Source organism: Petromyzon marinus, unplaced genomic scaffold (genome assembly GCF_048934315.1).
Source record: "Petromyzon marinus isolate PM22_M1 ecotype Great Lakes invasive population unplaced genomic scaffold, UKy_Petmar_22M1.pri1.0 PM_G_Scaffold_46, whole genome shotgun sequence".
Classification (NCBI taxonomy): domain Eukaryota; kingdom Metazoa; phylum Chordata; class Hyperoartia; order Petromyzontiformes; family Petromyzontidae; genus Petromyzon; species Petromyzon marinus.
In genome coordinates this window covers 661,369-733,457 of record NW_027422998.1, presented here as the reverse complement: position 1 = coordinate 733,457, position 72,089 = coordinate 661,369, and the positions used below count along the sequence as shown (strand labels likewise).

The following is a 72,089-nucleotide window of genomic DNA, read 5'->3' as shown; positions in this document are numbered from 1 at the left end:
TTATTAGGGCCAGGGATATTAGGGCCAGGGATATTAGGGTGAGGGATATTAGGGCCAAGGATATTAGGGCCAGGGATATTAGGGCCAGGGATATTAGGGCCAGGGATATTAGGGCCAGGGATATTAGGGCCAGGGATTTTAGGGCAAGGGATATTAGGGCCCAGGGATATTAGGGCCAGGGATATTAGAGCCAGGGATATTAGGGCCAGGGATATTAGGGCCAGGGATATTAGGGCCAGGGATATTAGGGCCAGGGATATTAGGGCCAGGGATATCAGGGCCAGGGATATTAGGGCCAGGGATATTAGGGCCAGGGATATTAGGGCCAGGGATATTATGGCCAGGGATATTAGGGCCAGCGATATTAGGGCCAGTGATATTAGAGCCAGGGATATTAGGGCTAGGGATATTAGAGCCAGGGATATTAGGGCCAGGGATATTAGGGCCAGGGATATTAGGGCCAGGGATATTAGGGCCAGGGATTTTAGGGCAAGGGATATTAGGGCCAGGGATATTAGGGCCAGGGATATTAGAGCCAGGGATATTAGGGCATGGGATATTAGGGCCAGGGATGTTAGGGCCAGGGATATTAGCGCCAGGGATATTAGGGCCAGGGATATTAGGGCCAGGGTTATTAGGGCCAGGGATATTAGGGCCAGGGATATTAGGGCGAGGGATATTAGGGCCAGGGATATTAGGGCCAGGGATATTAGGGCCAGGGATATTAGGGCCAGGGATATTAGGGCCAGGGATATTAGGGCCAGAGATTTTAGGGCAAGGGATATTAGGGCCCAGGGATATTAGGGCCAGGGATATTAGAGCCAGGGATATTAGGGCCAGGGATATAAGGGCCAGGGATATTAGGGCCTGGGATATTAGGGCCAGGGATATTAGGGCCAGGGATATCAGAGCCAGGGATATTAGGGCCAGGGATATTAGGGCCAGGGATATTAGGGCCAGGGATATTATGGCCAGGGATATTAGGGCCAGCGATATTAGGGCCAGTGATATTAGAGCCAGGGATATTAGGGCCAGGGATATTAGAGCCAGGGATATTAGGGCCAGGGATATTAGGGCCAGGGATATGAGGGCCAGGGATATTAGGGCCAGGGATTTTAGGGCAAGGGATATTAGGGCCAGGGATATTAGGGCCAGGGATATTAGAGCCAGGGATATTAAGGCCAGGGATATTAGGGCCAGGGATATTAGGGCCAGGGATATTAGGGCCAGGGATATCAGGGCCAGGGATATCAGGGCCAGGGATATTAGGGCCAGGGATATTAGGGCCAGGGATATTAGGGCCAGGGATATTAGGGCCAGGGATATTAGGGCCAGGGATATTAGGGCCAGGGAGATTAGGGCCAGCATTATTAGGGCCAGGGATATTAGGGCCAGGGATATTATGGCCAGGGATATTAGGGCCAGGGATATTAGGGCCAGGGATATTAGGGCGAGGGATATTAGGGCCAGGGATATTAGGGCCAGGGATATTAGGGCCAGGGATATTAGGGCCAGGGATATTAAGGCCAGGGATTTTAGGGCAAGGGATATTAGGGCCCAGGGATATTAGGGCCAGGGATATTAGAGCCAGGGATATTAGGGCCAGGGATATTAGGGCCAGGGATATTAGGGCCAGGGATATTAGGACCAGGGATATCAGGGCCAGGGATATTAGGGCCAGAGATATTAGGGCCAGGGATATTAGGGCCAGGGATATTATGGCCAGGGATATTAGGGCCAGCGATATTAGGGCCAGGGATATTAGGGCCAGGGATATTAGGGCCAGGGATATTAGAGCCAGGGATATTAGGGCCAGGGATATTAGGGCCAGGGATATTAGGGCCAGGGATATTAGGACCAGGGATTTTAGGGCAAGGGATATTAGGGCCAGGGATATTAGGGCCAGAGATATTAGAGCCAGGGATATTAGGGCCAGGGATATTAGGGCCAGGGATATTAGGGCCAGGGATTTTAGGGCCAGGGATATCAGGGCCAGGGATATCAGGGCCAGGGATATTAGGGCCAGGGATATTAGGGCCAGGGATATTAGGGCCAGGGATATTAGGGCCAGGGATATTAGGGCCAGGGATATTAGGGCCAGGGAGATTAGGGCCAGCGTTGTTAGGGCCAGGGATATTAGGGCCAGGGATATTATGGCCAGGGATATTAGGGCCAGGGATATTAGGGCCAGGGATATTAGGGCCAGGGATATTAGGGCCAGGGATATTAGGGCCAGGGATATTAGGGCCAGGGATATTAGGGCCAGGGATATTAGGGCCAGGGATATTAGGGCCAGGGATATCAGGGCCAGGGATATCAGGGCCAGGGATATTAGGGCCAGGGATATTAGGGCCAGGGATATTACGGCCAGGGATATTAGGGCCAGGGATATTAGGGCCAGGGAGATTAGGGCCAGCGTTATTAGGGCCAGGGATATTAGGGCCAGGGATATTATGGCCAGGGATATTAGGGCCAGGGATATTAGGGCCAGGGATATTAGGGCCAGGGATATTAGGGCCAGGGATATTAGGGCCAGGGATATTAGGGCCAGGGATATTAGGGCCAGGGATATTAGGGCCACGGATATTAGGGCCAGGGATATTAGGGCCAGGGATATTAGGGCCAGGGATATTAGGGCCAGGGATATTAGGGCCAGGGATATTAGGGCCAGGGATATTAGGGCCAGGGATATTAGGGCCAGGCATATTATGGCCAGGGATATTAGGGCCAGGGATATTAGGGCAAGGGATATTAGGGCCAGGGATATTATGGCCAGGGATATTAGGGCCAGGGATATTAGGTCCAGGGATATTAGGGCCAGGGATATTAGGGCCAGGGATATTAGGGCCAGGGATATTAGGGCCAGGGATTTTAGGGCAAGGGATATTAGGCCCACGGATATTAGGGCCAGGGATATTAGAGCCAGGGATATTAGGGCCAGGGATATTAGGGCCAGGGATATTAGGGCCAGGGATATTAGGGCCAGGGATATCAGGGCCAGGTATATCAGGGCCAGGGATATTAAGGCCAGGGATATTAGGGCCAGGGATATTAGGGCCAGGGATATTAGGGCCAGGGATATTAGGGCCAGGGATATTAGGGCCAGGGAGATTAGGGCCAGCATTATTAGGGCCAGGGATATTAGGGCCAGGGATATTATGGCCAGGGATATTAGGGCCAGGGATATTAGGGCCAGGGATATTAGGGCCAGGGATATTAGGGCCAGGGATATTAGGGCCAGGGATATTAGGGCCAGGGATATTAGGGCCAGGGATATTAGGGTCAGGGATATTAGGGCCAGGGATATTAGGGCCAGGGATATTAGGGCCAGGGAAATTAGGCCAGGGATATTAGGGCCAGGGATATAAGGGCCAGGGATATTAGGGCCAGGCATATTATGGCCAGGGATATTAGGGCCAGGGATATTAGGGCAAGGGATATTAGGGCCAGGGATATTAGGGCCAGGGATATTAGTGCCAGGGATATTAGGGCCAGCGATATTAGGGCCAGGGATATTAGGGCCAGGGATATTAGGGCCAGGGATATTAGAGCCAGGCATATTAGGGCCAGGGATATTAGGGCCAGGGATATTAGGGCCAGGGATATTAGGGCCAGGGATATTAGGGCCTGGGATATTAGGGCCAGGGATATTAGGGCCAGGGATATTAGGGCCAGGGATATTAGGGCCAGCGATATTAGGGCCAGGGATATTAGGGCCAGGGATATTAGGGCCTGGGATATTAGGGCCAGGGATATTAGGGCCAGGGATATTAGGACCAGGGATATTAGGGCCAGGGATATTAGGGCCAGGGATTTTAGGGCCAGGGATATTAGGGGCAGGGATATTAGGGCCAGGGATATTAGGGCCAGGGATATTAGGGCCAGGGATATAAGGGCCAGGGATATTAGGGCCAGGCATATTATGCCCAGGGATATTAGGGCCAGGGATATTAGGGCCAGGGATATTAGGGCCAGGGATATTAAGGCCGGGGATATTAGGCCCAGGGATATTAGGGCCAGGGATATTAGGGCCAGCGATGTTAGGGCCAGGGATATTAGGGCCAGGGATATTAGGGCCAGGGATATTAGGGCCAGGGATATTAGGGCAGGGATATTAGTGCCAGGGATATTAGGGCCAGGGATATTAGGGCTAGGGATATTAGGGCCAGGGATATTAGGGCCAGGGATATTAGGGCCAGGGATATTAGGGCCAGGGATATTAGGGCCAGGGATATTAGGGCCAGGGATTTTAGGGCAAGGGATATTAGGGCCAGGGATATTAGGGCCAGGGATATTAGAGCCAGGGATATTAGGGCCAGGGATATTAAGGCCAGGGATATTAGGGCCAGGGATATTAGGGCCAGGGATATTAGGGCCAGGGATATCAGGGCCAGGGATATCAGGGCCAGGTATATGAGGGCCAGGGATATTAGGGCCAGGGATATTAGGGCCAGGGATATTAGGGCCAAGGATATTAGGGCCAGGGATATTAGGGCCAGGGATATTAGGGCCAGGGAGATTAGGGCCAGCGTTATTAGGGCCAGGGATATTAGGGCCAGGGATATTATGGCCAGGGAAATTAGGGCCAGGGATATTAGGGCCAGGGATATTAGGGCCACGGATATTAGGGCCAGGGATATTAGGGCCAGGGATATTAGGGCCACGGATATTAGGGCCAGGGATATTAGGGCCAGGGATATTAGGGCCAGGGATATTAGCGCCAGGGATATTAGGGCCAGGGATATTAGGGCCAGGGATATAAGGGCCAGGGATATTAGGGCCAGGCATATTATGGCCAGGGATATTAGGGCCAGGGATATTAGGGCCTGGGATATTAGGGCCAGGGATATTAGGGCCAGGGATATTAGGGCCAGGGATATTAGGGCCAGGGATATTAGGGCCAGGGATTTTAGGGCCAGGGATATTAGGGGCAGGGATATTAGGGCCAGGGATATTGGGCCAGGGATATTAGGGCCAGGGATATAAGGGCCAGGAATATTAGGGTCAGGCATATTATGCCCAGGGATATTAGGGCCAGGGATATTAGGGCCAGGGATATTAGGGCCAGGGATATTAAGGCCAGGGATATTAGGCCCAGGGATATTAGGGCCAGGGATATTAGGTCCAGCGATGTTAGGGCCAGGGATATTAGGGCCAGGGATATTAGGGCCAGGGATATTAGGGCCAGGGATATTAGGGCAGGGATATTAGGTCCAGGGATATTAGGGCCAGGGATATTAGGGCCAGGGATGTTAGGGCCAGGGATATCAGGGCCAGGGATATTAGGGCCAGGGATATTAGGGCCAGGGATATTAGGGCCAGGGATATTATGGCCAGGGATATTAGGGCCAGCGATATTAGGGCCAGTGATATTAGAGCCAGGGATATTAGGGCCAGGGATATTAGAGCCAGGGATATTAGGGCCAGGGATATTAGGGCCAGGGATATGAGGGCCAGGGATATTAGGGCCAGGGATTTTAGGGCAAGGGATATTAGGGCCAGGAATATTAGGGCCAGGGATATTAGAGCCAGGGATATTAGGGCCAGGGATATTAGGGCCAGGGATATTAGGGCCAGGGATATTAGGGCCAGGGATATCAGGGCCAGGGATATCAGGGCCAGGGATATTAGGGCCAGGGATATTAGGGCCAGGGATATTAGGGCCAGGGATATTAGGGCCAGGGATATTAGGGCCAGGGATATTAGGGCCAGGGAGATTAGGGCCAGCATTATTAGGGCCAGGGATATTAGGGCCAGGGATATTATGGCCAGGGATATTAGGGCCAGGGTTATTAGGGCCAGGGATATTAGGGCCAGGGATATTAGGGTGAGGGATATTAGGGCCAGGGATATTAGGGCCAGGGATATTAGGGCCAGGGATATTAGGGCCAGGGATATTAAGGCCAGGGATTTTAGGGCAAGGGATATTAGGGCCCAGGGATATTAGGGCCAGGGATATTAGAGCCAGGGATATTAGGGCCAGGGATATTAGGGCCAGGGATATTAGGGCCAGGGATATTAGGACCAGGGATATCAGGGCCAGGGATATTAGGGCCAGGGATATTAGGGCCAGGGATATTAGGGCCAGGGATATTATGGCCAGGGATATTAGGGCCAGCGATATTAGGGCCAGGGATATTAGGGCCAGGGATATTAGGGCCAGGGATATTAGAGCCAGGGATATTAGGGCCAGGGATATTAGGGCCAGGGATATTAGGGCCAGGGATATTAGGGCCAGGGATTTTAGGGCAAGGGATATTAGGGCCAGGGATATTAGGGCCAGGGATATTAGAGCCAGGGATATTAGGGCCAGGGATATTAGGGCCAGGGATATTAGGGCCAGGGATATTAGGGCCAGGGATATCAGGGCCAGGGATATCAGGGCCAGGGATATTAGGGCCAGGGATATTAGGGCCAGGGATATTAGGGCCAGGGATATTAGGGCCAGGGATATTAGGGCCAGGGATATTAGGGCCAGGGAGATTAGGGCCAGCGTTGTTAGGGCCAGGGATATTAGGGCCAGGGATATTATGGCCAGGGATATTAGGGCCAGGGATATTAGGGCCAGGGATATTAGGGCCAGGGATATTAGGGCCAGGGATATTAGGGCCAGGGATATTAGGGCCAGGGATATTAGGGCCAGGGATATTAGGGCCAGGGATATTAGGGCCAGGGATATCAGGGCCAGGGATATCAGGGCCAGGGATATTAGGGCCAGGGATATTAGGGCCAGGGATATTACGGCCAGGGATATTAGGGCCAGGGATATTAGGGCCAGGGAGATTAGGGCCAGCGTTATTAGGGCCAGGGATATTAGGGCCAGGGATATTATGGCCAGGGATATTAGGGCCAGGGATATTAGGGCCAGGGATATTAGGGCCAGGGATATTAGGGCCAGGGATATTAGGGCCAGGGATATTAGGGCCAGGGATATTAGGGCCAGGGATATTAGGGCCACGGATATTAGGGCCAGGGATATTAGGGCCAGGGATATTAGGGCCAGGGATATTAGGGCCAGGGATATTAGGGCCAGGGATATTAGGGCCAGGGATATTAGGGCCAGGGATATTAGGGCCAGGCATATTATGGCCAGGGATATTAGGGCCAGGGATATTAGGGCAAGGGATATTAGGGCCAGGGATATTAGGGCCAGGGATATTAGGGCCAGGGATATTAAGTCCAGGGATATTAGGGCCAGGGATATTAGGGCCAGGGATATTAGGGCCAGGGATATTAGGACCAGGGATTTTAGGGCAAGGGATATTAGGCCCAGGGATATTAGGGCCAGGGATATTAGAGCCAGGGATATTAGGGCCAGGGATATTAGGGCCAGGGATATTAGGGCCAGGGATATTAGGGCCAGGGATATCAGGGCCAGGGATATCAGGGCCAGGGATATTAAGGCCAGGGATATTAGGGCCAGGGATATTAGGGCCAGGGATATTAGGGCCAGGGATATTAGGGCCAGGGATATTAGGGCCAGGGATATTAGGGCCAGCATTATTAGGGCCAGGGATATTAGGGCCAGGGATATTATGGCCAGGGATATTAGGGCCAGGGATATTAGGGCCAGGGATATTAGGGCCAGGGATATTAGGGCCAGATATATTAGGGCCAGGGATATTAGGGCCAGGGATATTAGGGCCAGGGATATTAGGGCCACAGATATTAGGGCCAGGGATATTAGGGCCAGGGATATTAGGGCCAGGGATATTAGGGCCAGGGATATTAGGCCAGGGATATTAGGGCCAGGGATATAAGGGCCAGGGATATTAGGGCCAGGCATATTATGGCCAGGGATATTAGGGCCAGGGATATTAGGGCAAGGGATATTAGGGCCAGGGATATTAGGGCCAGGGATATTAGTGCCAGGGATATTAGGGCCAGCGATATTAGGGCCAGGGATATTAGGGCCAGGGATATTAGGGCCAGGGATATTAGAGCCAGGCATATTAGGGCCAAGGATATTAGGGCCAGGGATATTAGGGCCAGGGATATTAGGGCCAGGGATATTAGGGCCTGGGATATTAGGGCCAGGGATATTAGGGCCAGGGATATTAGGGCCAGGGATATTAGGGCCAGGGATATTAGGGCCAGGGATTTTAGGGCCAGGGATATTAGGGGCAGGGATATTAGGGCCAGGGATATTAGGGCCAGGGATATTAGGGCCAGGGATATAAGGGCCAGGGATATTAGGGCCAGGCATATTATGCCCAGGGATATTAGGGCCAGGGATATTAGGGCCAGGGATATTAGGGCCAGGGATATTAAGGCCGGGGATATTAGGCCCAGGGATATTAGGGCCAGGGATATTAGGGCCAGCGATGTTAGGGCCAGGGATATTAGGGCCAGGGATATTAGGGCCAGGGATATTAGGGCCAGGGATATTAGGGCAGGGATATTAGTGCCAGGGATATTAGGGCCAGGGATATTAGGGCTAGGGATATTAGGGCCAGGGATATTAGGGCCAGGGATATTAGGGCCAGGGATATTAGGGCCAGGGATATTAGGGCCAGGGATATTAGGGCCAGGGATTTTAGGGCAAGGGATATTAGGGCCAGGGATATTAGGGCCAGGGATATTAGAGCCAGGGATATTAGGGCCAGGGATATTAAGGCCAGGGATATTAGGGCCAGGGATATTAGGGCCAGGGATATTAGGGCCAGGGATATCAGGGCCAGGGATATCAGGGCCAGGGATATGAGGGCCAGGGATATTAGGGCCAGGGATATTAGGGCCAGGGATATTAGGGCCAAGGATATTAGGGCCAGGGATATTAGGGCCAGGGATATTAGGGCCAGGGAGATTAGGGCCAGCGTTATTAGGGCCAGGGATATTAGGGCCAGGGATATTATGGCCAGGGAAATTAGGGCCAGGGATATTAGGGCCAGGGATATTAGGGCCAGGGATATTAGTGCCAGGGATATTAGGGCCAGGGATATTAGGGCCACGGATATTAGGGCCAGGGATATTAGGGCCAGGGATATTAGGGCCAGGGATATTAGCGCCAGGGATATTAGGGCCAGGGATATTAGGGCCAGGGATATAAGGGCCAGGGATATTAGGGCCAGGCATATTATGGCCAGGGATATTAGGGCCAGGGATATTAGGGCCTGGGATATTAGGGCCAGGGATATTAGGGCCAGGGATATTAGGGCCAGGGATATTAGGGCCAGGGATATTAGGGCCAGGGATTTTAGGGCCAGGGATATTAGGGGCAGGGATATTAGGGCCAGGGATATTGGGCCATGGATATTAGGGCCAGGGATATAAGGGCCAGGAATATTAGGGTCAGGCATATTATGCCCAGGGATATTAGGGCCAGGGATATTAGGGCCAGGGATATTAGGGCCAGGGATATTAAGGCCAGGGATATTAGGCCCAGGGATATTAGGGCCAGGGATGTTAGGTCCAGCGATGTTAGGGCCAGGGATATTAGGGCCAGGGATATTAGGACCAGGGATATTAGGGCCAGGGATATTAGGGCAGGGATATTAGGTCCAGGGATATTAGGGCCAGGGATATTAGGGCCAGGGATGTTAGGGCCAGGGATATTAGCGCCAGGGATATTAGGGCCAGGGATATTAGGGCCAGGGTTATTAGGGCCAGGGATATTACGGCCAGGGATATTAGGGCGAGGGATATTAGGGCGAGGGATATTAGGGCCAGGGATATTAGGGCCAGGGATATTAGGGCCAGGGATATTAGGGCCAGGGATATTAGGGCCAGGGATATTAGGGCCAGGGATTTTAGGGCAAGGGATATTAGGGCCCAGGGATATTAGGGCCAGGGATATTAGAGCCAGGGATATTAGGGCCAGGGATATTAGGGCCAGGGATATTAGGGCCAGGGATATTAGGGCCAGGGATATTAGGGCCAGGGATATCAGGGCCAGGGATATTAGGGCCAGGGATATTAGGGCCAGGGATATTAGGGCCAGGGATATTATGGCCAGGGATATTAGGGCCAGCGATATTAGGGCCAGGGATATTAGGGCCAGGGATATTAGGGCCAGGGATATTAGAGCCAGGGATATTAGTGCCAGGGATATTAGGGCCAGGGATATTAGGGCCAGGGATATTAGGGCCAGGGATTTTAGGGCAATGGATATTAGGGCCAGGGATATTAGGGCCAGCGATATTAGAGCCAGGGATATTAGGGCCAGGGATATTAGGGCCAAGGATATTAGGGCCAGGGATATTAGGGCCAGGGATATTAGGGCCAGGGATATCAGTGCCAGGGATATCAGGGCCAGGGATATTAGGGCCAGGGATATTAGGGCCAGGGATATTAGGGCCAGGGAGATTAGGGCCAGCATTATTAGGGCCAGGGATATTAGGGCCAGGGATATTATGGCCAGGGATATTAGGGCCAGGGATATTAGGGCCAGGGATATTAGGGCCAGGGATATTAGGGCCAGGGATATTAGGGCCAGGGATATTAGGGCCACGGATATTAGGGCCACGGATATTAGGGCCAGGGATATTAGGGCCAGGGATATTAGGGCCAGGGATATTAGGGCCAGGGATTTTAGGGCCAGGGATATTAGGGCCAGGGATATTGGGGCCAGGGATATTAGGGCCCCGGATATTAGGGCCAGGGATATTAGGTCCAGAGATATTAGGGCCAGGGATATTAGGGCCAGGGATATTAGGACCAGGGATATTAGGGGCAGGGATATTAGGGCCAGGGATATTAGGGCCAGGGATATTAGGGCCAGGGATATTAGGGCCTGGGATATTAGGGCCAGGGATATTAGGTTCAGGGATATTAGGGCCAGGGATTTTAGGGCCAGGGATATTAGGACCAAGGATATTAGGGCAGGGATATTAGGGCGAGGGATGTTAGGGCCAGGGATATTAGGGCCAGGGATTTTAGGGCCAGGGATATTAGGGCCAGGGATATTAGGGCCAGGGATGTTAGGACCAGGGATATTAGGTCCAGGGTTATTAGGGCCAGGGATATTAGTGCCAGGGATATTAAGGCCAGGGATATTAGGGCCAGGGATATTAGGGCCAGGGATATTAGGGCCAGGTGTATTAGGGCCAGGGATATTAGGGCCAGGGATATTAGGGGCAGGGATATTAGGGCCAGGGATATTAGGGCCAGGGATATTAAGGCCAGGGATATTAAGGCCAAGGATAATAGGGCCAGGGATATTAGGGCCAGGGATATTAGGACAGGGATATTAGGGCCAGGTATATTAGGGCCAGGGATATAAGGGCCAGGACTATTAGGGCCAGGCATATTATGCCCAGGGATATTAGGGCCAGGGATACTAGGGCCAGGGATATTAGGGCCAGGGATATTAGGGCCAGGGATATTAGGACAGGGATATTAGGGCCAGGTATATTAGGGCCAGGGATATAAGGGCCAGGACTATTAGGGCCAGGCATATTATGCCCAGGGATATTAGGGCCAGGGATACTAGGGCCAGGGATATTAGGGCCAGGGATATTAAGGCCAGGGATATTAGGGCCAGGGATATTACGGCCAGGGATATTAGGGCCAGGGATATTAGGGCCAGGGATATTAGGGCCAGGGATTTTAGGGCAAGGGATATTAGGGCCCAGGGATATTAGGGCCAGGGATATTAGAGCCAGGGATATTAGGGCCAGGGATATTAGGGCCAGGGATATTAGGGCCAGGGATATTAGGGCCAGGGATTTTAGGGCCAGGTGTATTAGGGCCAGGGATATTAGGGCCAGGGATATTAGGGGCAGGGATATTAGGGCCAGGGATATTAGGGCCAGGGATATTAAGGCCAGGGATATTAAGGCCAAGGATAATAGGGCCAGGGATATTAGGGCCAGGGATATTAGGACAGGGATATTAGGGCCAGGTATATTAGGGCCAGGGATATAAGGGCCAGGACTATTAGGGCCAGGCATATTATGCCCAGGGATATTAGGGCCAGGGATATTAGGGCCAGGGATATTAGGGCCAGGGATATTAAGGCCAGGGATATTAGGCCCAGGGATATTAGGGCCAGGGATATTAGGTCCAGCGATGTTAGGGCCAGGGATATTAGGGCCAGGGATATTAGGGCCAGGGATATTAGGGCCAGGGATATTAGGGCAGGGATATTAGGTCCAGGGATATTAGGGCCAGGGATATTAGGGCCAGGGATGTTAGGGCCAGGGATATTAGCACCAGGGATATTAGGGCCAGGGATATTAGGGCCAGGGTTATTAGGGCCAGGGATATTAGGGCCAGGGATATTAGGGCGAGGGATATTAGGGCCAGGGATATTACGGCCAGGGATATTAGGGCCAGGGATATTAGGGCCAGGGATATTAGGGCCAGGGATTTTAGGGCAAGGGATATTAGGGCCCAGGGATATTAGGGCCAGGGATATTAGAGCCAGGGATATTAGGGCCAGGGATATTAGGGCCAGGGATATTAGGGCCAGGGATATTAGGGCCAGGGATATTAGGGCCAGGGATATCAGGGCCAGGGATAATAGGGCCAGGGATATTAGGGCCAGGGATATTAGGGCCAGGGATATTATGGCCAGGGATATTAGGGCCAGCGATATTAGGGCCAGGGATATTAGGGCCAGGGATATTAGGGCCAGGGATATTAGAGCCAGGGATATTAGGGCCAGGGATATTAGGGCCAGGGATATTAGGGCCAGGGATATTAGGGCCAGGGATTTTAGGGCAAGGGATATTAGGGCCAGGGATATTAGGGCCAGGGATATTAGAGCCAGGGATATTAGGGCCAGGGATATTAGGGCCAGGGATATTAGGGCCAGGGATATTAGGGCCAGGGATATTAGGGCCAGGGATATCAGGACCAGGGATATCAGGGCCAGGGATATTAGGGCCAGGGATATTAGGGCCAGGGATATTAAAGTGCCACAATAAGCCCATCCCTCTTGAAACAAGACCCGGAAGAAAATCCCAGCTTGGACACTTTTAAAGGTATCGAGGTGAAATATGAAGAGGTGATGGTGAAGAGGGAAGAAGTGAAGGTGAAGAGGGAAGAAGTGTACACATAGTGTACACACTGTACACACATACAGTGTACACACGTAGTGTACACACAGGGTACACAGTGGACACACACACAGTGTACACACAGTGACAGTGACACACACACAGTGTACACACACAGTGTAGATACACAGTGTACACACAGGGTACACAGTGACACAACAACAAACGCCATTCGCCACTAAGTGGCGGTGACGTCACCACGACGTTTGTGCCAGGCACAGTGACACACACACACAGTGACACAGTGACACAAACAGTGTACACACACACGCAGTGTCCACACTGTGTGTACACACACACAGTGTATACACACAGTGACACACATAGTGTACATACACAGTGTCCACACACACAGTGTATACACAATAATGTCCACGTTGTTGCTGAGCTCACACACCCAAGGGAGGGAGCAATGTAAAATGAATCTAAATCAACTTAGACTTCAACTCTGTGACGTCACCACTCTGCATTCCCTCATCGGCGTGAAACGCCAGGGGGAGGTGTACCTCGCTAGTGACGTCACTGCGCTCTTGAGCGTGACGTCACCTCCGCCTGTGTCACTGCCGATATCGTTCCAGTGGCAATCCTTATTAGGGCAAAGCAACGCCCAGTGACTGGCGGCTCATTAACATAATGTATCCGTTAAAGCCGTCGCGAGTTTATTGCGACAGGTTGAGCGACCACGCACCCAGCCCTCGACATATGTGCCGGCCTCATTAACATAATTTATTCAGTTACAGAGCCGCTCTTGGGAGAGAAGTGACGTTATACTACTTCCTGCTGTCGCGAGGTAACAGGAAGCTTCCGTGTGCGCGCTTGCACTGAAATCTGAGGTGAGAAATTCTCATCGTTGTGGTGGTGGTTGTGGTGGTGGTTGTTGTTGTTTACCAAAGTAGAGCCTCTCTCTCTCGTAGGGATGTCAGTTGAGTAGCAGCGAGCATGGGAATCGATGTCCAGGTTGGAACTTTACAACGCGGGGCCTAGCCACGCGGGGCCTTGCCTCCTGCCCTCGCCTGATTGCATTCACTTTAATTATCTCTCTTAAGTTTAATTTGTCTTCACCCGGCTTGCCACTTTGTAACTTTGTTTTATTGTAAATATTCACGGAGTTTTTTATTTTCTTTTGTTAGCAGGCCAAGCCCGCTTGAGCTGCTATACCGCTCTTGTTATCAGAAGCGACCTGCCCACAACAACACAAGGTGAGGCTTTGTCAACGTGTGTGAATGTTTTGACTTAAAACTTTGGTGACTGCAGGAATTAATATTATTGGTTCTTTCGGTAAAGTCACGTAGATAGGAAATAAAATAAAAAATAAAATAAAAAATTAAAATAAAGCAAAAAACCCACGACGTTTCGATCGCAACACAAGTGGTCTTTATCTTATTGAATTTAATCTGTTATTTTTATTTTCTATCTACGTGACTTTACTGAAAGAACCAACAATACGTGCGTCAATGTATCTATCGGTCAAAGACGCTAAGCGCGTGCCGCTGTTGACTCTGAATGTGTGGAAGGGAACACCTTCACCAAGGGGAGAGAGAGACAGAGACACGGATAGCCTCGGCTATGTTGATTGATCCTCGATTCATTACTTGGTGGAGTGAGGAAGAATTAATGCTGAGCAGATGAAGGTGGCCAGGCATGGTTCTGGTCACACCACCACCTGTTTACTCATGGCAGTGTGTGACAGTGTCAAGTTTGTGTTTGCAGTAAAGTCTATTAACTCTGTTAAACACGGAGGTTATATCAAAACAATAGTTTATTTTTCGTTTTCCTCTGGAACTCTTATTAGAATGGAAACAGGAGGTGAACATAGCACACACATTCAGCTGATGTCGGATCTGTTCATCCCAGCATTCAAGGACATCTGAGCCTGGATTCACACCTCTAAGTTGTGATTGAACATTAATTTCTGCATAACACAAATAGTATTGTTTTCATATTCTTAGCTCTTTCGGTAAAGTCACGTTGAAGGAAAACAATAAAATAATAAAATATATATAAAACTATAAAAATTATCATGACGTTTTGACCATAACACAAAAGGTCGTCATCAGGTGTGGCAGTTTATTTTTAAAACGGTGTTTTTATTTATAAAAACGTCAGCGCCATGCGCAGCGATTTGGCAGTTTATTTAGAAGGACGAGTCCATCTATGTTCTGAAAAGAGGAGGGGGGAGACGAAAAATTAATGTATGCTGTCTGAAAGGCACCGTAAGCGTGAACAATAAATTAGGACCTGAAATCGTTTATCAAATCCTTTCAATAATTGCTAAGCCAGAATCCATCTTCTAGGTTGAAATTGTCTCTGTGCTTGTATATGTGGATAGCCTCATGAACGAATCTCTCATGGTAGCCAGATGGCTTACAAAGAACCCCTGTCTTGGAAAAGTCAATGTCATGTGAGCCTACTGAATTATAACAATGATCTGCCACGGCCGAGGTGTTGGTCCTACCGTGGTTAAGGTCTGCTTTGTGTTCACGAATGCGGTCCGAGACATGGCGTTTGGTTTCTCCAATGTAACTACTACCACAGAGGCAACTTAGTTTGTAGACACCAGGGTACTGTATGTCCGGAATCACATCTTTTACAGACGGAACCAGATCACGTATTTTATGTAATGTGTTGAAACGGACCTGGATCTTGTGTTTATTCAAGATTTTGGAGATCTTTTTGTGAGCCCCGCAATGTAGAGTAAAGTGATGGTTTTGAAATGCTCCTCAAGAGGGTCCTTCTTCATGATTTGAGTGATAGCTTTGCGGATTGTATAGGCGGAGTAACCATTAGCCTTAAGAGCTTGGTGTACGTGCTTAGAGCCCAATGCATATCCGACCAGGAACACATAGGCAGTCACTTTACCCTACATTGCGGGGATCACAAAAAAGATCTCCAAATTCTTGAATAAACACAAGATCCAGGTCCGTTTCAACACATTACATAAAATCCGTGATCTGGTTCCGTCTGTAAAAGATGTGATTCCGGGCATACAGTACCCTGGGGTCTACAAACTAAGTTGCCTCTGTGGTAGTAGTTACATTGGAGAAACCAAACGCCATGTCTCGGACCGCATTCGTGAACACAAAGCAGACCTTAAACACGGTAGGACCAACACCTCGGCCGTGGCAGATCATTGTTATAATTCAGTAGGCTCACATGACATTGACTTTTCCAAGACAGAGGTTCTTTGTAAGCCATCTGGCTACCATGAGAGATTCGTTCATGAGGCTATCCACATATACAAGCACAGAGACAATTTCAACCGAGAAGATGGATTCTGGCTTAGCAATCATTGGAAGGATTTGATAAACCATTTCAGGTCTTAATTGATTGTTCACGCTTACGGTGGCTTTCAGACAGCATACATTAATTTTTCGTCTCCCCCCTCCTCTTTTCAGAACATAGATGGACTAGTCCTTCTAAATAAACTGCCAAATCGCTGCGCATGGCGCTGATGGTTTTTTAATAAGTAAATACACCTTTTTAAGAATTAATAAATTAATGCAAACCGACACTTCTTTCTAATGTTTCTTGCCATTGGTTTTTTCACACCTGATGACGACCGTTTGTGTTATGGTAGAAACGTCATGATAATTTTTTTTGTTTTATATATATTGTATTATTTTACTGTTTCCCCTCAACGTGACTTTACCGAAAGAGCTAAGAATATGAATTACTGCACTCACGAAAGCTTTAAATCAAAAAGTATTGTTTTCAACACCCTTTGCTATGTCAGCTGAATTTAGCTTTCATAAATATTCCTTTTGTAGCCAGACAGCCGAAATTGTGTGCTTAGAGTTTTGAGTTAACATTCATCTTGAAGATATGAAGGCTTCCAGGCATATTAATGACATTTTCCCTCTCATTGTGTGACATAACAGCCCGTGGAGAGAAACCCTTCAGGTGCACTCTGTGCGGGAAGGCGTTTGCACGTTCATCAAATCTGATGAATTTGGGAAACTTTTCACTACATCATGAATATATTAATAAGTATAGACGTGTAAGTCACGTGTGCATTCCTCTGTGCCTGACGTGTAGATGGTGTGGATATTATTTTTTTCTGTCTGCGGCTGACGCTTCCTCTGCAGATTTGGTCTGATGAAGCAAAGGCACTCAGCGCAGCTCGGTACGACAAGTCAACAATGCGACCGGCGTGCATACAGCACGGACCGGACTGGAAATTTGACACGGCACCAGAGAACTCGCACAGGAGAGAAACCCTTCAAATGTACTGTGTGTAACAAGGCATTTGCATGGCCATCAGTTTTTCAGAACCACCAGAGAACACACACGGGAGAGAAACCCTTCAGGTGCACGATGTGCGTGAAGGCGTTTGCACAGTCATCTGATCTTGTAAAACACCAGAGAACACACACGGGAGAGAAACCCTTCAGGTGCACGATATGCGCGATGGCGTTTACACAGTCATGTAATCTTGTAACACACCAGAGAACACACACGGGAGAGAAACCCTTCAAGTGTACTCTGTGTGGGAAGGCGTTTACACTTTCATCCTCTCTTGTAATACACCAGAGAACACACACGGGAGAGAAACCCTTCAGGTGCACTCCGTGCGGGAAGGCGTTTGCACAGCAACCACATCTTATAGAACACCGGAAAACACAGAAGCATCAGATGATCCACAAGGAGTGGAGTCTGAAATCAGCTTGTGAAAGTCAAAGTGCCACAATAAGCCCATCCCTCTTGAAACAAGACCCGGAAGAAAATCCCAGCTTGGACACTTTTAAAGGTATCGAGGTGAAATATGAAGAGGTGATGGTGAAGAGGGAAGAAGTGAAGGTGAAGAGGGAAGAAGTGATGGTGAAGAGGGAAGAGGTGATGGTGAAGAGTGAAGAAGTGAAGGTGAAATGTGAAGAAGATGAAACTCTAAAATGGGACCTTCACATCGATGGAGGCAACGTGAAGCAGGAGGAGAATTCTGACTGTGAGGCAGAGCGAGGCAACTCCCAGCAGTTTGTGGAAGTGGAGGTGTGGGTGGACTTCCTAGACAATACAAAGTCAAGTGGAGACCCGGTAGATGTGTAAGCCAGAGACAATGTCGCTACAATAGATGCACCTTTGTCACAGGCCTTTAATGACAAGAACGTGAAGTTGAACACTCTGCTCCTAGTAAGAGCGGCCAGTCTTTGTGGACCTGTGGGTTGGGTCAATCTCTCACCAGGAGCGAGAGACAATAAGCCCCCAAGCATTCACTATGTTATCATAATAATTGCATTTACACGGTGCTTGCTTAACTGCCTCAGCAACTCGGGAGTTTTGTACCTCGTCTGAAGCACTCGAAGAGCATCCCCAAGTAGCAGCTGCCCCTGTGTGGCACAAGGTGGTGGCCCTGCACCGGCCTGCATGTGAACAAGAGCCTGTCAGTAGGGGGCGATGATTGATGCGTCATCTCAGTTGTGTTGTTTATAGGCAATCTTGATTCGACGCTTTCGTGACTGCAGGAATCCACACTCTTGAGTTCTTTCGGTAAAGTCACCACGTGGGTAGAAACATAACAGATCACGGCGTTTAGATCACAACACAAGCAATCGTCATCAGGTGGGACAACCACAGCAAGAGAAACTGCTGAAGTAGTAGGCGCCTACTCCAGCAGTTTCTTATTGCTGCTGTGCTTGTCCCACCTGATGATGATTGCTTGTGTTGCCATTCGAAACGCCGTGATCTATTATTTGTAGCGTAATGTTTAGAATTTGCTACATTTTGACCCAGACGCCAGCATGCAACGGCCTTCTCGTTTTGAATGACGCAACAATAGTTTGTTGTACATACACTGTTAAGCAGACGGTGCGTATTTGTAAAATTACTTCTTGTTAATACGATGTAACGTGATGCAGTCAATTTCGCTGCAGTAATTCAATGTTGTTAATATGCCCGTCAATGATTTAGAATGAATACTTGTCTGATTGTGCGCGTACATGTATCATTTTGTCTGAGGTCACACATTGAATAAGTGATGTTAGGACAAAGTGTGTGTGTGTGTTTTGGAAGTAACCTGTACAGAGAAGTCAGGTGAGACCCGTTGTTCTTGTGATACAGGTCAAAGGGTACTTTTGTGTTTCACGAAGCGTTTGCCTCTGGAGCAACTCATTTTCCTTGAAATAGGGAGCACGCTCGGATCATTCATCAGTTACAAGGCATACCACTTGAAGGTTACACGTATAGGAGGAGGTACATTCTCTACAACACAAATTGTAGTTTTGTCTTACGTGTTGACGTTGATTTTGTCTAACTGGGACTAGATATGGTCCTTGCTGATTCACGTCTGGATGTTCGTAACCATCGGTTGAAGCAAACCCCACTGCTGTTGTTGAGACGCTGTGCACCAATAAAGGTCCAACACGTTGACGGCCTTCAGGCCAGGAAAGTCACAACATTTGCACACGAAGGACGCATTCAACATTTGCACACGAAGGACGCATTCACGCAAGTACCCCATGCTCCGTTTTGAAGTTTTAGAATGAAACATCTTTGAATTGTGTTGTGTTTTGAGTTAGATGATTTTATTTCTTCATTAAAAGCTTGTATCAATTTACATCTGGAAGACTTCATTTCGTGTGAATTTTCTCTCGTCATTAAGTAGATGGCCTTGCCGGGGGTTCGGTTCAATGCGGACACACACTGTATACACACACACAGTATACACACACAGTGTACACACACACAGTGTACACACACAGTGTACACACAAACAGTGACACAGTGTACACACACAGTGTATACACAATAATGTCCACGTTGTTGTTGCTGAGCTCACACACCCAAGGGAGGGAGCAGTAGAAAATGAATCTAAATCAACTTAAACTCCAACTCTGTGACGTCACCACTTTGCCATACCTCATCGGCGTGAAACGCAAGGGGGAGGTGTACCTTGCTAGTGACGTCATGTCACCAAGGTATTCACCCCTCCTCCGTCCACCGAGCTCTTGAGCGTGACGTCACCTCCGCCTGGGTCACTGCCGATATCGGTCCAGTGGCAATCCTTATTTGGGCAAAGCTACGCCCAGTGACTGGCGGCTCATTAACATAATGTGTTCGTTAAAGCCGTCGCGAATTTATTGCGACGGGTTCAGCGCCCACGCCCCCATCCCTCGACGTATGGTCTGGTCTCATTAACATAATTTATTCACTTCGAGAGCCGCTCGTGGGAGGGAAGTGACGTCATACTACTTACTGCTGTCGCGAGGCAACAGGAAGCTGCCGTGTGCGCGCTTGCACTGAAATCCGAGGTGAGAAATTCTCATCGTTGTGGTGGTGGTGGTTGTGGTGGTTGTTGTTGTTTACCAAGGTAGAGCCTCTCTCTCTCTCGTAGGGATGTCAGTTGAGTAGCAGCGAGCATGGGAATCGATGTCCAGGTTGGAACTTTACAGCGCGGGGCCTAGCCACGCGGGGCCTTGCCTCCTGCCCTCGCCTGATTACAAAATCTAAACGTGTTGGTTTGTGATGTTTCAAATACTTGTTCATTACCAATGTCCTCAACACTTAATACAACTCTGCAGTACAACTTGAGATGCCTTGCACCAGCTCACCCAAGTGGCACCATGTGAATGAACGCAGCATCACTGGTCACTAAGTGGGCATTAGCGATGTGAGGGGGGGGGTGGCAGCAATGGTGCTTTGTCATTTCCCAATTCGCGAGCAATGATGCAGAAATGAAGAGCACACTGCACAGAACAAAAAACGCACAGGCACTGATGCTGGTTCATATACACTTTATTGTGATCTCCCTGGTGTGCTAGGACGGTGGTGTGAGCAGTGTGGGAAGGGTCCCTCGCTGGTCCTTCAGCTCACGCAGGCGGCGGATGGCAGACCTCACTGTGACAGCCGAGGTCGTGCTGAAGGAGGAACGGGCGGTTACACACATTGGGTGACATCGTAATAAACACTTCTAAACCTTCATCCTAATAATACACACCTTGGTCATTTTCAAAATAATTACCTTTGAAAATATTACAGAAAACGATAAGGAACGGTAAAAGCATCTTAGGCTTTGGCTCAACATAGCGTGCAAGACGTACTTGTAGGTCCATGCACCTCCTGCCACGGTCTTCGTGCACGAGCCGCAGTGCCAGATGCCCACCACCCTCCTCTTCATCTTGGTCTGGCTTTCACAAGGACAACACGAGCACCACAGGTACACTGAGCGGAAATCACCGGTCAAGGCACACAGTTAACAAGCGTGAGCACAACACGTGTGCGTGTACTAAAACACGAGGACCCCAATTTGTTAAGGACAACACGAGGGCAATTTATGGGAATTGTGGATGGAAATCTTCACTGGTAGTGCATTTATCATGAGCAACCACGGCAAATTGGTAGGGCAGAGGAAGCGATGGGAGTTGTGTCTAGCAAATGAGAATGTCTAGAAGAGTGTTTAATGAACAGTGATCGGTGTACACAGGCGACAAAACCCTGGGTTAGTCACGTGTAACGTCTGAAATTAAAATTGAAAGAAGCCATATCCCATTTACCCAGACAGAAACAGCCACTGCCACTCCTTGGGGTAACGACGTTTAACTTTTTATCGGTCCTTTAAAGTCTTGCTTTATTAGCCGATGACCTGTTATTGTAGTCGGTTTAAGGGTCGAGGCAGTCGTACCTGAGACTGCTTTTTCTGCCCTGCAACTCCAAGGACAGTAGTCCAGGCCCAATTTTATTCGCAAAAAAACCTATTGAGGCAACCATTGCCGGTGACGACCACCACCCAATTGCAATCTTGACCTTTGCAGGCTGGCACTCACAACTTGACCCAACCAGCGCGAGCCACCGGATAACGCCCAGACGTGCCCCTATTGCCACGTGGGTTGGCGCCCCTCACCTTGCCGCAGAAGGAGCACGTGTACTTGGCGTGCTGGCTGATCTAGATTTTCTTCACCATCTTACGCAGGGACGCGCCGTACCGCGTGCCATACTTGCCCACAATGCCAACCTTCTTCGTGCGCTTTGCCTAACGGAGAAAGAGAGCCGAAAGCAAAGACCACACAAAACGTCATTTTCCTGGACACGCAGCGTTTTATATCCGCTCAGATGCTTCGCACCAAGGTCACATTACGACAGACTTCCCAAACAAAACAATATTCAAGTTTATATTTTACTCGCCCTTATAAGAACAATTGCCACCCATAAGTCTACAATTACCTATGGCACGCTTTCAGCACGAAGAGGTTGGGCAAAATCGAATAGGTCGCAGTAGACAAAGGCTAAAGGATAGTTTAACGAACCACACCACCAGAACGGTTTACGTACAACAGTAAACATTAAGGTCTGGTGGCGTGGAATACCCTACACATCGGCAATTTACTGCATTGCAGATTAAACATTAAGTTTAACACGTAGGCTTTCGCGACCACTATCATCCATAGTAGAGTGTTTTGGGTTAGATGGCGTAAATATATAAAAGTGTCGATAAAACCCGCCACCACCCGACAGCCAACTAGTAAGGGTTGTCACGTAAACTGAACATGCCAATTCGTTACTAGTACAGCACTAGTGTATTGTATAGTGTAGTGTATTGTGTAGTATACTAGTACAGCACATCAGTGTTGGAGAGCCAAGCCACAACATTTACAATCTGAGTACGACGTTTTGCCAGTAATTACACCTAGCTTCATCAGGTGACAACCAGATTTGTGCCGTACTAGTAACGAATTGGCATGTTCTGATTACGTGACAAACCTTACTAATCGGCCGGTGGCAGGTTTAACGATACATTTGCATATTTACGCGATCTAATCCAAGAAGACCTGTACGGAGATTAAACATTGTCAACACTCGGGAAATTATTTAAATCCGCACAAAAACGTTAAATATATTATTCAGATGCCTGGTCTCGTGTGTTGAGCCATGTGCACATAAAACCAATCAAGAACCCAGCGAGGAATATTTTTGAAGGGAAACCTGCGGCAACTCTCCAAGCAGGTTTGGGACGCCAACAGTCATCAGGTCAATACACTGCTGGATCAGAGAATGACCGCGCCAACACGCACGTCTCGTGCTGCTGCTACTCTCCCACACCAAGTTGGAAGGTGTCGAGGCATCACAAGCACCGTACAAGGGTAGTACTACTGCACCGATCCCCAACCGAGTCCCGCGGCCTATATGATGCTTATGGCGTTTTCTGTCCACAGCTGCTGGACACGCGGTTTCTTAAGACGCCATCACTTGCGGTGCAACCTGCAGCCAAACCGGCTACTTGCGCGAGCTCGGTGGCGGGTTGAATACATGCTCGTCCAACCGATGAAATAGATCGACACCGTGGCCGTCTAAGCCACACTCGCAACCCAGCGAAGGCGTCTGTCACCATCAATCGTTTCGCCGCGCAACACAAACAGGCGAGTCGCAAGGTCGTTAAAAAGAGGCGGACTGCTTTCATCTAACAGTGGATAGACCACGGCAAAAACAACGCACATATAAAACTCGCACCAATGAATAAAGCAGCGCGGAACGTAATCGGCCCTAATATCCCTGGCCCTAATATCCCTGGCCCTAATATCCCTGGCCCTAACATCGCTGGACCTAATATCCCTGGCCCTAATATCCCTGGGCCTAATATCCCTGGCCTTAATATCCCTGGCCCTAATATCCCTGGCCCTAATATCCCTAGCGAGTGTCCATGTTGGTTAGGTCATTTTTCTAGTGTCCATGTTGGTTAGGTTATTTAGTGAGTGTCCATGTTGGTTAGGTTATTTAGCGAGTGTCCATGATGGTTAGGTTATTTAGCGAGTGTCCATGATGGTTAGGTTATATATTGAGTGTCCATGATGGTTAGGTTATTTATTGAGTGTCCATGATGGTTAGGTTATTTAGCGAGTGTCCATGATGGTGAGGTTATTTAGCGAGTGTCCATGTTGGTTAGGTTAGTTAGTGAGTGTCCATGATAGTTAGGTTATTTATTGAGTGTCCATGATGGTTAGGTTATTTAGCGAGTGTCCCTGATGGTGAGGTTATTTTGTGAGTGTCCATGATGGTTATGTTATTTAGCGAGTGTCCATGTTGGTTAGGTTATTTAGCGAGTGTACATGATGGTTAGGTTATTTTGCAAGTGTCCATGATGGTTAGGTTATTTAGCGAGTGTCCATGATGGTTAGGTTATTTAGCGAGTGTCCATGTTGGTTAGGTTATTTAGCGAGTGTACATGATGGTTAGGTTATTTTGCAAGTGTCCATGATGGTTAGGTTATTTAGCGAGTGTCCATGATGGTTAGGTTATTTAGCGAGTGTCCATGTTGGTTAGGTCATTTTGCAAGTGTCCATGTTGGTTAGGTTATTTAGTGAGTGTCCATGATGGTTAGGTTATTTAGCAAGTTGTCCCTGATGGTTAGGTTACTTATCGAGTGTCCATGTTGGTTAAGTTATTTATCGAGTATCCATGATGGTTAGGTTATTTAGCGAGTGTCCATAATGGTTAGGTTATTTAGCGAGTGTCCATGATGGTTAGGTTATTTAGCGAGTGTCCATGATGGTGAGGTTATTTAGCAGTGTCCATGATGGTTAGGTTATTTTAGCGAGTGTCCATGATGGTTATGTTATTTAGCGATTGTCCAAGATGGTTAAGTTATTTAGCGAGTGTCCAAGATGGTTAAGTTATTTAGCAGTGTCCATGATGGTTAGGTTATTTAGCGAGTGTCCATGATGGTTAGTTAATTTAGCGAGTGTCCATGATGGTTAGGTTGTTTAGCGAGTGTCCATGATGGTTAGGTTATTTAGCGAGTGTCCATGATGGTGAGGTTATTTAGCAGTGTCCATGATGGTTAGGTTATTTTAGCGAGTGTCCATGATGGTTAGTTAATTTAGCGAGTGTTTCATGATGGTTAGGTTATTTAGCGAGTGTCCATGATGGTGAGGTTATTTTGCGACTGTCCATGTTCGTTCGGTTATCTAGCGAGTGTCCATGTTGTTTAGGTTATTTAGCGAGTGTCCATGTTGGTGTGTATGTTGAACTTCTATCACACCGTACATAGCCATCCATGATCATCGGAGGTGCGGGGGAAGGACAACAAACTAAGCACAAAAGCAGTTCTCAAGAAAATTTGTTTTCGATCGAGATTTTAAAAATGCGTAGCTCCAGTAACTTCCTAATATCGGAAGAACATTCCAGATGGCTGCAGAAGTGCATCTGAAAACGTGCAATGCAGCGACCGTCTTTATTCGACGACTAGCCAAAAGCTGGTGCGAGGATGACCAGAGTTTGCATGAGCGTTTATGCTTTTTGATGATACCAGCAAGGTATTGTGGTTCATTTGTGGCAAGCGCTTTGTATGTAATGGGTGCAACCTTATAATGAATGAGTTCGGGAACAGGAAGCCAATGCAGTTCAGTGAGCACTGGACAAACATGGTCGGATTTTGCAGTTCCCGTCATGACGCCTGCCAAATAATTTTGTACACACTGCAGCTTGGCAATGTTTTTTGGCAGATGTGCCTAACCCCTAACCTTAAACCCTAACCGCCGACCTTAACCCCTAACCCTAACCTCTAACCCTACCCATAACCCTAACAGCTAACGTTAACAGCTAACCTTATCCCCTAACCATAACCCCGAACGCTAACTCCTAAGCATAACCCTCTAACCCTAAAAATTAACCCTAACCCCTAACCCTTTCCCAACCCCGAATCCAAATGAACCCTAACCCCTAACCGCTAACCCTACTGTTGTATATATAGGTGTTATGAAAATTGATGAAAATAATGAAAATTAAATGAAATTTGAAATGTGCCTAATTTATCCGAAATTATGTTAATCAGTGTAATTATGCACATAAATTATGCAGATTCGAGAGATAATCGTATTAATTTATGCGAGTGGGCGTGGGTATGATAATGCAGGTCGTTATGGATTATGTGGTCGAGCCTCGGTGACGAGGTTTGGTTATGAATTGGAATAACGCAATTGATCGTATGCAGTTCTGTAGGTGTTGTGAGCATGAATGAAAGGGAGTCGATTCATGGTTTTAGTCGCCGGACGTTGACCACCATCTCCCGGCCTCTCTCCCCCCCTTGAATCAGTACCGTCCAGGGGGAGATCTGTCGTCCCACGGTCCAGGGTCCCCGCCAGTAGGTGGTTAGCTTCCCCGCCTGCCCGGCCCTGACGCGAGGGGTGTGCAGCCATACCTTAGAGCCCGCCGAGTAGAAGGAGGGCTCCATTCGGGGTCGGGTCCCCTGCTCCTGCCTCTGGTGTGCGGCCTCGCCTTGCGGGTAGGCCCGGCCCCTCGCTCCTCGTAGGGTCTCCATCAGATGCTCCACGGGGCGGCTCCCTTCCTCCCATTGCGGCGGAGGGACACCGAACAGCAGATCTGTGGGTAGGCGAGACTCACGACCAAACATCATTAGGAACGGGGTCTGTCCCGTAGATGTGTGTACCGTGGTGGTGTAGGCGAACAGAGCATAGGGGAGGTGTTCGTCCCAGTCCCGTTGATTCGGGGCCGCCATGCGTTTAAGCTTCCCGGCTAGAGTCTGGTTCATCCTCTTTACCATCCCATTTGCCTGGGGGTGGTACGCCGTAGTTGGTCCTTCTGGATCCCGAACTCCCGGCACAGCGCCTGGAATAGCTCTGCCTCGAACTCACTACCCTGGTCGGTAATGACTCGTTCGGGGATCCCGTGCTTCAGTACGTAGTGTTCCACGAACGCTCGGGCCACTACGAGGGCTGTCTTATCGGGGATGGCCACCGCTACGGGATAGCGTGTGAAGTACTCCACCGCTACGAGAATATATCGGTTGCCCCGGTGGGATCGCGGGAATGGCCCTTGCAGGTCGATCCCAACCAGCTGATTCGTTCGACTGATGCGGAACGGTCTCAGGGGTACCTGGTATCGCGCTGGTTTCGGCCCGCATTGCTGGCACGCGCGGCAGCCCTGTACCCAGGCGGGCACGTCTTGTGCTAACTTGGGCCAGAGATACTGGCGACGCAGGGTTTCCCGAGTGCGCCATTCCCCATCATGGCCCCCGAGCGGGTGGTCGTGCACCAGTCTTAGCAGCTGGGGTCGCACCTGGGCGGGAACACAGATGCACCCAGGCTGGCCGGCTTCAGTCAGCTCTCGTACTACCCCGTTCTGCATGCACAACCGGGCATACAAACCACTCCAGGGTCCTGGTAGGGCGTCCTTCTTCTCCCGTAGGGCCGCTTCCACCGCCGCCAGATCCGGATCCCGCAGCTGGGTCCGTCTCAGCTGCACGTCGTCCAGGCCCGGAAAGGCGCAGCCGACGTCCTCCTGGATCCGATCGGGTGGGGTTGCGCGACCCGTCGGGCCCCGGGGTGTGGGCCCCGTGCCCGCCGAGTGGTCCGCCAGGTCCCTGGTTCCTCCTACCGGGGTGTCTGTGGCACATACTGCACTGCCTCTCACCGGGGGAGGGTTAGTCTCGGTGCGCTCCTGGGGGCCTGCCACCTGCCGGCAACGCCCCCCCGTGAAGCACGGGCAGACTTCCTCCAACCTTGTCTCGGCGCACACCGCGGGCCGCCTCGACAAGGCGTCCGCGTTTGCGTGCGTACGCCCAGCTCGGTACTCTATTTGCAGGTTGTACTCCTGCAACTGCGCCAGCCATTGCGCCATCTGCCCCCCCCACCCTGCACCTGTGACAGCACCGCGGCCAGCCCACTGCTGCAGGCGTCGGTGTCCAAGATAAAGTCCGTGGTGAAATCTGGGAAAGCTAGGGTGGGGGTGTGGGTGAGGTGGTCTTTGAGGGCGGTGAAGGCCGTCTGGCAGGCCTCCGTCCATCGATAGGGGTTCTTAGGGGAGGTGAGTTGGGTGAGGGGAAGTGCAATCTCGCTGAATCCCTTTACAAATCGACGATAATAGGTGGCGAGTCCCAAGAATGACCTGATCTCCGTCAGATTCCTGGGCCGTGGCCATTCCACTACGGCGCGCACCTTTTCCGGATCGGTGCGCACCCCCGCCTCGCTGACTCGGTGTCCGAGGTACCCTACCTCGCACTGCGCAATGTAGCACTTACGCGGCTTGAGCTTGAGATGGGCTGCTCGTAGTCGCTGGAACACCTCTCGCAACCTGGACCAGTGCTCGGACAGAGATCTGCTGAACACTATCACGTCATCCAGGTAAATCAGGCACTGTTCCCACTGTAAGCCCCGCATTACCAACTCCATCAACCGCTGGAACGTCGCGGGCGCGTTAGTGAGTCCGAACGGAAGCACTCGAAACTCGAACAGCCCCATCGGGGTGGTAAACGCGGTTTTCGGCCGATCCTCCTCCGCCATCTCCACCTGCCAGTACCCGGACGCCAGATCGAGGGTGGAAAAATACCGTGCTCCTGCGAGGCTGTCAAAGGTGTCGTCGATGCGCGGTATGGGGAAGGCGTCGCCGAGGGTGACTGCTTGTTTCGTCACTAGCACCACCGGGGCAGACCAGGGGCTCGTCGAGGGGTGAATTATGTTATCACGTAGCATGTCCACGACTGCCTCCTTGATCTGGGTCCGTTCGGGCACGCCCACCCGGTATGCGGGGAGTTTGATCGGTCGGGCTGCACCTGTGTCAATTTGGTGCTTAACAAGGTCTGTTCGGCCTACATCTGAATCGTGCTCGCTGAACACGTCGGTGTACTCCCGTAACAACCCACACAGCTGATCGGCCTCCCCCTTAGGTAAATCTGCCCAAGGCACATGTAACGCATCATGCAGGGGAGCAATCTCGGCCCGGGGGGTTGGGCCAACCTGCCAGGCCAGATCCTGGTTGTCCTCGGAGTGGCCAGGGTCTTCCGAGTCGTTAGAGTGGCGCGCGTGCAGGGGGTGTATGGTGGCTACTGTGGCGCGTCGTCGTAGCAACGCCGGGGTACTGTGTGGGTTAAACACCCGCATAACGTATATGAACAGTCTAGGACGTATATAAACAGTCTAGAACGTATATGAACAGTCTAGAACGTATATGAACAGTCTAGAACGTATATGAACAGTCTAGAACGTATATGAACAGTCTAGAACGTATATGAACAGTCTAGAACGTATATGAACAGCCTAGAACGTATATGAACAGTCTAGAACGTATATGTTTGCAAGTTGAGGCTTTGCTACCCTGCAACTTTCACGCAAGGCGCTGCAGCGGCTGTTGCTGCCCGCTGCCAAATTCAACTCCCGCTTGCTCGAGTTGCATGAAGACCAAAACAACGAGAACTGATTGCTCTGTTTATGGCCAAAACGCTGCCGTGATGGCAAGCGTCATTCAATTCCTCGCCGTGTTCGCGGTAGCAACTATGTAACGCACGCGTTAACACGTTTGTAATCTTTCACCCTGTCCTGAAATTGTATTTAAATAAAATAATAATAAAATTTACATAAGTGCTTCCGAAATGCTCAATTTTACCAACGCTTACAATGCTGCCTCATTGAGGCCAGACTAACGTGAATTTAACGACTCCATTAAAGTAAAACAGTTGCCGTCCAACAGGAGCAATTTCCATTCGACCGTCGGGTTTTTCTCGCTGGGAAAGACGCAAACGCCTAGCTCGCACAGAGAGGTTCAAAACATTAACAAAGCACCGACAGGCCCCACAGAACGCGACCGACGGTTTGGCACCACGCACCCCGGCGGCCCGTCGCTCCCGTGCGGCAGGTTTTAACGAAACGGAAACTTAACGGGACAGCGAAGATCGGCACGCAAAACAAAAAAGCTGCATTTTAATTGAAAGCTTTCGTGACTGCAAGGATTCATCTTCTTTGGTTCTTTCGGTAAAGTCACGTAGAATGAGAATATTATTGTGTTATTTTATTTTATCAATTTATTATTTTATTCTCATTCTACGTGACTTTACCGAAAGAACCAAAGAACAAAAAAGCTGCATTTGCAAGCTGCATCTTTGCAAAGACTCCACCGCCACGGTAACGTTGAGCACCACAATTTAACTTTGCAGGGGAGGGGGGGGACGAGTGCCGCGTCCGTTCAGAGTCTCGATGTTTTTCCCCGCGGTCGCGGTAGCGGTGCTCCGTTTAGCTCGGCCGGAGGCGACGACGCCGTGGGGCACGCCGTGCACGGGAGCCGGACACGATTGGGGCCTAGTCCCGCTTGGAAGGTTCAGCAGAATCCGCCGAGGATCTTGCAAATGTATGTAGAAATACAATAAGATTATATTGAAACAAAAAACAATCACGACGTTTCGATCACAACGCAAGCGATCTTCATAAGGTGTCAAGAACAAATCACGGCGGTAAATACAGCAAAAAGATGAGAGACGAGAATTCAACAAACCTGAAAAATATTACGTGAAGCACATCCAGTCAGGCCAACAACACAGCTAGACACTTCCTGGCGGACCACGAATTTCAGAAGAGTGTTACATTTCGTGTTCAACCAATGAGTAATTTTATGCAGTCACGAAAGCTTTAATACTTTATGATCTTGCGAACGCCCAACGCGGCCAGACCCGCCACGGCCCCGAACCCCGCGACGGCCACCGGCGTGTTTCTGAGCGAGCTGCCGGGCAGTCCCCCGCCCATACTCCCGCACGAACCACCCGTCCCGCGTCCGGGGGAACGCGAGCGCAGTCCGCCGTCAGTACGGTCGTGCGTGTGCACGGCGTCGGTCCCGGAAATGGCAGTGGCACGGCTAGCGATTGTACAGGCGGTGCAACTGGCGCGCTCAAGAGGCAGATGAAGGCCCAGCTGCCGAAGTTCGAAAAGAGGAGAGTGGGACACATTTGCTCTGCAACGGCGTTTTCGCAAACTTAATATGCAGGTCTTGGATTGACGAATTGGGTTATTTTTTTTGGAAACATTTGACTGCTTCGAACAAACGCTTCTCCTAAAACATGGACCCGCTGAAGACCCCACAGGCAATGGCGAGAAACATATACAGATGGTATAAACGACGGGGCGATTTCTGCCGTCCGAGAGAGGGGATTAGGCGTCTCTCACGATTTAACAAACACACAAGCCGCTCGCTCCCCTGCCAGTCGCTCACTACTCTACACAGAAGCGCCAAGCTGTCTAAGCCGACGACATCTCGCAGCAACTTGGCAAAACTCAAATAAAAAACCAAATTAAATTTCTCTTCAGTCTCGCCTGGTAACAAAAACAACAACCCCCACCTGTTGTATATGAGCCTTTTCGAAAATTGATATTAACAATAATATTTGCCGTTATATATATCATATATTTTTTTAACAAACGAAAAAAATAATCAATAAAACCCGTAAGCCAGGCGCACGAAAAACCAGATGTCGGTCATAAACAGGCCATTAATAAATAAAGAAATAATAAAACTCTCGAAGCGAGGATGTTAGCAGCTATCTGCGAAGATCTCCAGATTAACAAGAGTTTGATGTGCCCTAAGGGAGGTCACGCAGAGGGAAGCCCTCCGCAAGCCAGAAATGAGGACGCCCACGGGTTAAACCATTTTTTTTTAAACAACAGTTAAAATTTAAAATGCAATAACAAGAATAAGCTAAAGTTAGCGGTCCTCGTGCTCACTCCAATTAAGACCAGGCCACCAGATACATCAGTGAATTATTATCCAATAATTAATTCGCTATCAAATGATTTTCACCTTTAATACTTTTACTCTTAAAACAAAGCTTGGAGACAAAATACAGTCACATCAAAGGTTTTCGAGAAGGAATGAGGCGAACGGGCAAACTTACGAAAGAGTTTAAACAATATCCCAAGCAACCCCGACCACCTTTGTCTCTCCCGAAGAGCGCGAGAGCCATCTGTACACACACACGAACTCACACACACAAACCCCACCCCCCTCCCCCCCTTTTCCACTGCGCAGAGAGAATTGTCTTTGAATATAACGGTCAGCCGCATTTTCAAAAGTCAGAGAAGTCAACAGTCAAGAGTGAAGACAGATCAGCGAGTCAAGACGTCCACAGGACGAGCAGTCGCATGGAGCGGCTGGCTCCGAGCCTCGCTGAGTAGCGAGGATCGCATGAGTCGCCATGTATCAACGAAAGTGAGTCATACAGCAGTGGAGAGAAACTGCTATCAGCGAATCAGCGCTGAGAGCGCTCGAGCATCTCCAAAAAGAAAGCACGTGCAACGTGGCTCAACCAGCAGCGGAAAAGCTTGGGCAGCCGCCAACAACTTCAGCTAACCAGTGACCAAGCGCGTGCGACTTGAGTCATACAGCAGTGGAGGAAACCTGCTGTCAGAGAGCCGCCAACAACCTCAACAAAGAGAGCGCGTGCGAATCGGCTCACTCAGCAGAAGAAAAAATTGACCTGTCGCCGGCGAGCGCAGCGTCAGATACTACAGCAGCGGAAAGAGCGCGCGCCGGCGTAGCTCATCCAGCAGTGGAGGAAACTGCTGTCAGCGAATCAGCACGGGCGCGTTCGCGCATCTTCAAGGAGAGGGAGCGCGCGCCACCAGCGTGCCATCAGCACCAGCATCAGCACCAGCGCGTGCCAACAGCGCGCCACCAGCGTGCCATCAGCATCAGCACCAGCACGTGCCAACAGCGTGCCACCAGCGTGCTACAGCACGCAACTTCGCGTCACCGTCGTCGGCGCGACGACGGCGAGCGTCGTGCTGACTCATCCAGCCAGCGGTGGACAGAAACTGGCAGTCGTTCGTATGCCCCTCCCCCACACTCCCTTCTCACTCCCCCACCGCTACACAACGAACAAACATTTTTTTTGGCAAGGAAATCAACCTAGGCGTTTGCTCAACGCAAGAAATCAACAACACTCCCATTAAACATACAAGACTCATGATAACTGCGTCAACTATTAGCTGATAACGAAAAACATCCCCACCCATTGAGTTACGTTGATGAGGCAATCATAATTATTTCAGTAGAACGCTTTAATTGCATAATCGTTGATGAATCAATGAACGAACATCGCCGTGGTACTGTGCTGACGATTTCAAGCATAATAATTTCGCATATCAGAATGTGTTAAGGATTGGATACGAATCAAAGACCGAGTGCCGTGTTGTGTAATCATTCAAGAATACGAGTTTGCATATTATAAGGTCAAGGTTTTGATAGAATAGTTCGCTTGTTTTTAATCTCTCTCTCAACAACCGATCGATTGCGTTACGCGTCGGGAATTAACCACAGGTGCCGCTATCGAGGTGAAACAACGCAATCGTGATGGTATCATGTTAACGCTGTGTTGAAATTCCAACATCCCGAGATTGAGTTTTCATATTATCCAAAAATTAAAGTTAGCTAGAAAATAAAATTGATCAAAGCAGGTTTGTGTGTGATTCTTCCTGAAATTCTGCATAATATTGTTCTGCGTATGAGATCTGAATCCTGGGGACCTATCATAAGCACACTATCACCACACATAATCCATAACACATAATTCATAATGTTCAATCGAGAGTAATCGTATCCTTATCGATAATACGGAATTAAAGAGCAGAGTGGAATCGACTCTCTCTCATTCACGCTCACAACGCCTGCGTCACTGCATACGATTAATTGCGTTATTCCAAATCATAACACAATCCTCGTCACCGAGGCTCGACCTTATAATCCATAATGACCTGAATTATCATAACCATGCCCACTCGCATAAATTAATACGATTATCTCTCGAATCAGCATAATTTATGCGCATAATTACACAATTAACATAATTTCGGATAAATTATGCAAATTTCATTTAATTCTCATTATTTTCATCAATTTTCATAACACCTATATATACAACAGGGGGATGACGTGACTCCCCCCTCCCCCCATCCCCAACGGCTAGAGCGCTCCTAACGGCCGCAAAGAGGATTCGATTGGATGCGTGGGATGACGTCACATGACCCGGGGGGGTTGGGGGGCGGGGTTAAGGGGCTTGCTACATATATAAGTGTGGTGCAGGAGGGAGAATTTGTGGCAGAGTCCTTCTGGAGCGGCGGCAGCGGAGAGAGAGAGGAGCTAGCCGTCCTCAGGGTCCGCGCTCGGGACGCCTGCAGGGTGGAGCTGAGAGCGATCGACGACACAAAGTCCCCCAAGGCGAGAGAGAGAGAGAGAAACATCTCCCTCGGCCCCGTCGGGCAGCGGCGGCAGCGGCCGCAGAGGTGAGCGGCAGACACGGACAAAGGAGGTCAGTTCGGTCGGCTCGGGCTCAGGCAGTGGACGCACTCTGAGACGGGTAGGTGAGAGAGGAGGAAGGGCTGCTGCTGGCTGGAGGGAGACATACACGGGAAATAAATTTTAGCGCAGACTGACTTTGTGACGCGTGTGTGCGTGCGTGTGTGTGTGAAGAGCGGTTACGGCCTTCATAGGTGCTGCTCGCTAACAGCACTTGCCCCTACAGTCTGTTAAGGCTATATGGGGGATCTTTGTGAAGAGCGGTGGGACAGCGATTGGCGTACCACGCTGTGCGTGTGTGTGGGTGGCTTTAATCAGCATAGGCACCCGTAAATAAATAATTAAACAGAGGGACGTTTGACTTTCACCGCAAGCGAGCGCGCAGAGATTAATTAATTAAGTGCTTACCGAGCGCGTGCAGAGATTAATTAATTAATTGCTTACCGAGCGCGCGCAGAGATTAATTAATTAATTGCTTACCCAGCGCGTGCATATTAAACTACCCTACTACGGCTGCCCGCACCCACGCGCGTGGGTGGGGGGGTCACGTGGGTGGGGGAGGGCCGTCCAGCCCCCGTTGGCTGTTGACACAACGGCTTAGTATAAATAAATAATTAACTCTGAGCAGCCGCCAGCGGCGAGTGGGGGGGGTGGAGGGGTGCTGACGTCACACCCCACCCGCTCGCGGGGGAGGGGGGAGGGGAAGATCAGTCCCCCCCCACCTAATGGGGAGTGGGGAGGGGGAGATCAGTCCCCCCCACCTAATGGGGAGTGTGGAGGGGGGCACTAGCCCCCCACAGATGGAACCAGGGGGGTCGGTGTGTAAATGAGAGGCTGTGTGTGTGTAGTGTGAGGCTGTGTGTGTACTGTGAGGCTGTGTGTGTAGTGTGAGGCTGTGTGTGTGGTGTGAGGCGTGTGTTGCCCTGGCTTGCCCTGGCTTGCCCCAGCAACGTCACGTGGTGTGCCTCGTCACTGCTGCTGCTGCTGCTGCCACCACAACACGCTTAGGGCTTTAAGGCTTTTCTGTTTATTATGAATCTGTCATTTTCCATGATTAGTCTGTGGTTTTCATTATTAATCTGTCATTGTTGATTATGAGCCTGTCATTAATATGTCATTTTTCATTATTAACCTAATTTGTGTGTATTATTAATCTGTCATTTTTCATTATTAACCTAATTTTTGTTTATTATTAATCTGTCATTTTACGACGGCAAAAACGTGGTAGTCACGGCGACATTTGTCATCAGTGTTGTGAGTAGCCCGCACTGAGAGCACGACTACACACACAGACATACACAAACACACAGGTTGTGTGTCTGTGTGTGTGGGGTGAGGTTGCACAAGAGACACACACACAGACACACACAGACACACAGACACACAGGTTGTGTGTGTGTGTGGGGTGAGGTTGCACAAGAGACACACACACAGACACACACAGAGACACACACACACAGGTTGTGTGTGTGGGGTGAGGTTGCACAAGAGACACACACAGAGACACACAGAGACACACACACAGACACACACAGGTTATTGTGTGTGTATGTGTGGGGTAAGGTTGCACCAAAGACACACACAGACACACACACACAGAGACACAGGTTGTTGTGTGTGTGTGTCTGTGTGTCTGTGTGTATCTGTGTTTGTGTATCTGTGTGTGTGTCTGTGTGTGTGTGTGTCTGTTTGTGTGTCTGTGTGTCTGTGTGTGTCTCTGTGTGTGTGTCTGTGTGTGTGTATGTGTGTGTGTATCTGTGTGTCTGTATGTGTCTGTCTGTGTGTGTGTTAAGGTTGCACCATGTCGAGCCCATTGAAGCTGATCGTGAGCGCCGATTCCAACCGTGGGGGGCGGCGCTACATGGAGGACATCACAGAGGTGGGCGGAGTCTCTGTGTGTGTGTGTCTCTGTGTGTGTCTGTGTGTGTCTCTGTGTGTGTGTCTGTGTGTGTGTCTCTGTGTGTGTCTGTGTGTGTGTGTCTGTGTGTCTGTGTGTGTGTCTCTGTGTGTGTGTGTCTCTGTGTGTGTGTCTCTGTGTGTCTCTGTGTGTGTCTGTGTGTGTCTCTGTATGTCTCTGTGTGTGTATCTGTGTGTCTGTGTGTGTCTCTGTGTGTGTCTGTGTGTGTCTCTGTGTCTCTGTGTGTGTGTCTCTGTGTGTGTGTGTGTCTGTGTGTGTGTCTGTGTGTCTCTGTGTGTGTGTCTCTGTGTGTGTCTGTGTGTGTCTCTGTGTGTGTGTCTGTGTGTCTCTGTGTGTGTGTCTCTGTGTGTCTCTGTGTGTGTCTGTGTGTGTGTGTCTCTGTGTCTCTGTGTGTGTCTCTGTGTGTGTCTCTGTGTGTGTGGGGAGCGATAGTGTAGCGGTTAGCGCGCTGCACTATGAACCTGGCGACCCCGAGTTCGATTCCCGCTCACGGCCAACACCCAGTGGCGATTATCTGAACCGGTCCTGGGCCTCCCCCTAGGTCGATTCGGCCTCAAACGAGTACCCGGTGCGGTGCGTGAACATCGCCACCGGGGAGACAAAGGCGGCCGGGCGTGGTGCCGGCCACCCACCCCCTCGTGTGCCCTCGCGGCCATCGCTGGCGCCGCTCGCTAACGGCACTCGCCTCTACGGTCCGCCAAGGCTGCACGGGGGATCTTTGTCCGCCGGGTCGCCGGTCGAGGCCTAGGACCGACCCACAATGCACCGCTCGCGTCACGTGACGTTCCCCTCGCCGCCCCGTGCCCGCAGGTCTCCACCGAGGGCGACGGGGACGCCATCTTCCTGGCCGTGTTCGACGGCCACGGCGGCCCCCAGGCCGCTCGATTCGCCCGCCGCTGCCTCTGGCCCTCGATCCGTGCCCAGCCCGGGCTGTGGGGCGCCACCGACCCCGCGGGAGTTTGCCACGCCATCCGTGACGGCTTCCTGGCGTGCCAGCGTGCCATGTGGGAGGAGCTGGGTGGGTCTCACGCGTGCTGCGTTATACACTACACTATACACTACTATACTATACACTACACTATACACTACTAGATATACTACACTATACACTACTATACTATACACTACACTACTATACACTACTATATACACTACACTATACACTACACTATACACTACACTATACATTACTATACACTACACTATACACTACTATACACTACACTATACACTACACTATACACTACACTACTATACACTACACTACTATACACTACTATACACTACACTATACACTACACTATACACTACACTACTATACACTACACTATATACTACACTATACACTACACTATACACTACTATACATTACTATACACTACACTATACACTACACTACTATACACTACTATACACTACACTATACACTACACTATACACTACTATACACTACACTACTATACACTACACTATACACTACACTATACACTACTATACACTACTATACGCTACACTACTATACACTACACTATACACTACACTACTATACACTACACTACTATACACTACACTATACACTATACACTACTATACACTATACACTACACTATACACTACTATACACTACACTACACTATATACTACACACTACACTACACACTACATTACACTATACACTACACTATACACTACACTAAATTAACGTTTTGTTCCACCATTGGAACCTCGTTTGCCTGTAACACAATATGATAATTATTTTTTTTTAACCCTTTCATCTGGCAACAAAACTGACACCATTTTTTTCGTATACAAGGAGTCATTGTTTGTGCATTGAGCACAATACCTGCGGTCGGAATGCAAACACAAAACACGCAGCTCTGATAATGCATTGGCGGTGGAATTGATAAGTCCACACCCGAGACAGCTTCCCTTAGAGCCTCGTCTCACACGCGGTGTTAGACCAGGTGATGATGATGACGTCTCACACGCGGTGTTAGACCAGATGATGATGATGACGTCTCACACTTGCGGTGTTAGACCAGGTGATGATGACGTCTCACACGCGGTGTTAGACCAGGTGATGATGACGTCTCACACGCGGTGTTAGACCAGATGATGATGACGTCTCACACTTGCGGTGTTAGACCAGGTGATGATGACGTCTCACACTTGCGGTGTTAGACCAGGTGAAGATGACGTCTCACACACGCGGTGGTAGACCAGATGATGATGACGTCTCACACTTGCGGTGTGAGACCGGATGATGATGATGTCTCACACTTGCGGTGTTAGACCAGGTGATGATGACGTCTCACACTTGCGGTGTTAGACCAGGTGATGATGATGTCACACACTTGCGGTGTTAGACCAGGTGATGATGACGTCTCACACTTGCGGTGTTAGACCAGGTGATGATGACGTCTCACACTTGCGGTGTTAAAGCAGATGATGATGACGTCTCACACTTGCGGTGTTAGACCAGATGATGATGACGTCTCACACTTGTGGCGTTAGACCAGATGATGATGATGACGTCACACACTTGCGGCGTTAGACCAGGTGATGATGACGTCTCACACTTGCGGTGTTAGACCAGGTGATGATGACGTCTCACACTTGCGGTTTTAGACCAGGTGATGATGATGTCACACACTTGCGGTGTTAGACCAGGTGATGATGACGTCTCACACACGCAGTGTTAGACCAGATGATGATAATGTCTCACACTTGCGGTGTTAGACCAGGTGATGATGACGTCTCACACACGCAGTGTTAGACCAGGTGATGATGACGTCTCACACAGGCGGTGTTAGACCAGGTGATGATGACGTCTCACACTTGCGGTGTTAGACCAGGTGATGATGACGTCTCACACTTGTGGCGTTAGACCAGATGATGATGATGACGTCACACACTTGCGGCATTAGACCAGGTGATGATGACGTCTCACACTTGCGGTGTTAAAGCAGATGATGATGACGTCTCACACTTGCGGTGTTAGACCAGATGATGATGACGTCTCACACTTGTGGCGTTAGACCAGATGATGATGATGACGTCACACACTTGCGGCATTAGACCAGGTGATGATGACGTCTCACACTTGCGGTGTTAGACCAGGTGATGATGACGTCTCACTCTTGCGGTGTTAGACCAGGTGATGATGACGTCTCACACTTGCGGTTTTAGACCAGGTGATGATGATGTCACACACTTGCGGTGTTAGACCAGGTGATGATGACGTCTCACACACGCAGTGTTAGACCAGATGATGATAATGTCTCACACTTGCGGTGTTAGACCAGGTGATGATGACGTCTCACACACGCAGTGTTAGACCAGGTGATGATGACGTCTCACACAGGCGGTGTTAGACCAGGTGATGATGACGTCTCACGCTTGCGGTGTTAGACCAGATGATGATGATGACGTCTCACACTTGCGGTGTTAGACCAGGTGATGATGACGTCTCACACTTGCGGTGTTAGACCAGGTGATGATGACGTCACACACACGGTGTTAGACCATATGATGATGACGTCTCACACTTGCGGTGTTAGACCAGGTGATGATGACGTCTCACACTTGCGGTGTTAGACCAGGTGATGATGATGTCTCACACACGCGGTGTTAGACCAGATGATGATGACGTCTCACACGCTGTGTGAGACCAGGTGATGATGACGTCTCACACTTGCGGTGTTAGACCAGGTGATGATGACGTCTCACACTTGCGGTTTTAGACCAGGTGATGATGATGTCACACACTTGCGGTGTTAGACCAGGTGATGATGACGTCTCACACACGCAGTGTTAGACCAGATGATGATAATGTCTCACACTTGCGGTGTTAGACCAGGTGATGATGACGTCTCACACACGCAGTGTTAGACCAGGTGATGATGACGTCTCACACAGGCGGTGTTAGACCAGGTGATGATGACGTCTCACACTTGCGGTGTTAGACCAGGTGATGATGACGTCTCACACTTGCGGTGTTAGACCAGGTGATGATGACGTCTCACACTTGCGGTGTTAAAGCAGATGATGATGACGTCTCACACTTGCGGTGTTAGACCAGGTGATGATGACGTCTCACACTTGCGGTTTTAGACCAGGTGATGATGATGTCACACACTTGCGGTGTTAGACCAGGTGATGATGACGTCTCACACACGCAGTGTTAGACCAGATGATGATAATGTCTCACACTTGCGGTGTTAGACCAGGTGATGATGACGTCTCACACACGCAGTGTTAGACCAGGTGATGATGACGTCTCACACAGGCGGTGTTAGACCAGGTGATGATGACGTCTCACGCTTGCGGTGTTAGACCAGATGATGATGATGACGTCTCACACTTGCGGTGTTAGACCAGATGATGATGACGTCTCACACTTGTGGCGTTAGACCAGATGATGATGATGACGTCACACACTTGCGGCATTAGACCAGGTGATGATGACGTCTCACACTTGCGGTGTTAGACCAGGTGATGATGACGTCTCACTCTTGCGGTGTTAGACCAGGTGATGATGACGTCTCACACTTGCGGTTTTAGACCAGGTGATGATGATGTCACACACTTGCGGTGTTAGACCAGGTGATGATGACGTCTCACACACGCAGTGTTAGACCAGATGATGATAATGTCTCACACTTGCGGTGTTAGACCAGGTGATGATGACGTCTCACACACGCAGTGTTAGACCAGGTGATGATGACGTCTCACACAGGCGGTGTTAGACCAGGTGATGATGACGTCTCACGCTTGCGGTGTTAGACCAGATGATGATGATGACGTCTCACACTTGCGGTGTTAGACCAGGTGATGATGACGTCTCACACTTGCGGTGTTAGACCAGGTGATGATGACGTCACACACACGGTGTTAGACCATATGATGATGACGTCTCACACTTGCGGTGTTAGACCAGGTGATGATGACGTCTCACACTTGCGGTGTTAGACCAGGTGATGATGATGTCTCACACACGCGGTGTTAGACCAGATGATGATGACGTCTCACACGCTGTGTGAGACCAGGTGATGATGACGTCTCACACTTGCGGTGTTAGACCAGGTGATGATGACGTCTCACACTTGCGGTTTTAGACCAGGTGATGATGATGTCACACACTTGCGGTGTTAGACCAGGTGATGATGACGTCTCACACACGCAGTGTTAGACCAGATGATGATAATGTCTCACACTTGCGGTGTTAGACCAGGTGATGATGACGTCTCACACACGCAGTGTTAGACCAGGTGATGATGACGTCTCACACAGGCGGTGTTAGACCAGGTGATGATGACGTCTCACACTTGCGGTGTTAGACCAGGTGATGATGACGTCTCACACTTGCGGTGTTAGACCAGGTGATGATGACGTCTCACACTTGCGGTGTTAAAGCAGATGATGATGACGTCTCACACTTGCGGTGTTAGACCAGGTGATGATGACGTCTCACACTTGCGGTTTTAGACCAGGTGATGATGATGTCACACACTTGCGGTGTTAGACCAGGTGATGATGACGTCTCACACACGCAGTGTTAGACCAGATGATGATAATGTCTCACACTTGCGGTGTTAGACCAGGTGATGATGACGTCTCACACACGCAGTGTTAGACCAGGTGATGATGACGTCTCACACAGGCGGTGTTAGACCAGGTGATGATGACGTCTCACGCTTGCGGTGTTAGACCAGATGATGATGATGACGTCTCACACTTGCGGTGTTAGACCAGGTGATGATGACGTCTCACACTTGCGATGTTAGACCAGGTGATGATGACGTCACACACACGGTGTTAGACCATATGATGATGACGTCTCACACTTGCGGTGTTAGACCAGGTGATGATGACGTCTCACACTTGCGGTGTTAGACCAGGTGATGATGATGTCTCACACACGCGGTGTTAGACCAGATGATGATGACGTCTCACACGCTGTGTGAGACCAGGTGATGACGACGTCTCACACTTGCGGTGTTAGACCAGATGATGATGACGTCTCACACGCGGTGTTAGACCAGATGATGATGATGACGTCTCACACTTGCGGTGTTAGACCAGGTGATGATGAAGTCTCACACTTGCGGTGTTAGAGCAGATGATGATGACGTCTCACACTTGCGGTGTTAGACCAGGTGATGATGACGTCTCACACTTGCGGTGTTAGACCAGGTGACGATGACGTCTCACACTTGCGGTGTTAGACCAGGTGATTATGACGTCACACACTTGCGGTGTTAGACCAGGTGATGATGACGTCTCACACTTGCGGTGTTAGACCAGGTGATGATGACGTCTCACACTTGCGGTGTTAGACCAGATGATGATGACGTCTCACACTTGCGGTGTTAGACCAGATGATGATGATGACGTCTCACACTTGCGGTGTTAGACCAGGTGATGATGACGTCTCACACTTGCGGTGTTAGACCAGGTGATGATGACGTCTCACACACGCAGTGTTAGACTAGATGATGATGATGTCTCACACTTGCGGTGTTAGACCAGGTGATGATGACGTCTCACACAGGCGGTGTTAGACCAGATGATGTCTCACACTTGCGGTGTTAGACCAGATGATGATGACGTCTCACACTTGCGGTGTTAGACCAGGTGATGATGACGCCAAAAGGCGCAACGTTTTGTCGTGTATGATTGGGGCCAAATGTAGCTGATAGAGGCAAAATAAACATTGAAATTGGTTTAATTTGTTGATCAGGGAAGTCTTCTGTATCTTCCACAATAGACGAAGGGGGAACATTCTCTGTGCCTGCTGCGCAATTTGAACAACCCCCCCCCCCCCCGTAACTTCACCTTAGCGCTGTTTTCAATCACCCGAAGCTGTTAACTGACGAATTTGATCTTAGTATAGGAATAGGTTTTACCCTTTTAACTGGCACAAAAACTGACACCTTTATTCAAGGCATCATGTTTGCAATAACCACAACACAAGCAGTCAAAATGCAAACAAAAGAGACAACTCTGATAATAAAAAGGGTAAAAACTATTACTAGGTTGTAAATGCTCACCCCGAGCCCTCAATACTCTGATAGTACGCTGTTTTTGAGTTGTACGCCTTTTGGCGTCTTCTGGTCCAACACCAGTGGAGACTAGGCTCTAAGAAAAGCCGTCTCGCGTGTGGACCAATCAAATTCAAGGACAGTGCCAATATTATTATCAGAGTTGTCTCTTTTGTTTGCATTTTGACTGCTTGTGCTGTGGTTATTGCAAACATGATGCTTTGAATAAAGGTGTCAGTTTTTCTGCCAGTTAAAAGGGTAAAACCTATTACTATATATTGTTACTGGCAAAGGAGGTCTCATAATGAATTTGATCTTCTCCGATGGACGCTGCTTGATAGCGGAGAGTGAAGAAACGTGAGTGTGGCTGATGCTGTCTGAAGTTACCTAGGAAATAACGAAGAGCAAAGAGAAGCGGTAGAGTTACCAATAAATTGATCAGAGTCTAATTTTATTTTGTCTCAATGTAATGGCAGGGAATATTGACAGAAATAACGTCATCAAACACTTCGCTGCATTTCACTGTAGCACTGCATTAATGGCAGTGAATGTTGCACGATACATTTATTTCGCCCATGGCTAATGTGTAAGAGATTCTCGCAACATTTTTCATATTTGATATATTTTTGTTCAATAACATTGAAAATTGTAAAACGTTTCAAAATACAAAAAAAACTTTTACAATTTAATTTTTGTTATAACAAATTTAATAACATAAAATTCCTAGCAACAATTGTCCATCTTACCTTCCAGAGGTTTTTTTTGGCACACTCACCCACCCACTCAATCACTCACCCACCCACCCACTCACACAGTCACTCACCCACACAGTCATTCACCCACCCACCCACTCACACAGTCACTCACCCACTCAGTCACTCACCCACCCACACAGTCACTCAATCACTCACCCATCCACTCACACAGTCACTCACCCACTCAGTCACTCACTCACCCACTCAATCACTCACCCACCCACCCACACAGTCACTCACCCACTCAGTCACTCACCCACACAGTCACTCACCCACCCACCCACTCAATCACTCACCCACCCACTCACACAGTCACTCACCCACCCACCCACTCAATCACTCACCCACTGACAGAGTCACTTCCCACTCAGTCACTCACCCACCCACTCAATCACTCACCCACCCACCCACTCACACAGTCACTCACCCTCTCAGTCACTCACCCACCCACTCAATCACCCACCCACCCACTCACACAGTCACTCACCCAGTCAGTCACTCACCCACCCACCCACTCAGTCACCCACCCACCCACCCACACAGTCACTCACCCACTCAGTCACTCACCCACCCACTCAATCACCCACCCACCCACCCACTCACACAGTCACTCACCCAGTCAGTAACTCACCCACCCACTCAATCACCCACCCACTCAGTCACTCACCCACTCAGTTACTCACCCACCCACTCAATCACTCACCCACCCACCCACTCACTCACCCACCCACTCAATCACTCACTCACCCACCCACCCACACAGTCACTCACCCACACCCCTGTCTAACTCCCCCCCCCCCCCTACAGGAGGCAGCTGGTCGCGCACACGGCAGGGCCATCCCAGCACGACAGGCACCACGGCTTGCTGCTGCCTCATCAGGGGCGGTGACGAGCTCTACGTCGCCCACGTGGGAGACTCGCGAGCCGTCATCGCCCAGCGCCACCCCCGGGGAGGGGGCACCCCCACAGACGGACCCCCCCCCCCTTCAACGCACCCCGTCTATTCATTGGCCCCCCCTTCCTCACTGCGACCCATTTATTCAGCGGGCCCCCCTTCTTCCTTGCGCCCCATTTATTCAGCGGACCCCCCTTCGGACATGGGCCCCCCTTCTGTGAAGGCCCACCTAGCCTGGGACGGAACCCCACCTACGCATGGCCAAGTCGTGGCGGACTTCATAGCGGCCATCGGCCAAGCCGTGGCAACACCGCAACCACCGCCACTGTCACAACCACCACAACTACAACCACAACCACCACTGTCACAACCACCACAACCACAACCACCACTGTCACAACCACCACCACCACTGTCACAACCACCACCACTGTCACAACCACCACAACCACAACCACCACCACTGTCACAACCACCGCCACTGTCACAACCACCACAACTACAACCACAACCACAACCACCACTGTCACAACCACCACAACCACCACCACCGCCACCACCACCACTGTCACAACCACCACCACCACTGTCACAACCACCACCACCACCACTGTCACAACCACCACCACCACCACGGCCACCACTGTCACAACCACCACCACCACCACTGTCACAACCACCACCACCACCACGGCCACCACCACTGTCACAACCACCACCACTGTCACAACCACCACCACCACCACCACCACGGCCACCACTGTCACAACCACCACCACTGTCACAATCACCACCACCACCACGGCCACCACCACTGTCACAACCACCATCACCACCACCACGGCCACCACCTCTGTCACAACCACCACCACCACTGTCACAACCACCACCACTGTCACAACCACCATCACCACCGCCACCACCACCACTGTCACAACCACCACCACTACAACCACCGCCACCACCACGGCCACCACTGTCACAACCACCACCACCACTGTCACAACCACCACCACCACTGTCACAACCACCACCACCACTGTCACAACCACCGCCACCACCACGGCCACCACTGTCACAACCACCACCACCACCGCCCCGGCAGGAGGTGGACAAGGAGGAGGTGGTGGACGAGGTGGAAGAGGAGGAGGTGGACAAGGAGGTGGTGGTGGACAAGGAGGTGGATAAGGTGGTGGAGGTGGACGAGGTGGTGGAGGAGGTGGACGAGGTGGTGGATGAGGAGGTGGACGAGGTGGAGGAGGAGGTGGTGGACGAGGTGGTGCCGCTACTTGCCGTGGCGTTGACGCGCGACCACAAGCCGGAGGATCCAGTGGAGAGGGAACGCATCGAGAGGCTGGGCGGGCGGTAAGACATTCGTGTGTATGTGTGTGTGTGCCTATGATACCATCAGTAGGCCTGGGCTCTGGGTCGTTCTTCGTGCTTTTGGAGTACCTGACCCTCTGCTCACGATCATTAAGGACCTTCATGATGGTGAGCGGGCCCGGGTAAAACTACGTGGCCGGGAGTCAGAGCCATTCCCTGTACACCTTGGGGTGCGACAGGGATGTCCTCTGGCTCCCACATTATTTAACATCTATTTTGACCGCGTAGTTCGTGAAGCCTTCAATAGCTGTACCGGGGGAATCTCCATATGGTACAGATATAATGGGAGGCTGATCGATGCCCGGGTGCGGTCAAGGGATGGCTCCCTATTGCTCAACCACGTTATGTCTGCTGATTTGGTAATAGCTGCTCATTCAGAGGAGGAGTTGGAGACGCTGCTGCTGAGACTGGAGCGTGCCACTAAGAGGTGGGGCCTTACCATCAGCCCCACCAAAACTAAGCACCTGCCTGGGTATTTTGTACCATCGGACACTCCACCCCCACAACTCCCTATCAGGGATGGGGCAGTTGTGGAGAGTGTGGAGAGTTTCCCATACCTGGGCAGTGTGCTTATGACTGGCTCCAGTTTAACAGCAGAGGTCTCACTCCGAATCAGTCGAGCAGCAATATCTTTTCATCGGTTGCGTAACGCTGTGTGGAAGCTACCTGGTTTGTCGCTCCGCACTAAGCTTCAGGTCTTCTCGGCCACGGTCATTCCCTCCCTTCTATACGCTTGCGAAACATGGACCCCCCTAATGGAACATCTTCGCCGGTGTGAAACATTTAGGCTGGCCTGCCTACGATCCATCCTGGGTTTAACCAGACTGGATTGTGTGAGGAGCTCACAAATCCTTGAAAGATCTGGACAAGGTCCCATCGGTGAGCTCCTCCGGCGGGCAAGGCTGCGATGGCTGGGTCATGTAGCCCGCATGCCCAGCCACCTCATACCGAAACAGCTTTTGTTCGGCCAGATTGAGGGGGCTAAGCGGGCGCGGCACGGGCTAGAGAAGAGATGGAGTGATGTGGTACAAGAGGACGTGGAGCTGAGTGGACTTGCCGATGACTGGTACCAGCGGTGTCAAGATCGGCCTCTGTGGAGGAGGCTCGTGAAGGACGCTACTGGGCAGTTGGAGGCAGTCGCCCACCAACAACAACGGAGGGCAGAGGAGCGACGCTCACAACAACGAGCGGAGCGCCGGGTGGCTAAAGCACAGCAGGTTGGCACAGTAGGGGGCACAGGTGCTGCATCAGCCAGTCATCTCAGTCAGTCGACCCGTGGCACCTGGGTCTGCCCCGTGACCTCCTGCCAGCGGGCGTTCGACACTTCACGTGGCCTCAGGGTGCACATAGCCTGGCACAAGCGTCGTGGTGACGTCACCGCCACTTAGTGGCAAATGGCGGTTGTTGTTCTTGTGTATGTGTGTGTGTGTATGTGTGTGTGTATGTGTGTGTATGTGTGTGTGTCTGTGTGTGTATGTGTGTGTCTGTGTGTGTGTGTGTGTATGTGTGTGTGTATGTGTGTCTGTGTGTGTGTATGTGTATAATACCCAGGCACCTGCCTGGGTATTTTGTACCATCGGACACTCCACCCCCACAACTCCCAATCGGTGATGGGGCAGTTGTGGAGAGAGTGGAGAGTTTCCCATACCTGGGCAGTGTGCTTATGACCGGCTCTAGTTTAACAGCAGAGGTCTCACTCCGAATCAGTCCAGCGACAATATATTTTCATCGGTTGTGTAACGCTGTGTGGAAGCTACCTGGTCTGTCGCTCCACAGTAAGCTTCAGGTCTTCTCGGCCACGGTCATTCCCTCCCTTCTCTACGCTTGCGAAACGTGGACCCCCCTAATGGAACATCTTCGCCGGTGTGAAACATTTAGGCTGGCCTGCCTACGATCCATCCTGGGTTTAACCAGGCTGGATTGTAGTGAGGAGCTCACAAATCCTTGAAAGATCTGGGCAAGGCACCATCGGTGAGCTCCTCCGGCAGGCAAGGCTGCGATGGCTGGGTCATGTAGCCCGCATGACCAGCCACCGCATGCCGAAACAGCTTTTGTTCGGCCGGATTGAGGGGGCTAAACGAGCTCGGCACGGGCTAGAGAAGAGATGGAGTGATGTGGTACAGGAGGACGTGGAGCTGAGTGGACTTGCCGATGACTGGTGCCAGCGGTGTCAAGATCGGCCTCTGTGGAGGAGGCTTGTGAAGGACGCTTCTGGGCAGTTGGAGGCAGTCGCCCTCCAACAACAACGGAGGGCGGAGGAGCGACGCTCACAACAACGAGCGGAACGCCGGGTGGCTAAAGCACAGCAGGTTGCCACAGTAGGGGGCACAGGTGGTGCATCAGCCAGTCGTCTCAATCAGTCGACCCGTGGCACCTGGGTCTGCCCCGTGACCTCCTGCCCGCGGGCGTTCGACACTTCACGTGGCCTCAGGGTGCACATAGCCTGGCACAAGCGTTGTGGTGACGTCATCGCCACTTAGTGGCGAATGGCGGTTGTTGTTGTGTGTGTGTATATATGTGTGTGTATGTGTGTGTGTATGTGTGTATGGGTGTATGGGGAGGAGTAGTGTAGTGGTTAGCGCGCTGTGCTACGAACCTGATGACCCGGGTTCGATTCCCGCTCACAGCCAACACCAGTCACGATTATCTGAACCGGTCCAGGGCCTCCCCTAGGTCGACTAAGCCTCAAATGAATACCTGGTACGGTGTGTAAACATCGCCACTAGGGAGACAAAGGCGGCCGGGCGTGGTGCTGGGCACCCACCCCCTCGTGTACCGTTCCGGCCTCCGTAGGTGCTGCTCGCTAACAGCACTTGCCCCTACAGTCTGTTACAGGCTACACGGGGGATCTTTGTGTGTGCTCGCTAACAGCACTTGCCCCTACAGTCTGTTACAGGCTACACGGGGGATCTTTGTCTTTGTGTGTGCTCGCTAACAGCACTTGCCCGTACAGTCTGTTAAGGCTACACGGGGGATCTTTGTCTTTGTGTGTCTGCCCACCAGGGTGATGAGGAAGCCAGGGGGGCCTTGCCGTGTGGCCTGGAGGAGGCCCCTTGTGGCTCACTGCGGCCCTGGGCAGCAAAGCTCAGCCACGGAGGACATCCCCTTCCTGGCCGTGTCACGCTCCCTCGGTACACACACACACACCTACACACACACCTACACACACACCTATACACACCTACACACATACACCTACACACACACCTACACACACACCTACACACACCTACACACACACACACCTACACACACACACCTACACACACACACACACCTACACACACACACAGCTACACACACACCTATACACACACCTACACAACAACAACAACAACCGCCATTCGCCACTAAGTGGCGGTGACGTCACCACGATGCTTGTGCCAGGCTATGTGCACCCTGAGGCCACGTGAAGTGTCGAACGCCCGCTGGCAGGAGGTCACGGGGCAGACCCAGGTGCCACGGGTCGACTGACTGAGATGACTGGCTGATGCACCACCTGTGCCCCCTACTGTGCCAACCTGCTGTGCTTTAGCCACCCGGCGCTCCGCTCGTTGTTCTGAGCGTCGCTCCTCTGCCCTCCATTGTTGTTGGAGAGCGACTACCTCCAACTGCCCAGTAGCATCCTTCACGAGCCTCCTCCACAGAGGCCGATCTTGACACCGCTGGTACCAGTCATCGGCAAGTCCACTCAGCTCCACCTCCTCCTGTACCACATCACTCCATCTCTTCTCTAGCCCGTGCCGCGCTCGTTTAGCCCCCTCAATCCGGCCGAACAAAAGCTGTTTCGGCATGCGGTGGCTGGGCATGCGGGCTACATGACCCAGCCATCGCAGCCTTGCCCGCCGGAGGAGCTCACCGATGGTGCCTTGCCCAGATCTTTCAAGGATTTGTGAGCTCCTCACACAATCCAGCCTGGTTAAACCCAGGATGGATCGTAGGCAGGCCAGCCTAAATGTTTCACACCAGCGAAGATGTTCCATTAGGGGGGTCCACGTTTCGCAAGCGTAGAGAAGGGAGGGAATGACTGTGGCCGAGAAGACTTGACGCTTAGTGCGGAGCGACAGACTAGGTAGCTTCCACACAGCGTTACGCAACCGATGAAAAGATATTGCCGCTCGACTGATTCGGAGTGAGACCTCTGCTGTTAAACTGGAGCCGGTCATAAGCACACTGCCCAGGTATGGGAAACTCTCCACTCTCTCCACAACTGCCCCATCACCGATTGGGAGTTGTGGGGGTGGAGTGTCCGCTGGTACAAAATACCCAGGCAGGTGCTTAGTTTTGGTGGGGCTGATGGTAAAGCCTCACCTCTTAGTGGCACGCTCCAGTCTCAGCAGCAGCGTCTCCAACTCCTCCTCTGAATGAGCAGCTATTACCAAATCATCAGCATACATGACGTGGTTGAGCAATAAGGAGCCATCCCTTGACCGCACCCGGGCATCGATCAGCCTACCATTATATATGTACCATATGGAGATTCCCCCGGTACAGCTATTGAAGGCTTCACGAACTACATGGTCAAAATAGATGTTAAATAATGTGGGAGCCAGAGGACATCCCTGTCGCACCCCAAGGTGTACAGGGAATGGCTCTGACTCCCGGCCACGTAGTTTTACCCGGGCCCGCTCACCATCATGAAGGTCCTTAATGATCGTGAGCAGAGGGTCAGGTACTCCAAAAGCATGAAGAACAACCCAGAGCCCAGGTCTACTGATGGTATCATAGGCCTTGACCAGGTCAAGAAAGCAGATATGTAGGTCTTTTTGGAATTCCCTACACCTCTGCTGTAGCAGACGGACAGAAAATATGGCATCTTTGCAGGACCGCCCTTTCCTGAAACCGCATTGGGGCTCCGCAAGCCTCTCCTCAGCGTGCCTGGCAAGGCGATGTTGAATAATCCTTGCCAGGACCTTTCCCGGCACACTGTAGTTGTTACAGTCTGTGCGGTCCCACTTCTTAAAAAGGGGGACCACCAGGGCATCCTTCCAATCCTGCGGACCCCGTCCAGTGGTCCAGACTGTTGTTATGATGTCATATAGGGCAGTCTGTGCACAAACGCCGCCCTCCCTCAGCATTTCGCTTGGGAGATCATCTCTGCCCGCTGCCTTTCCTGGTCTCAGACTCCAGATCGCCTTCAGTACTTCCTCAACAGATGGCACCTTAGCCAGCCACTCACAGGGGGTGACTTCTTCCAATATTTGAGGCACCGTAGCCTCAGCAGGGTCATCCTCACTTTGTGCCACGATGTTTTCCCGATTGAGGGATTTTCCCTCCCCCAGGACCTCACAGAAATGCTCAGCAAATCTGCAAACCTGTTCCTGGGGGTCGAAGATTGGGTCACCGTTTTTTTTCCTAATGATGGTAATAGGTGTGGCGCTGCAGATTACTTTTTTGATGGAGTTAAATAGAGATTTGTGATCACGGGCCACTGAGGCAGACTCCATCTCCTCAGCAACCCGCGACCACCACCCATCCTTGCAGCACCTCATGGCTCTCCGAACCTCCGAGCGAAGGCTGCGGTAAGCCTCCTCATTCTCTGACATGGGATTCTGTAACTGATGACAGTGGGCCTGTCGTTTTTTCTCAACCATCCTGAACACCTCCTCTGTCAGCCAGGGTCTCTGGGGAGGTCTGGACCGCGTACCCAAAGCAGCCATTGCAGCTGCATGAGTCACAGTCCTAAACCTCGCCCATTTACCCTCGACATCAGGAGGAGTCGGGGACGATGCCAATCCCAGCCGCAAGCGATGATGAAATTCTCGCTTGCAACTTTCATCAGATAACTGAGACCAGGCCACTTTAGGTTGGAATGGGGTCCTGGGTGTACACCCACCACCGGAGTTGAAGAATAGCAGGCACATCTTACAGATGACTAGTCGGATGGTCAGAAGGCAGATCAGCTCCACGGTAGGTCCTGGTGTCAAGGACATGGGCTCGCATCCGCTGGTCCGTCACTATCTAGTCCAGCAGATGTTCTTGCTTGGACTCGGCATGCATCCATGATGTTGTGTGGATGCGCCGATGCCGGAACAGCGTGTTGGTAATTACTAGCCCATGGGCTGCACAAAAATCTAGCAGCCTTCTACCGTTGTTATTGAGCTGATCTGGCCCATGCCCTCCAATCACTCCAGACCAGGTGCCAGTATCATGACCAACTCGGGCATTGAAGTCACCCAACATGATGACTCTATCCCGAGGGGCCACTTTAGCCAGCACCTGTGACAGGAGGTCATAGAAGTCATCTGACTCATCGGCTTTGCCTGCATCCCTCCACGGATGTTCATCTTCGGTGGGGGCATAAGTAACCACGACCACCATTCCTCGCCTCCAGTTGATGGGAAGGCGAGCCCAAAGTAGCCTGGGACTTACAGCTTCCCACACCTCACCGCCATGTTCCCACGCCCCTTTATTCTTTTGTTCAAAAGAAGAGCCACACCCTGTTGTTTGGCAGTCTGCTGCCCCGAGTAGAGGACTGTCCACCCCTCATAGTGGCAGGAGCCAGAGCCGGTCCACCGGACCTCCTGAATGCCACATAGATCCAGGCGGTACCGGTCCAGCTCCCGACAGAGGAGTGGCAGCCTCTCCTCCGCAGTGAGTGTTCGAACATTCCACGTGGCCACCCGTAGTGGTTTTTCGTTGTTTCTGGAGGAGCCCCGAGGGTAGATATTCAATCTCCTGGCTCCGCCAATTGGGGTTTGGCCAGGAGACGTCATAGACGCCTGGCCTCCCGGGGCCTCCGGCACAAGCTTATTAGTAATATATTCTTAATTCGTGGTTTAGTGGTAATTAATTGAAGGTGGAGGGGTTACCAGCCCCTCGCATCCATCCAGAGCCCCCGTTTAGCCCCTGTGTGTGTATGTAGAGGAGCCAATCAAAATTGGACCTCCCCCCACAGCACTGTCCACGACAGAGTTGCCCGTCCGGCACACACACCTACACACACACCTACACACACCTACACACACACCTATACACACACCTACACACACCTACACACACCCCTACACACACACCTACACACACCTACACACACACCTACACACACACACCTACACACACACACTTACACACACACACCTACACACACACCTACACACACCTACACACACACCTACACACACACACACCTATACACACCCGTGGCACCTCCTGGCGACCTCCTGCCAGCGGGCATTCGACACTTCATCTGGCGTTAAAAGTGCACGTAGCCTGGCACAGGCGCCCTGGTTATGTCATCGCCACCTAATGGCGAATGGCGGTTGTTGTGAAACGTGTGTTCATGTATATGTGTGTGTACGCATAGGTGTGTTTACGTGTGTGTTTACGAGTGTGTGTACATGTGTGTACGTGTTTGTGTGTACGTGTGTGTGTGTACGTGTGTGTGTACGTGTGTGTACGTGTGTGTGTACGTGTGTGTACGTGTGTGTGTGTGTACGTGTGTGCGTGTGTGTGTACGTGTGTACGTGTGTGTGTACGTGTGTCCGTGTGTGTACGTGTCCATGTGTGTGCGTACGTGTGTACGTGTGTGTGTACGTGTGTGTACGTGTGTGTGTACGTGTGTAAGTGTGTGTGTACGTGTGTGTACGTGTGTGTGTGTATGTGTGTGTGTACGTGTGTGTGTACGTGTGTGTACGTGTGTGTGTGTACGTGTGTGTGTGTGTACGTGTGTGTGTGTACGTGTGTGAGTGTGTACGTGTGTGTGTGTACGTGTGTGTGTGTACGTGTGCACGTGTGCGTGTGTGTACGTGTGTGTGTGTGTACGTGTGTGTGAGTGTGTACGTGTGTGAGTGTGTACGTGTGTGAGTGTGTGTGTGTACGTGTGTACGTGTGTGTGTACGTGTGGGTGTGTGTACGTGTGTGTGTACGTGTGTGTGTGTGGTACGTGTGTGTGTGTACGTATGTGTGTGTACGTGTGTGTGTACGTGTGTGTGTGTGTACGTGTGTGTGTGTTGGCGATATCCCACAGGGGACCTCTGGAGCTACGACTTTGCGAGCGCCCAGTTTGTGGTCTCCCCCGAGCCGGACGTCAGCGCCTACAGGCTGGACCCAGGGCACCACCGCTACCTGGTGCTGGCCACCGACGGAGTCTGGGATGTCCTCACGCCCACAGAGGCCGTGGCGCTCTGTCATCGTGCGGACGCACAGCAGCAGCAGCGAGCACGGGCACGTCTACATACACACACACACGTCTACATAGACACAAACGTCTACATACACACACACACACGTCTACATACATACACACACACGTCTACATACACTCACACACGTCTACATACACGCACACACATATACACACACACACACGTCTACATACACACACACACACGTCTACATACACACACACACATATACACACACGTATACATACACACACACACGTCTACATACACACACACGTCTACATACACACATACGTCTACATGCACACACACACACACGTCTACATACACACACACGTCTACATACACACACACACGTCTACATACACACACACGCCTACATACACACACGTCTACATACACACACACACGTTTACACACACACACGTCTACATACACACACGTCTACATACACACACACACGTCTACATACACACACACGTCTACATACACACGTCTACACACACACACGTCTACATACACACACACGTCTACACACACACACACGTCTACACACACACACTATACATACACACACACACACGTCTACATACACGCACACACGTCTACATATACACACACGTCTACATACACACACACATCTACATACACACACACACACGTCTACATACACACACACACGTCTACATACACACACACACGTCTACATACACACAAACGTCTACATACACACACACACGTCTACATACACACACACACATCTACATACACACACACACGTCTACATACACACACACACGTCTACATACACACACACGTCTACATACACACACGTCTACATACACACACACACACGTCTACACACACACACACGCCTACATACACACACACACGTCTACATACACACACACACACGTCTACATACACACACACTATACACTTACACACGTCTACATACACACACACACGTTTACACACACACACACGTCTACATACACACACACACTATATATACACACACACACGTCTACATACACACACACGTCTACATACACACGTCTACACACACACACGTCTACATACACACACACGCGTCTACATACGCACACACGTCTACATACACACACGTCTACATACACACACACGTCTACATATACACACACGTCTACATACACACACACACGTCTACACACACACACACACGTCTACATACACACACACACGTCTACATACACACACACGCGTCTACATACGCACACACGTCTACATACACACACGTCTACATACACACACACGTCTACATATACACACACGTCTACATACACATGTCTACACACACACACTATACATACACACACACACGTCTACATACACGCACACACGTCTACATACACACACACACATCTACATACACACACACACGTCTACATACACTCACACACGTCTAAATACACGCACACACGTCTACATACACACACACACGTCTACATACACACACACACACGTCTACATACACACACATATACACACACGTCTACATACACACACACACGTCTACATACACACACACGTCTACATGCACACACACACGTCTACATACACACACACGTCTACATACACACACACACGTCTACACACACACACGCCTACATACACACACACACGTCTACATACACACACACACGTCTACATACACACACACTATACACTTACACACGTCTACATACACACACACACGTCTACATACACACACACGTCTACACACACACACTATACATACACACACACACGTCTACATACACGCACACACGTCTACATACACACACACATCTACATACACACACACACGTCTACATACACACACACACGTCTACATACACACACACACGTCTACATCCACACACACACATCTACACACACACACGTCTACATACACACACACACACGTCTACATACACACACACGTCTACATACACACGTCTACACACACACACGTCTGCATACACACACACACGTCTACACACACACACTATACATACACACACACACGTCTACATACACGCACATACGTCTACATACACACACACATCTACATACACACACACACGTCTACATACACACACACACGTCTACATACACACACACACGTCTACATCCACACACACACATCTACACACACACACACGTCTACATGCACTTACACGTCTCATCCTGCAGGCCAGCGGTGGTGGTGGTGCCGGTGGTGGTGGTGGTGATGTCGGTGGTGGTGCCGGTGGTTGTGCTGGTGGTGGTGCCGGTGGTTGTGCTGCTGGTGGTGCCGGTTGTTGTGCCGGTGGTGCCAGCAGCAGCAGCAGCGGTGTAGACCTGACGCTGGCGCAGGCGCTGGTGGCGGAGGCGCTGTCCCGCTGGCACCGGCTCGGCACCAAGGCCGACAACGTGAGCGCCGTGGTGGCGCGGCTGTGCCCGTCGGCGGCGTCGCCGGCGCCCCGGCTCGGTGCCGACGGCGCCGCCGGCGCCGTGCTCGTTGCCGGCGGAGGAGGAATGGTCGCTGGTGGTAGTGGTGGTGGCGCCGTCCGTGCGTCAGCCCTGGCCAGGAGTGGAACCGAGGTTCTACGAGGGCCGGGCACCGAGGAGCTACCCAGCAACAACAGCAGCAGCAGCAACAACAACAGCAACAGCAGCAGCGGCAACAGCAGCAGTGGGAAGTTCACTCCACTGCTGGCTGACCTGGTGAGGGCACCGTCACGATGCGTGGTGTGTGTGTGTGTACATGTGTATGTGTGTATGTGTGTGCGTGTGTACGTGTGTTTGTGTGTATGTGTATTTGTGTGCGTGTGTATGTGTGTTTGTGTGTATGTGTGCGTGTTTGTGTGTGTGTACGTGTGCGTGTGTGTGCGTGTGTTTGTGCGTGTGTGTACGTGTGTTTGTGTGTATGTGTGTACGTGTGTGTGTGTTTGTGTGTATGTGTGCGTGTTTGTGTGTGTACGTGTGTGTGTATATGTGTTTATGTGTGTTTGTGTGTATGTGTGCGTGTTTGTGTGTGTACGTGTGTGTGTGTGTATATGTGTTTGTGTGTGTATGTGTTTGTGTGTATGTGTGTTTGTGTGTATGTGTGTGTGTTTGTGTGTACGTGTGTGTGTGTGTGTGGATGTGTACGTGTGTGTGTACGTGTGTTTGTCTGTAAGTGTGCGTGTGTTTGTCTGTCCAGCGAAACGATCCCCTACCTCATTGGTGTCGGACGGTAATGCTGTGACTCTGTGTGTGGTGAGTCTATGGGTCTTTGTGTGTGGTGAGTCTATGGGTCTCTGTGTGAGTGAGTCTATGGGTCTCTGTGTGTGGTGAGTCTATGGGTCTCTGTGTGTGGTGAGTCTATGGGTCTCTGTGTGTTGTGAGTCTATGGGTCTCTGTGTGTGGTGAGTCTCTGGGTCTCTGTGTGTGGTGAGTCTATGGGTCTCTGTGTGTGATGAGTCTATGGGTCTCTGTGTGTGGTGAGTCTATGGGTCTCTGTGTGTGGTGAGTCTATGGGTCTCTGTGTGTGCTGAGTCTATGGGTCTCTGTGTGTGGTGAGTCTATGGGTCTCTGTGTGTGGTGAGTCTATGGGTCTCTGTGTGTGGTGAGTCTATGGGTCTCTGTGTGTGGTGAGTCTATGGGTCTCTGTGTGTGGTGAGTCTATGGGTCTCTGTGTGTGGTGAGTCTATGGTTCTCTGTGTGGTGAGTCTATGGGTCTCTGTGTGTGGTGAGTCTATGGGTCTCTGTGTGTGGTGAGTCTGTGGGTCTCTGTGTGGTGAGTCTATGGGTCTCTGTGTGTGGTGAGTCTATGGGTCTCTGTGTGTGGTGAGTATATGGGTCTCTATGTGTGGTGAGTCTATGGGTCTCTGTGTGTGGTGAGTCTATGGGTCTCTGTGTGAGTGAGTCTATGGGTCTCTGTGTGTGGTGAGTCTATGGGTCTATGTGTGTGGTGAGTCTATGGGTCTCTGTGTGTTGTGAGTCTATGGGTCTCTGTGTGTGGTGAGTCTCTGGGTCTCTGTGTGTGGTGAGTCTATGGGTCTCTGTGTGTGATGAGTCTATGGGTCTCTGTGTGTGGTGAGTCTATGGGTCTCTGTGTGTGGTGAGTCTATGGGTCTCTGTGTGTGCTGAGTCTATGGGTCTCTGTGTGTGGTGAGTCTATGGGTCTCTGTGTGTGGTGAGTCTATGGGTCTCTGTGTGTGGTGAGTCTATGGGTCTCTGTGTGTGGTGAGTCTATGGGTCTCTGTGTGTGGTGAGTCTATGGTTCTCTGTGTGGTGAGTCTATGGGTCTCTGTGTGTGGTGAGTCTATGGGTCTCTGTGTGTGGTGAGTCTGTGGGTCTCTGTGTGGTGAGTCTATGGGTCTCTGTGTGTGGTGAGTCTATGGGTCTCTGTGTGTGGTGAGTATATGGGTCTCTATGTGTGGTGAGTCTATGGGTCTCTGTGTGTGGTGAGTCTATGGGTCTCTGTGTGATGAGTCTATGGGTCTCTGTGTGTGGTGAGTCTATGGGTCTCTGTGTGTGGTGAGTCTGTGGGTCTCTGTGTGTGGTGAGTCTATGGGTCTCTGTGTGTGGTGAGTCTATGGGTCTCTGTGTGTGGTGAGTCTATGGGTCTCTGTGTGTGGTGAGTCTATGAGTCTCTGTGTGTGGTGAGTCTATGGGTCTCTGTGTGTGGTGAGTCTATGGGTCTCTGTGTGTGGTGAGTCTATGAGTCTCTGTGTGTGGTGAGTCTATGGGTCTCTGTGTGTGGTGAGTCTATGGGTCTCTGTGTGTGGTGAGTCTATGAGTCTCTGTGTGTGGTGAGTCTATGGGTCTCTGTGTGTGGTGAGTCTATGGGTCTCTGTGTGTGGTGAGTCTATGGGTCTCTGTGTGTCATGAGTCTGTGGGTCTCTGTGTGTGGTGAGTCTATGGGTCTCTGTGTGTGGTGAGTCTATGGGTCTCTGTGTGTGGTGAGTCTATGGGTCTCTGTGTGTGGTGAGTCTATGAGTCTCTGTGTGTGGTGAGTCTATGGGTCTCTGTGTGTGGTGAGTCTATGGGTCTCTGTGTGTGGTGAGTCTATGGGTCTCTGTGTGTGATGAGTCTGTGGGTCTCTGTGTGTGGTGAGTCTATGGGTCTCTGTGTGTGGTGAGTCTATGGGTCTCTGTGTGTGGTGAGTCTATGGGTCTCTGTGTGGTGAGTCTATGGGTCTCTGTGTGTGGTGAGTCTATGGGTCTCTGTGTGTGGTGAGTCTATGGGTCTCTGTGTGGTGAGTCTGTGGGTCTCTGTGTGTGGTGAGTCTATGGGTCTCTGTGTGTGGTGAGTCTGTGGGTCTCTGTGTGGTGAGTCTATGGGTCTCTGTGTGTGGTGAGTCTATGAGTCTCTGTGTGTGGTGAGTCTATGGGTCTCTGTGTGTGGTGAGTCTATGAGTCTCTGTGTGTGGTGAGTCTATGGGTCTCTGTGTGTGGTGAGTCTATGGGTCTCTGTGTGTGGTGAGTCTATGGGTCTCTGTGTAGTGAGTCTGTGGGTCTCTGTGTGATGAGTCTGTGGGTCTCTGTGTGTGGTGAGTCTATGGGTCTCTGTGTGTGGTGAGTCTATGGGTCTCTGTGTGTGGTGAGTCTATGGGTCTCTGTGTGTGGTGAGTCTATGAGTCTCTGTGTGTGGTGAGTCTATGGGTCTCTGTGTGTGGTGAGTCTATGGGTCTCTGTGTGTGGTGAGTCTATGAGTCTCTGTGTGTGGTGAGTCTATGGGTCTCTGTGTGTGGTGAGTCTATGGGTCTCTGTGTGTGGTGAGTCTATGAGTCTCTGTGTGTGGTGAGTCTATGGGTCTCTGTGTGTGGTGAGTCTATGGGTCTCTGTGTGTGGTGAGTCTATGGGTCTCTGTGTGTCATGAGTCTGTGGGTCTCTGTGTGTGGTGAGTCTATGGGTCTCTGTGTGTGGTGAGTCTATGGGTCTCTGTGTGTGGTGAGTCTATGGGTCTCTGTGTGTGGTGAGTCTATGAGTCTCTGTGTGTGGTGAGTCTATGGGTCTCTGTGTGTGGTGAGTCTATGGGTCTCTGTGTGTGGTGAGTCTATGGGTCTCTGTGTGTGATGAGTCTGTGGGTCTCTGTGTGTGGTGAGTCTATGGGTCTCTGTGTGTGGTGAGTCTATGGGTCTCTGTGTGTGGTGAGTCTATGGGTCTCTGTGTGGTGAGTCTATGGGTCTCTGTGTGTGGTGAGTCTATGGGTCTCTGTGTGTGGTGAGTCTATGGGTCTCTGTGTGGTGAGTCTGTGGGTCTCTGTGTGTGGTGAGTCTATGGGTCTCTGTGTGTGGTGAGTCTGTGGGTCTCTGTGTGGTGAGTCTATGGGTCTCTGTGTGTGGTGAGTCTATGAGTCTCTGTGTGTGGTGAGTCTATGGGTCTCTGTGTGTGGTGAGTCTATGAGTCTCTGTGTGTGGTGAGTCTATGGGTCTCTGTGTGTGGTGAGTCTATGGGTCTCTGTGTGTGGTGAGTCTATGGGTCTCTGTGTAGTGAGTCTGTGGGTCTCTGTGTGATGAGTCTATGGGTCTCTGTGTGTGGTGAGTCTATGGGTCTCTGTGTGTGGTGAGTCTATGGGTCTCTGTGTGTGGTGAGTCTATGGGTCTCGGTGTGTGGTGAGTCTATGGGTCTCTATGTGTGGTGAGTCTTTGGGTCTCTGTGTGTGGGTAACTCCCCACCCCCTCCCTTTCCAGGGCTGCAGCCAGGAGGAGATTCCCAGCAAGCGCAGCCGCAGGAGCGGTCCTCACGAGGGCACCGCCTCAGACTAGCACCTCAGACTAGCGCCGCAGACTAGTACCTCAGACTAGCGCCTCAGACTAGCACCTCAGACTAGCGCCTCAGACTAGCGCCTCAGACTAGCGCCTCAGACTGGTGCCTCAGACTAGCACCTCAGACTGGCGCCTCAGACTAGCGCCTTGGACTAGCGCCTCAGACTAGTGCCTCAGACTAGTGCCTCAGACTAGCGCCTCAGACTGGTGCCTCAGACTAGCACCTCAGACTAGCGCCTCAGACTAGCGCCTCAGACTTGCGCCTCAGCCCAGCGCCTCAGACTAGCGCCTCAGACTAGCGGGGACCCCGGTAGAGGGACCCTGGGACCCTGGTAGAGGGACCCTGGTAGAGGGACCCTAGTAGTGGGACCCTGGTAGAGGGACCCTGGTAGAGGGACCCTGGTAGTGGGACCCTGGTAGAGGGACCCCGGTAGAGGGACCCCGGTAGAGGGACCCTGGTAGGGGGACCCTGGTAGAGGCCTGGTAGTGGGACCCTGGTAGTGGGACCCTGGTAGTGGGACCCTGGTAGTAGGACCCTGGTAGAGGGACTCCGGTAGAGGGACCCTGGTAGTGGGACCCCGGTAGAGGGACCCCGGTAGAGGGACCCTGGTAGAGGGACCCTGGTAGAGGGACCCTGGTAGTGGGACCCTGGTAGAGGGACCCCGGTAGAGGGACCCCGGTAGAGGGACCCTGGTAGAGGGACCCTGGTAGAGGGTCCCTGGTAGAGGGACCCTGGTAGAGGGACCTTGGTAGTGGGACCCTGGTAGAGGGACCCTGGTAGAGGGACCTGGTAGAGGGACCCCAGTAGAGGGACCCTGGTAGAGGGACCCCGGTAGAGGGACCCTGGTAGAGGGACCCTGGTAGAGGGACCCTGGTAGAGGGACCCTGGTAGTGGGACCCTGGTAGAGGGACCCTGGTAGAGGGACCCCGGTAGAGGGACCCTGGTAGGGGGACCCTGGTAGAGGGACCCTGGTAGAGGGACCCTGGTAGAGGGACCCTGGTAGTGGGACCCCAGTAGAAGGACCCCGGTAGAGGGACCCCGGTAGAGGGACCCTGGTAGAGGGATCCTGGTAGAGGCCTGGTAGTGGGACCCTGGTAGTGGGACCCTGGTAGAGGGACCCTGGTAGAGGGACCCTGGTAGAGGGACCCCGGTAGAGGGACCCCGGTAGAGGGACCCTGGTAGAGGGACCCTGGTAGAGGGACCCTGGTAGTGGGACCCTGGTAGAGGGACCCTGGTAGAGGGACCCTGGTAGAGGGACCCTGGTAGTGGGACCCTGGTAGAGGGACCCTGGTAGAGGGACCCTGGTAGAGGGACCTCGGTAGAGGGACCCTGGTAGAGGGACCCTGGTAGAGGGACCCTGGTAGTGGGACCCCAGTAGAGGGACCCTGGTAGAGGGACCCTGGTAGTGGGACCCCAGTAGAGGGACCCCGGTAGAGGGACCCCGGTAGAGGGACCCTGGTAGAGGGATCCTGGTAGTGGGACCCTGGTAGTGGGACCCTGGTAGAGGGACCCTGGTAGAGGGACCCTGGTAGAGGGACCCTGGTAGAGGGACCCCGGTAGAGGGACCCTGGTAGAGGGACCCTGGTAGTGGGACCCTGGTAGAGGGACCCTGGTAGAGGGACCCTGGTAGAGGGACCCTGGTAGTGGGACCCCAGTAGAGGGACCCCGGTAGTGGGACCCCGGTAGAGGGACCCTGGTAGAGGGACCCTGGTAGAGGGACCCTGGTAGGGGGACCCCGGTAGAGGGACCCTGGTAGAGGGACCCTGGTAGAGGGACCCTGGTAGAGGGTCCCCGGTAGAGGGACCCTGGTAGTGGGACCCTGGTAGAGTGACCCTGGTAGAGGGACCCTGGTAGGGGGACCCCAGTAGAGGGACCCTGGTAGAGGGACCCTGGTAGAGGGACCCCGGTAGTGGGACCCCGGTAGAGGGACCCTGGTAGAGGGACCCTGGTAGAGGGACCCTGGTAGAGGGTCCCCGGTAGAGGGACCCTGGTAGTGGGACCCTGGTAGAGTGACCCTGGTAGAGGGACCCTGGTAGGGGGACCCCAGTAGAGGGACCCTGGTAGTGGGTCCCCCTCGTCCGCGTGCCACTCTCGTCACGTCCCGGTCGTTGGCGGCGATGGCGACGACGTCGCGAGTGAAGGTTTTGTTTTTGGCGTGAGGGAGAGCTGCCCAGGTCCTGGGGGGCTGTCCCCCCTCCTCCTCCCCCCCCAATCCTCCCCCCCCCCCCGGTTGCCGTAGCCCCCCACGAAACTCTTTAGTCGGACGTGGCGGCGGTGTGGACGACGACGGTGGCGAAGGTGGCGAAGGTGGCGAAATTGGCGAAGGTGGCGAAGGTGATTCACGCGAACACGGAGGAGGGCGATGATGGGTGGTGGCGGCATCTCTCTCCAGGGCGATGTCTCGTCTCTCTCTGGGCGTGCGATCCGCATGGCTAGCGCATCGATGTTAGGGGTTTGATCGCTGTGTGTGTCTGTGTGTGTGTCTGTGTCTGTGTGTGTGTCTGTGTGTGTCTGTGTGTGTCTGTGTGTGTGTCTGTGTGTGTGTCTGTGTGTGTGTCTGTGTGTGTGTCTGTGTGTGTCTGTGTGTGTGTGTGTGTGTCTGTGTGTGTGTGTCTGTGTGTGTGTCTGTGTGTGTGTGTGTCTGTGTGTGTGTCTGTGTGTGTGTCTGTGTGTGTGTCTGCGCGTACACTTATTTGTTAATTGTTTTAAATAAGTATTAAATAGTTGTTGACGATTTTGCTGCGTTTGAAATTGTTCATTTGTTTGGGCTGCCAGAATTGAGGCCCATTTTGCTTAGTCGTAACGTGTGTAAGTTAGACCTTACGTATCGCTTGATTGATGAATGATCGCGAGCGTTATCGGTTCTAGTTAACGTAAGCTCTGCAGTGATTCTCACAGTGCTAAGATATTCGTATTGTCCCTCTCAGTCACGGCGGGGCTGTTTAGTGCTTATCATAGACGTGATAAGTCGGGCAATACAAATGATAGCCAGGATAAGATTCAGACTTTAAATCCTAGTCTGGATAGGTAATATAATGAATTTCGTAGATAGGATGAGTATGGTAATACAAATGATAGCTGAAACGTGTTAAGGGGCCGTCCATAAATGACGTAACCCAGCTGGGGGGGTGGAGGAGAGGTCAGACATTTGTGACGATGTGTGAGGAGGTGGGGGGGGTGTTTGAGAAATGTGACGTCACGTCAAAATGCGCAACTTTAAATAAACACGTCCTGCTGAATTAAAGAGTAAACAGACTTCTTAATAAACGTTTCCTGATGACAGTGAACACACACCCAGCATGCACGTGCCTTGACACTCACTACAGTCAGGACACAGCAAGAACATTTATTTGATGAAGTGGGAGAGAGATGCTGTGGTAAGAGGTTATACAGTTTTGATTTAAATCTTTCATGACTGCAGTAATTCATATTATTAGTTTTTTCGGTAAAGTCACGTTGAAGAGAAACAACAAAATAATAAAATATATATAAAACAATAAAAAATTCTCACGACGTTTCGACCATAACTCAAACGGTCATCTTCAGGTGTGTTGGTTTGCATAAACACCTGAAGATGACCGTTTGAGTTATGGTCGAAACGTCGTGAGAATTTTTTATTGTTATATATTTTATTATTTTGTTGTTTCTCTTCAACGTGACTTTACCGAAAAAACTAAGAATGTAGGTTATACAGTGTCGGTAAGAGAGGGGGGTAGGGGGAGGGGAGCGTCCACGCAATTCTTGCTGTGGTTTTCCCAATGATGATGATGGACGCTTGTGTTACAATCGAAACGTCATTTATTTTATTTGATTACCTACGTGACTTTACCGAAAGAACCAAAGAGCATGTTTCCTCTTTGCGATAAGATATCATTAAACCTGGGTACAATGTATATGTGTGTGCACCCTAGTGGAGATAATGCATACTAGAATTTAAATCAAAACCTAGTGCCATTTGGTACGCTTCGTACCAAGACAGTTATATATCCATACGGTTTTATTTTCTGGGTGAGATCACTTCAATACAAATGTGCCGTTAAACCCGCCAACCAATTGGTATGGTGTCACGTAAATAGAACGTGGACAATTCCTTACTAGTACAGTACAGCGGTATGTTTCAGTGTAAATAGAACGTGGACAATTCCTTACTAGTACAGCACACCGCTGTGTTTGAGGGTAAATAGAACGTGGACAATTCCTTACTAGTACAGCACAGCAGTATGTTTCAGTGTAAATAGAACGTGGACAATTCCTTACTAGTACAGCACACCGCTGTGTTTGAGGGTAAATAGAACGTGGACAATTCCTTACTAGTACAGCACACCGCTGTGTTTGAGGGTAAATAGAACGTGGACAATTCCTTACTAGTACAGCACACCGCTGTGTTTGAGTGTAAATAGAATGTGGACAATTCCTTACTAGTACAGCACACCGCTGTGTTTGAGTGTAAATAGAACGTGGACAATTCCTTACTAGTACAGCACACCGCTGTGTTTGAGGGTAAATAGAACCTGGACAATTCTTTACTAGTACAGCACGCCGCTGTGTTTGAGGGTAAATAGAACGTGGACAATTCCTTCATAGTACAGCACACCGCTGTGTTTGAGGATAAATAGAACGTGGAGAATTCCTTACTAGTACAGCGCACCGCTGTGTTTGAGGGTAAACAGAATGTGGACAATTCCGTACTAGTACAGCACACCGCTGTGTTTGAGTGTAAATAGAATGTGGACAATTCCTTACTAGTACAGCACACCGCTGTGTTTGAGTGTAAATAGAACGTGGACAATTCCTTACTAGTACAGCACAGTGGTGTGTGTGAGGGTAAATATAACGTGGACAATTCCTTACTAGTACAGCACACCGCTGTGTTTGAGGGTAGATAGAACGTGGAGAATTCCTTACTAGTACAGCACACCGCTGTGTTTGAGGGTAAATAGAACGTGGACAATTCCTTACTAGTACAGTACACCGCTGTGTTTGAGTGTAAATAGAACGTGGACAATTCCTTACTAGTACGGCACACCATTGTGTTTGAGTGTAAATAGAACGTGGACAATTCCTTACTAGTACAGCACACCGCTGTGTTTGAGGGTAAATAGAACGTGGACAATTCCTTACTAGTACAGCACACCGCTGTTTTTGAGTGTAAATAGAACGTGGACAATTCCTTACTAGTACAGCACAGCGGTGTGTGTGAGGGTAAATAGAACGTGGACAATTCCTTACTAGTACAGCACACCGTTGTGTTTGAGGGTAAATAGAACGTGGACAATTCCTTACTAGTACAGCACAGCGCTGTGTTTGAGGGTAAATTGAACGTGGACAATTCCTTACTAGTACAGTACACCGCTGTGTTTGAGTGTAAATAGAACGTGGACAATTCCTTACTAGTACAGCACACCGCTGTGTTTGAGGGTAAATAGAACGTGGACAATTCCTTATTAGTACAGTACACCGGTGTGTTTGAGTGTAAATAGAACGTGGACAATTCCTTACTAGTACAGCACAGCGGTGTGTGTGAGGGTAAATAGAACGTGGACAATTCCTTACTAGTACAGCACACCGCTGTGTTTGAGTGTAAATAGAACGTGGACAATTCCTTATTAGTACAGCACACCGCTGTGTTTGAGGGTAAATCCACAACATTTACTATTTGAGGACGACGTTTCACCAGTGATTACAGCCGGCATCGTCAGGCGACAGCCAGATTTGGCTCCCCAACACACAGCCGGTGTCGTGCTGCACTCGTAACGAATTGGCACGTCTTGTTCACGTGACAAACCTCCCTGTTTGGCTGTCGGGTGGTGGCGGGTTTCACGACACACATTTAAGTGATCTAACTCCCCCCCAAAAAACCCCCTCATGGATAAAATTGGTCGCAAAAGCTTCCTACTTCTACCACGTGTTCAAGTGTTTATACATTTCGTTTATTTTGACGGTAACTTTTTTTTTTACGTCTGTTGCAGTCGTGAAAAACCGAACATTAAAACGTTAATAACGGACATGAATACCGAGTCTGTGGTTTTCTCTCCCGTGATGGAACGTTCATATATCGCGACAATCGTCGTACCTAATAGCGAGAACTGGTATCGTACCGTGCACAACGACACCACGACAACACTCGTCACAACCCAGCTGGTACAGCAGGTTATGGTTGCAGCTTGTTGTGCTAAGTGCCTCCTGTAAAGCTGCCCTCTTGCATTCCTTGAAGCAATGACAGCTGAAAAGAAATCACTGGAAGTCTTAGAGCAGGGGTGGGGAACATTTTTTCTGCCAAGGGACATTCGGATATTTATAACATCATCATTCGCAGGGCCATACAAAATCATCAACTTAAAAATTTGCCCGTTAATATTTGGTCAAACATTTAATTAACTCGCCCCCTAATGCGATGGGCTGGAACTGCTTCTCTTTGGTGAGGCGTGTGATGATGTTAGCTGGTATTGATGATGTTAGCTGGTATTGATGTTAGCTGGTATTGATGATGTTAGCTGGTATTGATGATGTTAGCTGGTATTGACGATGTTAGCTGGTATTGACGATGTTAGCTGGTATTGATGATGTTAGCTGGTATTGACGATGTTAGCTGGTATTGATGATGTTAGCTGGTATTGATGATGTTAGCTGGTGTTGACGATGTTAGCTGGTATTGACGATGTTAGCTGGTATTGATGATGTTAGCTGGTATTGACGATGTTAGCTGGTATTGACGATGTTAGCTGGTATTGATGATGTTAGCTGGTATTGATGATGTTAGCTGGTATTGATGATGTTAGCTGGTATTGACGATGTTAGCTGGTGTTGACGATGTTAGCTGGTGTTGACGATGTTAGCTGGTATTGACGATGTTAGCTGGTGTTGACGATGTTAGCTGGTATTGACGATGTTAGCTGGTATTGATGATGTTAGCTGGTATTGATGATGTTAGCTGGTGTTGACGATGTTAGCTGGTATTGACGATGTTAGCTGGTATTGATGATGTTAGCTGGTGTTGACGATGTTAGCTGGTGTTGACGATGTTAGCTGGTATTGACGATGTTAGCTGGTATTGATGATGTTAGCTGGTATTGATGATGTTAGCTGGTATTGATGATGTTAGCTGGTGTTGACGATGTTAGCTGGTGTTGACGATGTTAGCTGGTATTGACGATGTTAGCTGGTGTTGACGATGTTAGCTGGTATTGACGATGTTAGCTGGTGTTGATGATGTTAGCTGGTGTTGACGATGTTAGCTGGTATTGACGATGTTAGCTGGTATTGACGATGTTAGCTGGTATTGATGATGTTAGCTGGTATTGATGATGTTAGCTGGTATTGATGATGTTAGCTGGTGTTGACGATGTTAGCTGGTGTTGACGATGTTAGCTGGTATTGACGATGTTAGCTGGTGTTGACGATGTTAGCTGGTATTGACGATGTTAGCTGGTGTTGATGATGTTAGCTGGTGTTGACGATGTTAGCTGGTATTGACGATGTTAGCTGGTATTGACGATGTTAGCTGGTATTAACGACTTAAATTTACAGCACAATTGTGGAGTTCTGACAATACGCCCCCACGTGCACCACCGTCTAAAGTTACAGATGTATTAATTTCCGGCCTGTCTGCTTGCAGGCCAAGGACAGCAAATGTAGCGGAAGCCAACCAACGGGTTTTGGGGCGTGACTGCCTCGCCCAATGGGGGTCATTTAATGGCACGTCAATCAAAACCAAGAGCCGCAAGCCGCCGTGCACTTTGTCTCTCGGGACGGATGATCCCGGTGCACGCAAAAAAACACGGAAATAAACAAAACGAGAGGATCGACGGGGAGACCTGGGAGGGGTCGCGAGGGACACACGAGAGAGAGGGAGGCAAGACGAGCCGGAGGGGTCGAGTCGATGAAGACAGAGGACGAGAGAAGCCGGACCGGCCAAGCTCGCCAGGCTGAGAGTAGCCCTGTGTGGCCCTGCGTAGCTGCCTAGGGTAGGGCCGCTAGGGGGTTAAGCGCGGTCCGTACGTCGGCACGCTTGACCCCCCGGGGGCTGCTGAGACACGGCGAGACACGGCAGCCGGGAGGGGTGAAACGGGGAGAGTAGGGAAGGAGAGCAGTGAATAGGATCGGGAAGGAGAGTAGTGAATAGGATCGTGAAGGAGAGTAGTGAATAGGATCGGGAAGGAGAGTAGTAATAGGATCGGGAAGGAGAGTAGTGAATAGGATCGTGACGGAGGGTAGTAATAGGATTGGGAAGGAGTGTAGTAATAGGATCGTGAAGGAGAGTAGTAATAGAATCGGGAAGGAGAGTAGTGAATAGGATCGTGAAGGAGTGTAGTAATAGGATCGGGAAGGAGTTTAGTAATAGGATCGTGAAGGAGGGTAGTAATAGGATCGTGAAGGAGTGTAGTAATAGGATAAGGACGAGGCGAGTGAGGGAGCGAACGAGCGACGGGCCTAGCAGGTGAGTGTTGTGTAACGAACTGTGATAAAGTGGCCCGGACAGAAGACAAGAAATCGTCTTTATTTTCCACGCTGCAGGTAAGCACGAAGAGGCATACAGCAGCACGCATCAACTGGTTCAAGGCCAGCGTGCTTTGTCAACAATCTCGGCAAAAGCACCGGCGCTTGTGTCGCCGCAGAGTATCTCCTATGGGGATGGAAAAATAAAAAAATTAATGCGGTCAAGCAATTGGCTTATTGCCCCCCCCCACAATCACTTTCGACTCAAGAGCTCACTCAGCATCTGGCTGTGATCGTGCTGCTGCACGCTGAGCGGCTGTCCAAGAGAAGCAAACAGCGGCTTCTTGACACCACCACCACCACCACCGCTACCCCCAGCACCACCACTCTCGGTGTCAGCGTCGGCTGATTGACGTCGTTTGGATGCTCACCGAGGAGCAGCGGCGGCGGCGGCAGCTTGCCGCTCCGCATGCTCCAGGTCAAGCTCCATCCGCTGCAGCTTGCTGCCACTCCGGATGCTCCAGCTGCTGCTGCCGCTGCTGCTCCCGAAGATCCAGCTGCTCCAGCCGCTGCTGCTCCCGGAGCTCCAGCTGCTGCGGCTGCTGATGCTGCCGGTGCCTCAGCACCAGGTGCAGCTCCAGGTGTGGGTCCAGCTGCTGCTCCTCAAACTCAAGCCGCTGCTGCTGCTGCTGCTGCTCCAGCTGATGCTGCTGCTACAACAGCTCCAGCTGCTGCTGCAGCTCCAGCTCCAGCTGCTGCGCCAGCTGCTGCTGGTGCCGCAGCTCCAGCGGCTGCTGCTGCTGCTGCCGAAGTTCCAGCGGCTGCTGCTGCAGCTCCAGCTCCTGCTGCTGCTGCTGCTGCTCCAGCGCCTGCTGCTGCTGCTGCTCCAGCGCCTGCTGGTGCCGCAGCTCCAGATGCTGCTGCTGCTCCTGCTGCTGTTGCCGGAGCTCCGCCTGCTCCAGCCACTCGTGGTGCTGAAGCCTCGTCACCAGGTGCAGCTCCAGGCTCGCGTCCAGCTGCTGGAAAAGCAGCTCCTCCTGCTGACGCCTCAGCTGCTGCTGCTGCTGCTGCAGCTCCAGCCGCTGCTGCTGGAATTCCAGCTGCTGCTGCTGCAGCTCCAGCTGCTGCTGCAGCTGCGGGAGATAACGCAGGAGCTCTAGGCAATACACTCCCCTATTCATCATCATCATGCAGTAACAAGCAGCATCATCATCAGCAGCAGCATCCATCATCACCCATCATCATGCAGTAACAAGCATCATCATCAGCAGCAGCATCCATCATCATCATGCAGTAACAAGCAGCATCATCATCATCAGCAGCATCCATCATCACCCATCATCATTCAGTAACAAGCATCATCATCATCATCCATCATCACCCATCATCATTCAGTAACAAGCATCATCATCATCAGCAGCATCATCACCCATCATCACGCAGCAACAAGCAGCATCATCATCAGCAGCAGCAGCAGCACCATCATCACCCATCATCATGCAGTAACAAGCAGCATCATCATCATCAGCAGCAGCATCCATCATCACCCATCATCATGCAGTAACAAGCAGCATCATCATCAGCAGCAGCAGCATCATCATCACCCATCATCATGCAGTAACAAGCAGCATCATCATCAGCAGCAGCATCATCACCCATCATCATGCAGTAACAAGCATCATCATCATCAGCAGCAGCAGCATCGCTGTTTGCCTTTTCCGAAAATGTAACGAAGAATGATTCTGCCCGTTTGGGTGTCATCAGGACGTAGCGCGGGGGCGTGGAGAGGGAGCACACCGCTCACGGCCCGCTGCATCACCCCTCGCCACAGACACAGAGAGATAACACAGAGACAACAACAACAACCGCCGTTCGCCACTAAGTGGCGGTGACATCACCACGACGCTTGTGCCAGGCCATGTGCACCCTGAGGCCACGTGAAGTGTCGAACGCCCGCTGGCAGGGGGTCACGGGGCAGACCCAGCAGGTGCCACGGGTTGACTGACTGAGATGACTGGCTGATGCACCACCTGTGCCTCCTACTGTGCCAACCTGCTGTGCTTTAGCCACCTGGCGCTCCGCTCGTTGTTGTGAGCGTCGTTCCTCCGCCCTCCGTTGTTGTTGGAGGGCGACTACCTCCAACTGCCCAGTAGCGTCCTTCACGAGCCTCCTCCACAGAGGCCGATCTTGACACCGCTGGTACCGGTCATCGGCAAGTCCACTCAGCTCCACGTCTTTCTGTACCACATCACTCCATCTCTTCTCCAGCCCGTGCCGCGCCCGTTTAGCCCCCTCAATCCGTCCGAACAAAAGCTGTTTAGACATGCGGTGGCTGGGCATGCGGGCTACATGACCCAGCTAACGCAGCCTTACCTGCCTGGAGGAACTCACCGATGGGACTTTGTCCAGATCTTTCGAGGATTTGTGAGCTGCTCACACAATCCAGCCTGGTTAAACCCAGGATTGATCGTAGGCAGGCCAGCCTAAATGTTTTTAACCGGCGAAGATATTCCATTAGGGGGGTCCATGTTTCGCAAGCGTAGAGATGCGGAGCGACAGACCATGTAGCTTCCACACAGCGTTATGCAACCGATGAAAAGATAATGCCGCTCGACTGATTCGGAGTGAGACCTCTGCTGTTAAACTGGAGCCGGCCATGAGCACACTGCCCAGGTATGGGAAACTCTCCACTCTCTCCACAACTGTCCCATCACCGATTGTGAGTTTCGGGGGTGGAGTGCCCGATGGTACAAAATACCCAGGCAGGTGCTTAGTTT

The 72,089-nt window shown here is 50.9% G+C and overlaps 1 protein-coding gene and 1 pseudogene across 2 annotated transcripts; one reads left to right on the top strand and one right to left on the bottom strand.

Moving 5' to 3' along the window:
• Nucleotides 1-20,713: 20,713 nt before the first annotated feature.
• On the bottom strand, nt 20,714-30,454 carry LOC142917325 (large ribosomal subunit protein eL43-like; annotated as a pseudogene).
• Nucleotides 30,455-33,787: 3,333 nt separating this feature from the next.
• Nucleotides 33,788-61,702, top strand: LOC142917331 (uncharacterized). Of its 2 annotated transcripts, none has more exons than XM_076061966.1 (8): nt 33,788-33,982; nt 35,789-35,874; nt 36,724-36,931; nt 44,519-45,971; nt 48,993-49,120; nt 53,959-54,155; nt 56,333-56,845; nt 60,801-61,702. In XM_076061966.1, the coding sequence occupies exons 2-8, from the start codon at nt 35,797-35,799 to the stop codon at nt 60,873-60,875; spliced, it is 2,652 nt and encodes an 883-aa protein (XP_075918081.1). In that variant the 5' UTR covers nt 33,788-33,982; nt 35,789-35,796; the 3' UTR covers nt 60,876-61,702. The 2 variants fall into 2 exon arrangements, with proteins under 2 accessions (XP_075918081.1, XP_075918082.1); XM_076061967.1 differs by lacking the exon at nt 33,788-33,982 and adding an exon at nt 34,737-35,249.
• Nucleotides 61,703-72,089: the final 10,387 nt, after the last annotated feature.

Excerpts from the sequence above, each read along its gene's own strand:
- LOC142917331 (XM_076061966.1), top strand. The coding sequence starts at position 35,797 with ATGTCGAGCCCATTGAAGCTGATCGTGAGCGCCGATTCCAACCGTGGG. Across the intron at positions 45,972-48,992 it reads ATCGAGAGGCTGGGCGGGCG|GGTGATGAGGAAGCCAGGGG; the intron begins GTAAGACATTCG and ends TCTGCCCACCAG. Across the intron at positions 54,156-56,332 it reads AGCAGCAGCAGCGAGCACGG|GCCAGCGGTGGTGGTGGTGC; the intron begins GCACGTCTACAT and ends CTCATCCTGCAG.